We start from the raw sequence: 72,089 nt of genomic DNA, 5'->3' as shown, positions 1-72,089 counted from the left end.
ATCCAAATTCCCTTCAATGAACTGCTGCTCCCCAGTACCAGCAGCACTCATGCAGCCCCAGACCATGATGCTACCACCACCATGCTTGACTGTATGCAAGACACAATTTACTTGGCACTTCTCTCCAGGGCATCATCAAACATGGTGGACACTATCTGAGCTAAACAAGTTTAACTTAGTCTCATCAAAACAAAGGACTTAGTTCCAGTAATTCATGCTCTTGGACATTTTGTCTTCAGCAAACTGTTTGTGGGATTTCTTGTGAGCCAGCTTCAGAAGAGTCACGCAAACCAACTCGTTGCAATGTGCGGCATATGGTCTGCAACCTCTAATGGTGGCAGCACTCATCCGTCTATTTTTTAAAGCAGCTTCTGCACCTGACGCACAGCACGAGGACTCAACTTCTATAATTGACCCTTGCAAGGCCTGTTCCAAGTGGAACCCATTTTGGAAAATCTCTGTATGACCCTGGCCACTTTACTGTAACTCAGTTTCAGTGCGTTACCCATCTTCTTATAACCTAGGCCATCTTTGTGGAAAGCAACAATGACCATGTTGAACATGGTCAGTATGAGAGAATTGTACTCAAAGCACCAAAATTTACTGCTCTAATACAAGAGACGCAAATTTGTATGGTCCTGTCAAGCAGGCAAAAACATGAACATGATGAATAGGACATGTGGCTTTGCATAGTTAAGTGACGTACAACTGTTATCACTTAGGGTGTACTCACTTTTGTTTTGACAATAATGGCTGTATGTTTAGTTATTTTCAGAGGACAGTAAATCTGTACTGCTCTACAAGCTGCACATTGACTACTCTAAAATATATCCAAGCTTTATTTCTATAGTATTGTTCCTTTAGAAGATATACTGAAATGGTTGCTAAAATATCAGGGGTGTACACACTTTTGTGAGACACTGTATGTCCCATTGGTACCTGCAGGCTCTGCTAAGCCTTCAAATGGGCAAAAGTGTCCTACTGGGCACAGAAGACAGCTGAGAAGGCTGTTCATGCCATATTTTGGGTTGTAGGTTCCAGCAGGACAAGGAAACTGAGTGGCGTAGCGGGTTCCTGTAGGGCAGTAATATCCTTTTGGGCATAACTGCCGGACAGATACATTATTGACTCTGAAGCTCTCATCACAGTAAAAACCTAAAAAAAAAAAAAATAAATGATATAGGGACAATGAATTAAGAAATGAGATGAAATTGCAATTCATATTCAGCACGTAATTTAGTTCATAACAAGATGTTTATATCTTGCCCTCTTCACAGACTGTGCAGTTGGCCTGCTTCTGCTTGTCCTGGTAAGTCCCAGAGGGGCAGATAACTGGGACAGGGCTTCCTGAGGGACATTGATGACCGAGCGGACAAGGTAGAGCTAGGTCGTCAGTCTGACCAAGGGGACACCAATAACCTGTCATACAGAGGACAAGGACAGATAGACGTAGCCTCAAAACATGACTATATGGATTGTGAGGTTCTATAAATAGGTGTTTGAACTTAAATTTTTCTCTATTTCGGGGAGATTTATAGCTTGTGTGTGTCAAATAAAAGCGTCTTGAGTTTCATTTGATGGATGTTAATAAAGTTCTGGACAGGTATACAAATCTTTCCTAATTCAATGCTTAAACATTAATCTACTTGCATAATTAGGGCATTAGCATTATTAAAATCCAATACATGCTCTCCCAAGATAGTACTCCCTAAATGAAACATCGATGGTGATAATAATTACTGATGTCAAAAATAATTACTGGGCAAAACTAGTGATTTAATCCCACATGAACAAGACTTTACTTTCAGTGCTGTGTGATACAAAGAGTGTTCTGCTATATTTACCCTGAGTGCAAGGTGCAGTAGGAGCTCTCAGGCCTCGCGTACTGCAGTAGTATCCGGCTCTGCATGACTGACACTGAGAACGATGTTTTGAACCTGCCACTGCAGAGAACGTTCCAGCTGGACATGGCTCTGGTTCTCTGGAGCCTTCATCTGATTAAGAGTAAGAGAATAATGAATTGTCAGGTGTCTTGTCAGCATATAAATCAAGGTTGACCAGTGAGCAGTATTTACCACAATAGGAGCCAGGAGGACAAATATCGCCAGTGATGCCATCTGTTGGTTTAGACTGAGTTGCTTCCCCAGCGCAATAATAACCTGCAGCACAGGGACCACTAGGCAAAGCCAAACCTGTTAAAGAAATAAACTGTTTATTCTAATTTAGTCAAACACAGTTTCTGCATCTCACCACTGCCAAAAAAGGAAATAAAGACAATTATTTAGTCTGTTGTTTATGCAGAACCATAGATTATGTTTCAGTGTGTAACACAAGGTATTCCCTGTTACAAAGTGACACAAGAAAGTATCAATCTTTCCCTATCCTTTAACTAATTACTGTAATCCACATGCGTAGCATAGCCTTCAGTTACTCAGACCTTAATTATTTACACATACTTCAAGAAAATAATAAAAAAAAAGATCTAATCCACCTGTGGCATTACAGAAGGCTCCAGGAGAGCAGGGTAATGGCTCGGAGCTGCCTGCTGGGCAGAAAAACCCTGTCTGACATCTTCCCCCAGTGGAGGAGGCTGGACACAGACAGTTAGCACTGGTGTAGTTGTCCAGATCAAAGGGTTGAGGGTTCCAGGCTGCGGAGACACAAAACCAGCCTGGAGGAGAAAGAGAAAAACAAAACCTGAGGGTCCATTATTGATCAAAGTTGAGCAGAAAACACATTCTCTTTGTTTTGTTTTAATATTATTAATATCAGAATCACCTGAAGGAAGAAATTTTGACAAAACAGCAATGCAGACTTCTAAAAAAAAATTGCTAGAACATGTGCATATATGGTGTATTCTGTGGTTGAAATATAATTATTCCCTCAGGAAATATGTGATAATATTCACATGAATAATCTGGCTATGTGTTTACTGGTGTTCTGTTATTGTAGTGTGCTATCTACTTCAGGTTTTGACATGTGCATTCCGAGATGTTTTTCTGTTCACCACCATTGTACAGAGTGGTCATCTGACTTAATATAGCTTTTATGTTAGCTTAAATCAGTCAGGCCATTCTCCATTGACCTCTCTTATCCACAAGATGTTTCTGTCTGCAGTGCTGCCACTCACTGGATGTTTTTCAATGATAGTTTCAGGAGACCAAGAAGTATGTCACAATTGTCCCCAATCCGATGGTTAATGTAAACATTGGATTGTCTCTGGATTGTCTAATTGGATAATTGCATGGATGTGTAGAAAGTGTTCTTAATAAAATGTGCATTGAGTGTATATTACATCACTATAAATCTATATATTTTTATTTATAAATACTATATACTGTATATTCCAACAGTACAGTATATTGAGCAACTAACCAGCTTTGCATTTCCCAGACACAGCTGTTAGTCTTTCCTTCTCACAGTAGTGGCCTGGCAAGCAGGGCAGGCAACTGTCCAAGCTCTGGGTCATAGGCTCAGGATTATAGTAGCCTCTTGGGCATGGGAACTGGGTGGCATGACTTGTGCCTGTATAAAAGTTTCACTGCATTATGCCACTGAGCACTTTTGTATGATAAACAAGCAAATGGACTAGAAACAGGATTTTTTTCATGCTATACCTTCAGGACAGTAGAATCCAGGAGGGCATGGGAACTTTGTGTAGTTGCTGGTACTCTCTGGGCAGTAGTATCCAGCATGGCAGACACTACATTTAATTTGACCAGTAAGGTTAGTGTAGGTACCAGCTGGACATGGAAGAGGCATAACACTGCCTAGTGGGCAGTAGTGTGCTTGGGGACAGAGTCCACCCTCTGTGCCAGCACCTGTGTACATGTTAATTAGCCACATTAGTGACACTAATGAGATCATCATGATTGCAGAAAGATAATCTAATTGCTCATACCTGTATAGGAAATAGCACCGCCAGGACAATAGAATCCCTCCTGGCATGGCCCTGATGGCCTGCTTAGCCCAACAGTTCCACAGAACTGCCCTGGTGGGCACAATCTACAGCCTGAGATCTCTGTGATATAAAAGCTATGAGAAGAAAAAAACAGTCATTTATCCTTCTCTCCGTTTGATTAAACATTTTAAGGGTTGTGAGTGTTACCTGCGTGAAAAGGTCCCAAGTGGGCAGGGAACAGGTTGGCTGGACCCTTCAGGACAATAATGACCTTGAGGACATGCCCCCCCTACTCCTGTGCTGAAGTTTCCATCAGGGTTTTTAAAATTTATGCCTGGAAGAAGAAGGTCAAGTATGAAGTCTTGACTCCTTCTGATAACACAATCAAGGATGAGACTCTAATAGAGTGATGTGGGGAAATAAAGTGTTTAGAAAGAGGCAGATAAAACTAACTTGGCATACCTGCTAGACAAAAATACCCTGACTGGCAGGGACCAGTTGGTTCCACTAGTCCCCAATCCTCACAGTACATTCCTTAAAATGATAGGTGGGTGTGATAAATACAATACCCGATGAATGCAATTAACACTTCCAAAGAAGTAAGCATAGCAGGGGCACTGTTCTCACCAGCTGAGCACAGTGAACACTGCTCTACTTGTCTCTGTCCTGCTTTGGGGTTGTATGTGCCTGGAGGGCATGGGAGGACATCCTCCACTGTGCCCCCCAGGCAGTAATGTCCTTTTGGACACAGCTGGGCCTCCTCTCCTTCCAGACAGAGCCATCCAGGAGGACAGTCACTGCACTTAGCAGCACCTGTACATACAGCAGACAACTTAATAACAATAACAACAATAATATAAGAATTATATAGGAATTATAAAAATTTGTTATAGAAAAAAATATATATAACCATAATAAATACATAATTATAAATATAAATAATAAATATTATTACTATTATTTTTATTATTTATTTTTTTAAATTGTTACATTTCAAAAATAAACGTAAAAAGCTCAAAATTATGTGAAAAAAACACAGCATGTTTGAACAGCATATTATTTGCAACTAATGGAGATGCATATTGATAGAGCTGGCGGGTATGAAATGATTTGTGCAATAAAACTCCACGCCAATCATTAGGATTAATTCATTTATGTTTATTTGTTTGTAAGTCACACAATCTTTTATAATCCACAGTTTTTTTCACATATATATTTTCCTGCATGTGCTTATATTACATCAAATAGGAAAATACACAATACACAATGTGAAAATACTGTAGTGCAGTAAAAGCAGCCACCATGGAACACAATGTGAGCAAGAATTGTGCATACCTGTAGTGTTGGAGTAGGTACCATCAGGGCAAAGTTGAGGTGAAGTGCATCCTTGGGGGCAGTAATATCTTGCTGGGCATCTGTTGCCAGTAAGTCCGTCTTCAGGTGAGGGGGTCTTAGCACCACTAATACAAAAAAATCCTGTTTGGGAAAATGCAATGGACAAATCACTATTCTGGAAGCCTGTACAAGCAGATCTGATCTATTTGACTATATGACCAGCAGTATGGGGACCATTACACTTTTGTTGAACATCTTATTTCAAATTTAGTCCCCTTTAACTAACTTTAACTTAATAATAAAATGTACTCTCCAATTTCTCTCAAATATTTCACTAGACGTTTCAGACGTTTGCTCATCATCAGGAAGGTGCAGTCAACATTTTAGTTCATCCTAAAGGTATTCATTGGGGCGAGGCCAAGGAGGAAAGTACTGAGCATATCTTTTTTGAAAAAAATGAATAAAAATATACAATGACAAAGAAAAAAATACTCTGAAAGCACAGTGAAACTGAAACTGAGTGGCAAATGTTTAACACTGTAACCAAATAAACAAAAAAAAAAATTATGGGATAAACTTAATGGTTAATTTACTCTCAAATATTCTCTTAAATGGTACCTGGTTGGTAAGCTAATGAATCTATGTACCTGCAGAGCACACTCCTGTAGGCTGAGTGAGTCCAGTCTTGTTGCAGAAAAATCCTGCAGGGCAAGGAGAGCATGAGGACAGGTTCTGAGCTCCCACCACACTGCTCCATGTTCCAGTGGGACACGGGTACTGAAATGGGTGTCTGGTGCCTTCAGGACAATAATAACCCGCAGGGCAAACATCTCCAGACCTGAAGTTCACCTATGACATTTACATTTTTGTTGAGCACATGGGGAATCAATAAACACAGTTAAATTCTTAATTTATTCACATTCATCTGTACGTATGCCTGGTTGTTTTCTTTCTCCTCATCCTACCTCTGTCAGTAAAAACAAAATGACACCCAAACAGATTTTGTTTGTTTATCTGTGCATGGTGGGTGTAATCATTCATACTGTATGTGTCATTGCCAAAGGCCCTTTATCTGGTCTTGATTTACACAATCACACATTTCATGTACAGTCAATCAACACATCTACGTGAGGGGGTGAGCAGAGAGATTCAAAAACTAGGTCAATAAACTTATCTAACCACATTAATGTTTTATTTAAATCAAAAATATAATCCTCTAGAGCTATATACTGTACTGTAAGATATGCACTGACAGAGGACAGCGGGGCTTGGTTTCAGCTTAGATGTAAATGCTCTTTTAAATGAAATGTTTTTAATAAAACAATGAAGAAAGCTAGCCCTGACCCAAACAAGGCAGTCATGCGTCTTTGAAATATAGCATGATTTTTGTTTTTATGTGCTGCATTTTCCATGTACACTCCAATGTATAAACCTTCACATCTCTACCCACCACATCACTACAGAGCATTCAAACCCTCTATAGAGGTAGGAATAGAAAACCTTTTGCACAACAGACCTTAATCATGGATGTATAACCAAAGCTGTTAAATGTTCATTAATAAATATTTGAAATACATGATTCTATTTTTAGACACAAAAAGAACAGGGCAGATACCTGCAAAAGGTATGATTTCTACAGCGGATTATTTGCTGTACACAATAATTATTTTGAACTTTTTAGAACTGCATATACATATTGTAATTTGTGGTGAGAGTATTGAGCAGGTTGAGAAGAGCCTGGAGAGGTGGAGGTATGCGCTGGAGAGAAGGGGAATGAAAGTCAGTAGGAGTAAGACAGAGTACATGTGCGTAAATGAGAGGGAGGGTAGTGGAGTGGTGCGGTTACAGGGAGAAGAGGTGAAGAAGGTGGTGGAGTTCAGGTACCTGGGGTCAACAGTGCAAAGTAATGGAGAGTGTGTTAGGGAAGTAAAGAAAAGAGTGCAGGCAGGGTGGAGTGGGTGGAGAAAAGTGACAGAAGTGATTTGTGATAGTAGGGTATCTGCAAGAATTAAAGGGAAAGTTTATAGGACTGTGGTGAGGCCTGCGATGTTGTATGGATTAGAGACAGTGGCATTAAGCAAAAGACAGGAGGTGGAGCTGGAGGTAGCAGAGCTGAAGATGTTAAGGTTTTCGTTGGGTCTGACGAAGATGGACAAGATTAGAAATTAGTTTATTAGAGTGACAGCGCATGTAGGACGTTTTGGTGACAAGGTGATGGAGGCGAGATTGAGATGGTTTGGACATGTGCAGAGGAGGGACATGGGGTATATCGATAGAAGAATGCTGAGGATTGAGCCACCAGGAACGAGGAAAAGAGGAAGGCCAAGGAGGAGGTTCAAGGATGTGGTGAGGGAAGACATGCAGGTAGTTGGTGTGAAAGAGGCAGATGTAGAGGACAGGGTGGTATGGAGACGGATGATCCGCTGTGGCGACCCCTAATGGGAGAAGCCAAAAGAAGAAGAAGATATACATATACTGCAAATCAGTGGTGGGCTGTCAGGGCCAGCAAGGCCTTCTCTGCTGGCCTAAACACTATCAGAAGCACTGATCTACATTTACAACCTAAATTCTAATATTTGTTCCATAAAGTTGTATTAATTTATTCACAACAGTTTATTCTGTTCATTTCGTAGCGTTTCTCTTGGCTGCACTGCTTTCAGATGTAAAGATGTTTGATTTTTTCGTCTAATCAGATTTCAGCCTCAGTAGTGCAGGCCAATGTACCTTAGAACATTTTAGCAATGGGTCTGTTACTTTAACCAATCAGATTTCAAATTTGCCTCACAGGGTAGCTAGCTGGCCCAGAATAGCGTCAGCATTTTTCCGTCCTCTGATTGGTTGGTTAAAGGGAAACTGCTACCGCCAAGTTCGAATAGCATAACACGTCTGCACACATTAATACATCTGAGTTAGACTTTTTAACACCCACAATGGCTGATGGAGGAAGAGAAATCTCCTTCTCCCATGCATCATAACCATCCAGCAATAAACCTAACTTTATCCATAAGTGAATTCAAAATTACATACATTACTCACTTTTTTTTTTACTAAAAAAACCAGTCTTGACTAAACAGGTTTTTGTTGGCATTGACTGCACAATTGCCCACATGTTAAAAAATGTGGTAGAGATTTCTCACTAAAAATCCATCTTTCTTTACTATGTGAATACACTTAGTGACGGACTGGATTATAAATCATTAAAACTCAACAATACTAGTTTTTTGTTTTCTTTCTGGCATAAGCTACTTTCAATGCCTAGACATACAACATGTAGGCAATAAAAAGTACTCTAGTGATTATATTGTGTAATGTATGCTATAGTTACTGGAGTGGCAGTGTTGGCTCCTCCGGTGCAGTAGAACCCAGACTCACAAGGACCCTGAGGTCTTGACAGACCAGGAGCATGGCAGTACTGACCAGCATCACATGGACCACAATGCTGCACTTTCTCTGCTCCTGGATTAGCCATGTAGGTTCCCTTTGTCAGGAGAAGAACACACACATAGCAGTATAAAAGAAAGACAATCTAATGTCTTTAAAAGCATTATAGACCATATTTTTAATTCTTAATACTGACAGGGGGACATGGATGTGGAATAGAGGTTTCAGCTGTACAGTAGTGTCCTGGAGGGCAAAGAGGCTGATAGGACAGACGTGTCACGTTACACAATCGTCCTGGGTTGCACTGTATGCATGCACTTTGTCCTCTTTCCTAATTCAGATAACAAAGAAATTAGAGTCAAAAACTGTTTTTGGTTTCTCATTTGTATGCTGGAGAGGATTTGACTTACTGGTTGAAAAGTGCCCAAAGAGCAGGGCTCAGGCTTCACAGCTCCCTCTACAGAGTAGTGGCCTTCTTCAACTTCATACTGAACAGGAGAAGCAGAACCACCAGTGCAGTAATATCCCACAGAGCATGGGCCAGTTGGTGAAGTGGAGCCTAAACTTAAACAGTAATATCTAACAAAAGAAGAATAGTCTTATAAGACTTTATTAGCACCATATTACTTATTAGTGTATTTGACAAAGGCAATTTGTAATTTCGTGTCATATGTATTACATTTTTTAAATTTCTGACGCATCATTATGAGCTTCATCCTCTTCTTCTTATTATTATTGTTTTTAATATTATTATTATTTAAAGTAATGTAATATACATTTAGAGCACAACAAGTTCTACAGTATAAATTAATAGGAGGTTAATTATGTTAATATTTGGCTGGTTATTACTAATCAATTACACCATTTGAATAAGTGACAATGTATGGTATTAAGTGTATCTGCATTACTCTACACAGTGGAGCAAGTCTTCTAAATTCCCCTAAATCTAATCTTCAGATCAAGTTACACTGCAAAGCTAAGTAGATTAAGCATATTGCATAGAGTTAATGCCTAGTTAATTTTTAATGTTGATGTTATCTGATGTTAGCTACAATATTAATCTTTTTTTGTGCTGCTGTGTGTTTAGTACAATCCTGTAAAATACTGAAAATCCTGCTTCAACCAATTATTTTAATACCATTAGAAATGTTACAAATCCATTTTTTCTCTTACTTTCGGTTCACCATACTGAGATCTTGCTTTTGAGTTCCACTATACTGAGGTCTTTTTAACAAACATAGTGTGGGGATTTTACAAGCTACAGTATGTAGAACTATCCACTAGTGATGATGTGATGGTGGGGTAAAATCTAGAATAAAATAAAATAATAAAATATCTTATAATACTGAATTAATTTTGCATTAATATTGCAATGCATATTTTCTTCCCTTATTGTATTTATATTTATATTGCTTATGGAATAAAAATAAATGCAAATATATAAAAAGAATGTACACATACTATAATATACTGTATATTATAGTATGTGTACATTCTTTTTATATATTTGCATTTATTTTTATTTCTTTCCTTTGCTGCTGTAACAAAGAAATTTCCCCACTGTGGGACGAATAAAAGTATATATCTTATTTTATCTTAATGCATTGTGAAAGATATTACAGTATATCATACCCCGGAGGACACTTAACACACTGCTGGACATGTTTAAGTCCTGTGCTGTTGCTGAATGTGCCTGAGGGACAGGGCTGTGGGTGAGCTGAACCTGGAGAGCAAAAACTGCCAGCTGGACACACGCCACCATTCGGTCCATCATAAGGAGTCTGTTTCGGGATAAGAAGGCATCAGTCTGTTTACCTAATTTTAACGAGTGTAGTAAATAAATGTCCAGATTCATTAAAAGCACTTACAGCACTAATAGATTGCTGTCTACAATAGTATCCTCCCTCACAGTTTCCTGAAGGTTTTATCTTGCCAACACCGATGCAGTACTTTCCCCCATCGCAAAGCGTACACTCGGGTGCCTCACGTAAGCCTGGCCGAGAGCTGTAAGTGCCTTCTTTACATGGCTCTGGAGCAGAACTTCCCTCAGGACAGAAAAAGCCCTGACAAAAAGCAGAGTCAGAGGTTTCTTTATCCTGATGCATTGAATACTTTTAAACCATGACTCAAACAGCACGTTTAATGGTTTACCTCTGGGCATATTAATGGTGTGTGTGTCGCAACACTCGCACAATAATATCTTGCTGGGCATTTCACACAGGCACCTCCACCATGTCCATGAGATTCATTCCTGAAAAATCCTGATTCACATGGGAATGAAAGAGGATGTCCAGTGCCCAAAGGACAGAAATATCCATCAGGACAGCCTCCAGTCTAAAAGCAAAATCATTTAACAGTAACACTGTACAGAAACATTACATAACACTAGGGATAAACCGTATACAGTAAGTATTGCTTATGGACAAAGTTAGTAAATGCTCCCAGATCTGTCTATAGTTGACGTTTTCAAAACATATAATAATATTTTAAAGGTAATTATGAAAAGCTGTGAATTACAATGCTGTCTACAATGCAATTTATTTAACAGGCTGCTTAATTTCATGCTCTAATTTCAATTATTTCAAAACATTTCACACATACTACCATAGAGGAAGTGTAGTTGTATTGTGTCAGGCACAAGAACTCGCAGGAAACCGGAGGTTGAATGTACAAGAAACGTGTTTACTTAAGTCACTCAAGAAATGAAAGAGCAAAGCAGAACAACACGCAGGCATGAACTAAAACACAAAAGAAATACAGAAAACAAAAGAAACGTCCAACACACATGAAGCGTGATGTAAACACAAAGGGTGAGAGAGTCCACAATGTTCGTAGGCCTAAGCTGTAGAATGGACGGTGAGACTGTAAACGACTGGGGTTTATATATGGTGGTGACTGATGTGACCCAGGTGATGATGATTAGTAATCAGGTGAGCTGCTAGGGTGGATATGAGGGTTAGGAGAAGGCGTGGCTGGTGGATCCCTGACAGTACCCCCTCCCCCAGAGGCGGCTCCTGAAGCCCTGACCCTGCGCCGCGGCCGACCCCGACCCCGGGGGGCAGGACGCAACGGATGAGCGGCGTGGTACTCCTCCAGGAGCGCAGGGTCCAGTACGTCCCGCCGCGCCACCCACGACCGTTCCTCGGGGCCGTAACCCTCCCAGTCCACGAGATACTCCAGGCTGCTGCCCCGACGCCGTGAGTTCAGTATCTCTCTCACCGAGTAGACCGAGGGCTGCTCCAACACCTCCGGTGGCGGGGGTGCAATTTCCCTGGGTCGCAGTGTGTCCACGGGGGTGTAAGGTTTGAGGAGCGACACATGAAAGGTGGGGTGAATCCGGTACCACGGTGGGAGTACTAGCCGGTAAGCTGCCTCGTTGACCTGCCTCTCGATCTGAAATGGCCCGATGTACCGGGGGCTCAGCTTCCTGCAAGGAAGCCGCAGTCGCAGATCCCGAGTGGACAGCCAGACCCAGTCTCCGGGCCTGTACTGGGGGGCCTCCCTTCTGCGTGCGTCAGCATGACGCTGGGTTTCTCTGGTTGTCCGGCGCAGTTGGGTGTGTGCAGCCTCCCACGTCCTAACACTCTCCCGGAACCAGTGGTCCACTGCAGGTACATTGGCGGGCTCGTCGGTCCAAGGAAACAGCGGGGGCTGAAACCCTAACACACACTGAAAAGGCGTGAGTCCTGTTGTATCCTGGCGCAATGAATTCTGGGCGTACTCCGCCAAGGGCAAGAACCGACTCCACTCTTCCTGATCCTGGTGGCAGTATGACCGTAGGTACCTTCCCAGGTCTTGGATCCTCCGTTCGGTTTGGCCATTCGACTGGGGGTGATACCCAGATGACAGGTTGACCGCGATCCCCAGTAGCCGAAAGAATGCTCTCCAGACATGTGAGGTGAATTGGGGACCTCGGTCAGACACCACTTCCTCCGGAAGGCCAAAGTTGCGGAAGACGTGATGGAAGAGGGCTTCTGCCGTATCCAGGGCTGTGGGGAGGCCTTGTAGGGGAACAAAGCGGCAGGCTTTAGAGAACCGATCGACGACCACTAGGATGCATGTATAACCCCCCGAGCGAGGAAGGTCAGTGACGAAGTCCACGCCGATGTGCGACCATGGTCGTTGTGGAATAGGCAGGGGGATGAGTTTACCCACTGGCAGATGCCGGGGGGTCTTTGACATGGCGCAGGTGTTGCAGCCCCGGACGAACTCCGCCACCGTATTGCTCATCCTGGGCCACCAGTAACGTCCCTGAACCAGACGTAGGGTTTGTTTCCGACCCGGGTGCCCCAAGCCTGGGTTTTCGTGAACAGACCTGAGCAGGGTCTGTCGGCATTCTTGTGGCACATAGGTTCGGTTTCCGGGGCAACCAGGGGGCGCGGGTTCCCTCCGTGTGGCCGCGCGAATATCCCCGTCCATGTCCCACACAATGGGACTCAAAATGAGCATGGGAGGCAAGATCGGTCCTGACTCGACGGGTTCTTCAGGCCCATAGACCCTGGAGAGCGAATCAGCCTTGCTGTTCTTTGACCCTGGCCGATATGTGATGCTAAAGTTGAACCTGGTGAAGAAGAGAGCCCAACGCGCCTGACGGGGGTTTAGACGCTTGGCCTCGTGGAGGTACTGGAGATTCTTGTGGTCGGTGATGACTATGAAAGGATGAGCGGCCCCCTCCAGCCAGTGTCTCCACTCTTCCAGGGCCAGCTTGATGGCCAGGAGTTCCCGGTTACCTATGTCGTAGTTCTGTTCAGCGGAGGATAACTTCTTTGAGTAGTAAGCACAGGGATGGAGCCGCGGGGGGTTCCCTGAACGCTGGGAGAGGGCGGCCCCTACTCCCGTGGAGGATGCATCCACCTCGACGACGAACGGGAGCTGAGGGTCAGGGTGACGAAGAACTGGGGCGGTACAGAACCTCTTGCGTAGTTCCCCGAAAGCCTTCTGTGCCTCCGGGGTCCAGGAAAGGACCTTGGCCTTACCACGCAATAGTGATGTGAGCGGGGCGGTAACCAGGCTGAAACCTCCTATGAACCGGCGGTAGAAGTTAGCGAACCCTAGAAACCTTTGGAGCTCCTTGATCGTGGTGGGGGCCGGCCAATCTCGTACGGCCATCACTTTTCTCTCATCCATCCTGATGCCTGCTGCGTCGATGACGTAACCTAGGAACTGCGTCTCCGAATGGTGAAACTCACACTTGGAGAGGTTGAGGTACAGTCGGTGTTCTCGCAGCCGTTCTAGGACTTGGGTGACGTGTTGATGGTGTTCTTGTAGCGTACGTGAGTAGATCAGGATGTCGTCGATGTAAACGATCACGAACCGATGGAGAAAAGGACGGAAAACCTCGTTCATGAAGGTCTGAAAGACGGCTGGAGCAATGGAGAGCCCGTACGGCATGACCCTGTACTCGTAATGGCCTGAGGGAGTGATGAAGGCCGTCTTCCATTCGTCCCCCTCTCGGATGCGCACCAGGTTGTAGGCACTTCGGAGGTCTAGTTTGGTGAAAACGCGAGCCTCCCGTAGTTCCTCCAAGGCTGCCGGGACCAGGGGGAGCGGATACGGAAGTGGGGAGATCTGTGCGTTCAAGCCCCTGTAGTCGATGCACGGCCGCAAACCTCCATCCTTCTTGGCCACAAAAAAGAAACTGGAAGCCGCCGGAGAGGTTGACTGTGTAATGAAACCCTGACGGAGGGCCTGCTGGATATAACCCTCCATCGCTTGGTGTTCCAGGGCTGCCAAGGGGTATATCCGTCCCTTCGGTAGCTTAGCTTCGGGCTTCAGTTCAATGGCACAGTCCCATGGCCGGTGTGGGGGTAACCTGGTAGCAGCCTCCTCGCTGAAGACGTCCGAGAAAGCATGGTAGACCTGGGGGACTTCCACCTGAGAGGGTTGTTTTGCTCCTTCAACTCGAGTTGCTGCCAAGGTCAAGGTGGTCCGGGGTGGAGTCGGGAGTGGATGTAAGCATGTCTGCCGGCAGGTAGGGCTCCACTCCAAGATGTCACACGGGTCCCAGGAACAAGTAGGGGAGTGTTTGGCTAACCAGGGACGACCTAGGATCACGTCCACTGTCAAATCCTCCAGTACGAGAAGCTGGATTTCCTCGTGATGTAACACTCCGACCTGGAGGGTGATAGGGGGCGTGCAGTGCTTCACCTTACCCCGTCCTAAAGGACGTCCCTGGATAGTCTGCACGGTTAGTTCCTGAGATCCCCGCTGCCGGCGTAGCTGGAGGCGTTCTAGACACGCCTGTGAGATGAAGTTTCCCGCTGATCCTGAGTCGACCAGAGAAATGACAGATAAAGAGTGAGCGGGGGTTTTTAAGGTGACCTGGAGTGTGGACAAATGAGTAATGTCAGAAGTAAGAGTGACACTACTCACCGTCTGATGTTGATCTGCCGTTGAGGTATCCCCGGGGGCGGTGCTAAAGACCTCGGCGAAATGCCCAGTGAAAGCGGCAAATGACGTCAGCGCCGGCTCGCTGCGCTCCAGAGCGCTCTCGCCCACGCGAGCGCTCTTCCGGAGAGAAGGGATATCAAAAACGCGACCTTAGCTCGTTCGCTGGGAAAGTTCTGGGGTTGCATCTCGATATACAGGGATACCTGAAGCAGGAAGCCCTGGCACTCAGCCGTGTTTCCGGAAAAAGAAGCCGGGAGCGCAACCGGGCTGCCGAAAGCTGAACGGGGAGGAATCGCGACCGCGGGTCGGTCAACCAAATCCGCAGCCGCGGCTGCGGGCTGATCCTCCATACCAAGGTAACACGGTTTAGCTCCTTTCCCTGTTGCCCTTCGGTTTTGTTAAAGGTCCGTTCTTCTGTCAGGCACAAGAACTCGCAGGAAACCGGAGGTTGAATGTACAAGAAACGTGTTTACTTAAGTCACTCAAGAAAGGAAAGAGCAAAGCAGAACAACACGCAGGCATGAACTAAAACACAAAAGAAATACAGAAAACAAAAGAAACGTCCAACACACATGAAGCGTGATGTAAACACAAAGGGTGAGAGAGTCCACAATGTTCGTAGGCCTAAGCTGTAGAACGGACGGTGAGACTGTGAACGACTGGGGTTTATATATGGTGGTGACTGATGTGACCCAGGTGATGATGATTAGTAATCAGGTGAGCTGCTAGGGTGGATATGAGGGTTAGGAGAAGGCGTGGCTGGTGGATCCCTGACTTAAGTCCCATGTTAAAATATATCTGACACAAACACACAATTCAATCTTAAGCTCATGAAAAGTCAGTGAAAACTGCATAATATTTTGTTCAGGTAGTGAATTTTTATCAGCAGTCTATGAACAAAGGACAAAAAACATCAGAGAAAACTATTTGTTTTAATGGATGCTTATTTTGTTTTCCTAAATGCACAGAATACATAAAACTAGTTTCAAAACTAGTTTGTTCTAAAACTAATTTCTAACGATTTCTCACACAAAGTGTATATATATATATATATATATATATATATATATATATATATATATATATATATATATATATATATATATATATATATATATATACACACACCCACCGGCCACTTTATTAGGTACAACCTTACTAGTACCGGGGTTGGACCCCCTTTTGCCTTTAGAACTGCCTTAATCCTTCGTGGCATAGATTCAACAAGACGCTGGAAACATTCCTCAGAGATTTTGGTCCATATTGACATGATAGCATCACGCAGTTGCTGCAGATTTGTCAGCTGCACATTCTTGATGCAAATCTTCCGTTCCACCACATCCCAAAGGTGCTGGGATCTAGTGACTGTGGAGGCCATTTGAGTACAGTGAACTCATTGTCATGTTCAAGAAGTCTGAGATGATTCGCACTTTATGACATGGTGTGCTATCTTGCTGGAAGTAGCCATCAGAAGATGGGTACACTGTGGTCATAAAGTGATGGACATGGTCAGCAACAATACTCAGGTAGGCTGTGTCGTTGACACGATGCTCAAATGGTACTAATGGGCCCAAAATTTACCAAGAAAATATTCCCCACACCACCACCAGCCTGAACCGTTGACACAAGGCAGGATGGATCCATGCTTTTATTTTGTTGATGCCAAATTCTGACCCTACCATCCGAATGTCGCAGCAGAAATCGAGACTCATCAGACCAGTCAATGTTTTTCCAATCTTCTATTGTCCAATTTTGGTAAGCCTGTGCGAATTGTAGCCTCAGTTTCCTGTTCTTAGCTGTCAGGATTGGCACCCGGTGTGGTCTTCTGCTGCTGTAGCCCAGCCGCCTCAAGGTTCGACGTGTTGTCCGGTCAGAAATGCTCTTCTGCATACCTCAGTTGTAACGAGTGGTTATTTGAGTTACTGTTTCCTATCTATCAGCTCGAACCAGTCTGACCATTCTCCTCCTCTGGCATCAACAAGGCATTTGCACCCACAGAACTGCTGCTCACTGGATATTTTCTTTATTTCGGACTATTCTCTGTAAACCCTAGAGATGGTTGTGCGTAAAAATCCCAGTTGATCAGCAGTTTCTGAAATACTCAGACAATCCGGTCTGGCACCAAGAACTATGCCACGTTTAAAGTCACTTAAATTATCTTTCTTCCCCATTCTGACGCTCGGTTTGAACTGCAGCAGATCGTCTTGACCATGTCTACATGCCTAAATGCATTGAGTTGCTGCCATGTGATTGGCTGATTAGAAATTTGCATTAACGAGCAGTTGGACAGGTGTACTTAATAAAGTGCCTGGTGAGTGTATATATATGAAAATTTTCTTTAAACAGTAAGGTTTTAAATGACATAAACTGGCATCACTATTGCATAATATCAAATCAAGTTGATTAGCTAGACCAAACAATCTTTGTGTGTGCAAAAGAATTAATAAAGGAGCATTTATTCAAGCCATTAATTTAAAAATATGTTCACATTTAGTATCGCAAGTAGAGCAAAAACTCAGACTTCAGAGAGATAACAGATAACTGCCAAAGATTATTGGCCTTAAGTTTTGTCGAGGGCAGAAACACAATATCCTTTTTAAAGTCGAGCTGAGTTCTTGGGAATTAAAGAACAGTCAGTTCTGTCTAGACTTTGAGTTGTGAAAATAAGCAAAATAACATCAAGTAAATAATATGGAGCATCTTTCAATGATATAAAGGCCATCTCAGTGATTATATAAGCTTGTTTGGTGGTTAGTGACAAAGGAGGATTTTAAACATAAGAGCATGTTGGTTAAAAAAAAAAGGCTCCTGGATTTACTTTTTAAATTCAACTCAAATGGCATACCTAGTTTCAACAGGAATAGTGGGGTTAATTGGGAGGAAAAGCTGATGCAATGTTTTTTCAAATTTCAGTTTAAGTGGGATCAAAATATTATATACATAAAGACTCACTGGGTTAGTAATTGGATGTTCCTGGGGTTGCTGAGAGAAACAGTACATTCCCAAAGGACACAAAGTACAGTCTGAAGGGTCCCGCAGTCCTGGTTTCCGACTGTAGGTGCCATTGGGACACGGTATAGGATTTGGATTCTGTACAAAGCAGACATGTAGAGAATGCAATGAGTGATAAAACATATAATGCTTTCTAGAATTATTGGCACCTGATCATGATAACAGACATTCAGGCATTCAAATCAGAAAAAATGTGCAAAGATCAATTATTTTTCCTATGAATTCATTGAAAACTATGTACAATATTTATTTCGTACCGCAATATTTATAATAAGGATGTTTATTTTTTTTGTTGCTCTTTAGAGATCACTTACTACACCACCCCCAGGGCAGTAGAAGCCTATAGGGCATAGAACAGCTGAGCGCTGGGGATCCCGATCCAAGCCTTTGGAACACAGGAAACCAGGTGGGCACACCATCACTCTGAGCATGGCCTCTTCACTGGTGGTCTCATCACTGCAATAGTGACCAGGTAGGCATGGCAGACACTCCTCTGAACCCTCATCCTGAGAGAGGAGAAAGTCAAATTGGAATAATAGCAGTAACAAAGAACACTTTGGCCACAGTAAGAGTATTTTACAAGCTACAAAATATATTTGTAGTTTAATCTGTGCTTACAGAGTAACTGCCTGTGCCACACACTCTGGGGTAAACTGTGGCTGAGTGGGGACAGAAGTAGCCAGCTGGACACACAGTGCAATCCTCCGGCCTTTGGCCTCCTTTAAATTGACGAAATGTTGTTCTAGACACATAGACAACAAACTTCATCTTGTCCCAGCTCACATTTGTCATAACGCTTAAGGAAGGTTGACTGGTTCTTTTACTTACGGAGGGCAGGGTACGGGTTTAGATGAACCTTCCTTGCAGTAATAGCCTTCAGGGCATACAACACAATCCTCCTTTCCACCATTACCGATTTTAATGCTGTAGGTTCCCCTAGGGCAAGGAAATTGGGTACCATACATTGTTCCTGATGGGAGGAATTATTTCAGTTTAGGGTAAGAAAAGAAAAACAGTATCGATGTAAATTTGCTGCAGGTTAAGATTCATTAAGATGTGAGTTAAAAAAAAAATGCTTATAACAAAGTGTCTCGTGCTACCTTCAGGGCAGTAGTATCCTGAACTGCATCTTCCAGAAGGAACGCCTACACCAGCTAGACAGTACCAGCCTCGTGGGCATGGTCGGCACTCGCTTTCAGACTCCAGACCACTGCGCTCATTCCATGTGCCTGCTGGACATTTGTGTTGGGTGGGGAACATGGTGCCAACTGGGCAGTAATGCCCAGCAAAGCAGAAGAGTGGAGGTCTCTGAATGCCACCAGTGCCTAGTGAGTGGGAGATAAGAATAAATGACTAATAAAAGACCGATAAAATATTGAATTATGGCTCTTATAAAAATGAATTAGCCCAGAGGGTAGACTGGCACCTCGCAGACAGGCATATCGTGCAGGACACAGCTGGCACTGAGAGCGATCAGTCAGATCAGTTCGATTGCTCAGGGTTCCAGGTGGACAAGCATTGGCAGGGTCATTGGGTCGTGCCGAGCCGGGTGGGCATACAAAGCTGAAATGTAATTAAAATATTTTTTACAGGTCTTTTACACTAATTAAAATTGTACCTGACTCACTCAGCATAAGACCTACCCTGGCATACACTCAACGTCAGGAGCTTTCAGAGCCACCTGTGTACAAGCCTTGCCCGGGTAACACGGTCTACAATCTGTCAATGCATCCTGCCCCTCCAATGGGTTAAAAGTGCCAGGCTGACAAGGTAAAGAGTCACTTGTGCCTTCTGGGCAGTAGAAACCTGCAGGGCACTTCAGACAATCCTTCACACCTACAGAATTTATAAAATGCATGTGATTGAATGATCATTAGAACAGCTTTAAGAGGTACAAATTGGTAAGAATTACAAATGCTCTCACTCAGAGCGCCTTGATGTGGGGTGAAGGTGCCTCGTGGACATAGAACTTCTATGACTGTCCCTGCTGGGCAGTATCTGCCTCTGGCACAGAGCAAACCTGGACCTGCAGAGCCTTATTCATCCAGTAAAGAAACCACTGAAATTAGGCACTGAGCCTTTAAACAGCAAGTGTAAATAGTTACAACATACATACCTTATAAATAAATTACAACACTATCTCAGTTGTTCAAAACAATTAATATTTATGAGTAAAACTAAGCTAAAGCAGTAGTAGGTGACAGTTGAAACAGGAACAGTAACATAGGAACTTAGAACAGGGAAGTTTTCCATCTCCTCAGTAGCCTGACCCACATCACACACACACACACACACACACACACACACACACACACACACACACACACACACACACACACACACACTACAGATAAGAGGCAAGGAAACAGTTGAGGGCAGGAAACATGAGCTCCTATAAATATAGTTCATGTGGGTTTAAAAGTAAGTCATTTACGATTGCTGGTGGTATGACAATTTATACTTTAACGGTAACACAAGATATTTAGAAAACATTGTTCATGAAGCAAACGTATGTATTTGGATGTTTGTACAACTGAATGTATTAGTATATGACTTTACCTGTGGGACAGTAGCGACCCTCAGCACACCTCTTGCAAGCTGCCCTACTTGTCTGACCCAGTTGTCCTCCTGCGGTACCAACTGGGCAAGGTGACCCGTGTGGCACAGCGGTGCCCTCTTCACAGTAATAACCTTGGGGGCATAGAAACTGAGAACTGGGCCTCCGGGAAGTGCCTTCTAAGCAGTAAAACCCTGGGGGGAAATCACATTCATTTAAGAAGTGCAATCAAATTGTATAGCATATCTTTTTACATCACACTTAGCTGTACATCTCAATCTGGTTTAAGAATCCAATTCACACAACATTTTCAGTTATTTAATTATAAATCTTTCCACATTACGTTACTGAAATTAGGACTATTACCAATTGAATTAAACAATATACAAAACACAAATATGTTGAAAATGCATATTTTATTATGACACATAGGTACATATAAGAACCATGTTTGACTGCATTTACAGCATCATACATTATTCTTGAGTCTCTTTCCTTAACCTTGATCAGCTGACAAGCATAGCCAACACATGATGCTACCACCACCATGCTTCACTGTGAGAAAGGTGTTCTCAGGATGATAAAATGTGCTGCCTCTTTGGGCTATGATCAGACTTGGCCATGTTATAACAAAAAGTCAGAAAGTTTCTTGCCAATAATGTCAGCAATATTTGCAGATGGTTGGGTTTTATGGTTTCATTGAGTGTTAAAAGCCTTAAAGAACCTTGTACTTAACTTGTTTTGCTAGATGGATTTCATGATTTCAGTTTGTTTGGGTATTTTTTAGCATTTCCAAGAATAGGTCTGAGATCGAATGACACTGTATTTGCAAACATATAGACTCAAGAAACCTTAAACTTAAGTCCTTAAGTGTTCTCTTTTGTAACCAAAAATAATAACATTTCAAGAATTATTTTTTCAAGAATTTTGCCAGACAATTTTGGATCTATCTATCTATCTATCTATCTATCTATCTATCTATCTATCTATCTATCTATCTATCTATCTATCTATCTATCTATCTATCTATCTATCTATCTATCTATCTATCTACATACATATTTATTGATATTTATGTATAGAACATGTACATTTATGTATATTTTTTATGAATACTTTTGATAAAAAACTGTATATGTTATGAAGCTTTTGTAAATGTGTAAGCATTTGTAAGATTTGTAAGATTTTCTAACTGTAACCGCTGTGTTCTAATAATATAGTAAGAATATTTTTTTTAATGTTAAAGTTTTTTAACCTTTTACTAACCTACAGTACTAACCTTCTTATCATCTGTCAGATTTTTTAATAAATGTTCTTATAATAATCTTTGTTATCCAGAATTCATACCTGCAGGGCAAATAGTACAGTCTTTCTCTCTCTGCAGACCCTCTTTTGGTCCATATGTTCCAGCTGGGCATTGTATAGCAACACTTCCTACACAATAATGTCCTAGAAGTAAATCAGAATTGTTGGATAGGGGCAAGAACATGAATTTAAATATTTGTTCAATAATGATATGGAGTAACAACTGTGTATCAATGATATATTTAAAAAATTTTAAAACCCACCAAAAGGACAAATATTACAGCCAGGTCCCTCTCCATGTCTATGTGTGCCAGGTGGACAGGAGACAGACATTCTGTTCCTCTCGCTATGCTGCCATTCATTCCTGGCCATGGATGCACAGGCTACACTACTATTACAGATTTTACATGAGCTCTGGCCTGCTACATCTGTGTACTGCCCCATTGGACATGGTAGTGGCTGAGACATTCCATTGTGAGGGCAATAACTACCTATGGGAGGAGAAATAAATAAAACATTTTGTTCAGGAAGATAGTTCGGAGGTTGGATGAAACCAGGTGAAAGTAGGTGATCAAATGCACTAAAGTGATCAGATGCACAAGTTTCACTATTTGGTGAACCAGGGTGAAAGTGATCAAATGGACCTAAATTAATGATAAAGCAAAGATCTTCCCATTTTACCGGCTGGGCACTGCTCGCACTGGGCACTGCACAGAGTGGAGTAGTAGCCTTTAAGACATTCTGTGCAGTCCGTTCGGTTTAGGTCAGGCTCCTTTCCAAGGCCACACTACAAGAGTACATCCACAAACACAATCATATTATTCTTTATTGATCCATTTCGAGAGCCAAAGGTAAGAAACACCATTGCCTCGTAAAGCTACCAGGTTTGGTAGCTTATGATTTAAACATACCTTCTTTTGTAATCTATCCTTGCAAACAAAACCAAAGGGACAGGGGAGACACTGGGTGTGGCCCTCTGGTGAATAATCTCCATTCGGACATGCTAAGAGAGTGCCTGATGCTCTGTCGCAGGAATATCCAGCAGGGCAGAGCCTGCAATCTACACCGTCCTCTGTACTAATCAAACCTGGAGCACAAGGCTGTAATGGATGGAAAATTAAGATCTCAGAGCATTAGAATGTCAGAAGAGATATGCAACATTTATTTACATGGGTGCTCAGGATAAGGTTGTTTTTGGACTGTTTGTTCAACATATTTCACACATTTTATTTGAGAACATGATTAGAACTTTGCCAGAAAAGGATAATAATCATATTCTAATTTGCTGCATCTATATTAATATTATTGTTATTATATAACTATAATATTAATAATATTGTAATGAATATATCCCACATATTTTGCCTTCCACACATCCTGCACTAATATAATTGTATATACAGTATATTTGCATATGTACATTACATGCTTTACATATATTTACATATTTATCTGCATGTGTATATTTGCACAATTGCAGAATTTACACTTCTGGTAGACTGCATTTCACTGCATAAATAAATATATAAATATATATATATATTTTTTTTAAATATATAGGTTCTAATCCTATCCAAACTGGCGCTACTGCATATTTTGATTTATTATGTATAGATTTTGTAGATTAGTTTGATACCTGACAATCCTGAATGCTGCTTTTCCCAGGGTAGAGATTGTATGTGCCTGATGGGCATTTTCTAGGTGCAGATACATTGCCGAAGCAGCTAATACAGCATAGATAACAGTCTGAACATTAATTTGCATTTAACATTTTGACATTAATATATATTACATTTATATTGTAGAATAAAATTTCCTACGTACTATTGCCCTGCAGGACATTCAAAGCAAATCCCTGATGAGAAGTAAGATCCCTCAGGACACAATGTGACTTCAGTAAGATTACAGTGCCTTATACAGTTCAGAGTATCAGCCCTTATGTCTGTTCCTGTACATAAAAAAAAAATTATACCCGTTTGGAACATCTAATATGCATGCTCAATATTAAACAAGTCTTTGGAAGAATTGTTCAGTGCCATGCTGCTCTTGCCTACCTGACACAAGGATATTGTGTATCCTCAGGTGGTTACTTGGCCATACTTGGCAGATGAGAAAGACAGCAAACCACCGGTACATGGTGAACCACATCCAAACACCTTGTTCATTGCTTGTACCATCTGGACATTTTCTGCTGCATGAACCAGTAGACCCACTGGGTTTATCAGAAAACACAGAGGCCTCAATAATTGAAAGTGAAATACAAACCAAGTAACTCAATTCCTCCAGTAGCCATTCAGGCACTCGCTGGGTGTGGAGGTGGACATGGGCACATCTAGAATTACTGCCTTTTCAGTCTCAGAGGAAGGATGCTACAGTATCTAATCTATTTGTTTATAATAATAACCAGGTTTTATATTTCTACAGATTCATTAGTTGCTTTAGCAAATGCATAAAATATGCTACAATGTAAAAACAAAAAAATGTACAATTAAACAATGAGTCAGAAAAAAAACTAAGCAGATATTCTGTGGAAATTGTTTAAGTTAAATGTTCTGTTGATGCACAAAAGAAATAAAGAAACAATGATAAGAAGTGAATTGCTTGAATGGGAGCTTGTTTTGTGGTTAAAGTATAGGTAGGATGTTTCCTGTTTGCATTCTTCTTTTTTTTTCACACCCACTAACAGATGGCAATGCAAGGTATCATGGTGCAACTTGGCTCGTCTGTGCTTCTGCAAACTGCACCAACCCAAGTTTCTACTCCAATGACCATGTACAGTCGGAAAAATAATTAGCAATCTTCTGAAGACGAAGATGTTGATTAGTCATGAAAAAGACAACAGGGTATAATTATGTAGGAAAAATACTGTACCGCATTCATGGCTTGTGCTACTAAGTCTCTTTTAAGTATATATTCATGATCTATTTCTTTATTTGTTTGTTTGATCTGGAAAAGTATAATTATATTTTATATACGTAATCACATGACCAAAAAAAATAAATGGGCCTCTTATAAATAAAAGATTACTACTGGATTATTTAAATAATAACAATGATGATAATAATAATAATATTTTTTACATTTGAATGTATTTAATATATTTAATACCTTAACACATTTATTGATTTATATATCTGTGCATCAGATTAAGTCACAATTCTTGACTTCTTGACTTGAATTCATGTTATAACGCAACAGAAATGACACATATACCCAAATTCTTCACTCAAATACACACCAGTGCAAATACACTTGTAAATAAATAATCTGGTTATATTCTGGGTGTAGCAATTTGTTGTTTAGGTGAACTCTGATATTTGATGATGAAAGCTCACTTCCAACAAATATGTAAGTACAGAGAAATTTAGTGAGATTGTGTTTAAATTTGAAAACAAAAAATAAAGAGAAAGTTAAAAATGTATGAGGTTTTTGTATTATTTGTAACCTGGCTTAATAATAATGGTTTTAAGTAAGAATGAAACATATACAGTGGAAAAACGTGACCGTCAGACATAAAGATAGTAACAAAGTGATTGCAATTTTTTTCTTCCCACCTCTGAGAACCGCAGCTTTTTCAGCTGCTGTTGTTTCCTGGAGGTAGTTTTAACGAAATTGTTCAACCTCAAAAGGAGGAGCACAACAAAGCTTTCCAAAGTTTCATTTCTTTTTGTCACAAAAAAGATTTGAACTTTTTCCATAAACAGAATATATCAATGGTTACCATGCTGCTGTTTCTGTCTCATGTGACTTTGCTGCTCTATTTTGGAATCAAAGGTATTTTTTTTATTGCCCTCTTTTAGTAAGTAGTCAATCAAGATGTTATTATTTGACTGTTTTATTCACTGCCTGCTAATGTATTTATCGTTCTTTCTTAGATGGTGTGTGCCAAGAGACTGAAATTATTCAAGCTAGATTAGGAGAACATCTTACTTTAGACTGCATGTATACCTGCTCCTCTGGGTTCGTCCGTGGAACTTGGGAACAGGAAGGCGGGCTGGCATGTAGCACCTGTTTTTGGACTTCATCTGAAAAAAACATGAGTGAAGACCTTTGCAATGTAAATTTGCAAATTCTTAATCTGACCCTGGAACACACCCTGTACAACTACTCATGTTTTTCTGTGAAGAATGATCATCCCGATCTCCCTCGTACCCTTGAGCGGCACATATCACTTCAAATGCAAGGTAGGAGCTTGTAAGACCATGGCTTCAGATCATTTCTGTGGTGTTTATTTGGTCTTCATTCATAATCTTGTTATATTAGATGAGATCACAGGAGCAGTCATCCCTACTAAACCGGCTTTAGGTAAGTCAAGAAAAATGCATTACTCATTTAACATAGACTCTAAACATTGCGAAATGACTCAGCAACGCTTTCGCTTTTGTTTTTCAGATGTAGTCATGAAAGTGATGATTTACCAAAATCAGAATGAGTTAAAGCTCAACGATTTAGTCAAAGGTCTATCTTCGCATTCCATCCGAGTGCCAGTGGGAGACAAACTAAAACTGGAATGTCTTTCTACCAGCCAACAGTGTGACGGCCAGTGGATGAGGAATGATGCAAATCTCACAGAAATTGCCATCACTGGCATGCTGGTAGAATGGAATAATATTGCAGAAGAAGATGAAGGAACGTACACATGCTACACAAACAAGCGTTGTACAAGCCAGAAGATTAGTGTTGTGATCAATGTCATTAAAAATGGTGAGTTGTCGTTAGCTAAAGAATGGTTATATATATATTTTTTTTTTTACATACCCAAACAAAACATAATTCTTGGAGAGGTTTTCCATACGATCTACGATGCCCGTGGTGTCTTTTCTGATCAGGGAAGAATTACACAGCACACAGAATGGTGCATATGTTCTTCTTCAGTTTAATACAGATAACAGACAAGTATATATACACACTGAGCTCAAATTGTTCCTGTTTGGATTAGAAGGCATAGTAACCAGAGCTGTGTGAGCCCAGAGAAATACTTTCCGTGTACCTTACATACTCATCTTAAAGATCCTATAGACACTAAACAGACAACATAGAAATGTGTTTAAAGAACCAGTGTGAGGCCCTTCTTAATACTAACAATTAAATATATTTCTTAATAGTATGTTTTAAGGTGCATGTATGATCATTATATTATTTTTTCTCGGTAAATAAATAACTGTGGTGCAATTTTCAGACGAATTTGGATGGATCAGGCCATTCGCAGCAACCACAATGTCTGTAGCAGTCATTCTGTTAGTTCTGCTGATATATCTATGCTACAAAAAGAGTGGGAATACTTTGGATGCAGAGGATTCATCAGATGCCATTTATGAGAAGTAAGATGAACAATTAAAATGCTGGAACGCATTAATGGAATTTTATTGCTTTTACTCTCTCTTACTCTCTCACTCATTTGCTTGCTTTCACTCTCATTTTCTCTAAAGTATTGTTTCTCTCAAAACTAAAACGTGATTTTAACACCTACCCATCCACCCACCCATGACCTGTCCCCTATATACAAGTGGAAAGTCATGAGTTGTTGTAGCCTAGTTTAAAAAAAGGTATTCAAATTTGAAAGGCTGGAAAATATATTTTCTGCTAATAATATTCTAAAATATTTACTAAAATGTAATTACACATCTTTTTAGCAAAACAAGATATGACTATTTTATTTGGGTTATATGAGAAATGGTGGTACCCAGAAACTCGAATGACTCCACTGTTGTTACTGGGCTGTTCATGATGGTGAGTGGGGGAGTGCTGACTGGGGTGGGCATGAAGATCTGGGTCAGTTTGGCTGAGAGAAGATCAGGAAGGATGGTATCAAAGGCCGAACTGTACACACAGCTGTACAGTGTATAGTGATCTATTGAAGATCTGAGTGAAGATGCATCTGAAACACCATCTGGGCCTGAAGCTTTCCTAGTCGTCTGTCTTCTGAAGACTCATTTCTCATCCTCAAGCGCAGGTTGAATGGAGTAGGAGGAAGGAAGGGGGTTGCAGACAGGGTAGGTGAATGTGTGAAGTGCGGATCAGAGGGAGTGGCGGGTGCTAGACTGGCCTTTTCAAACCTGCAGTAAAACACATTCAGATTTTCAGCCAGTTGTTGATTTTCCACAGACTGAGGGGGTGGTGTCTTGTACTTGGTGATGTTCCAGTCCATACTGAGGCTTTGATTGCTGTTGAACATTTATCTGCTGAAGATTAGAAACAGATAATGACTTTCACATTGTCTGCACTGCTCCTGCGCCATTACATCAGCATCAAAACGAAAATGAAAATGGAGAGAATTTTTATTTTTATTTTTAAAATAATAGATAGACTTCAATTTAGACAACAGAACAGAACTGACTGAATTAATCAGTAAATATTTCCACACTGGTTCCACACTGGTGAACAAACAGCTCATTCTAGTTATGAGATGTAAAAAAAAAATTCAATCTGACTGACTTTTACCTCAGGGTATGAGACAGAAACTGATGCTGATAATGAAAAGTGTCTTATTTTCAATTACAACCTTATAGTTCCTTTAAATTAGCAAGTATTGATGATGTTTTTCTTTCTTTTTATAAGTGAATTACATTAGAAATGTAAATGAGATAGTTTGTAGATAGTAGATAGTGTGCCTTTTATTGAAAATGTAAATAAAATATGAAATTTGTGATTTTTACTTTTGGGGTTGACAGATTTAAAAATAATATGACTGCACTCAATGCTGTAATATAAGAAAAAAATACTTTATTTAAAAAATATGTAAACTTAATATGTGCAAATTTGACCATTGAAAATAGTTTCTCAGACGCCCACTCATGAAACCTTCTAACTACTTTTATCTTATTTTTCAAAAAGCACAAGAATCAAAAATAGAGGAACAATCCTCAAACCCATAGCACAAGGTGAGTTGTATTTGAAATTGCCGTTAAATAGTAAAATCTAAGAAACTTAGCCATGAAACAAATAGCTTATAATTATAATCGTTTTCTTTTAGACTGCCAGAGTGATCATGAAGTCCCTTACGCCGACATTGTGATCTCTGTGAGAGGCTCAAGCATTCCAGAACTCACAGGACTCCATGGACAAACTCCAAGAGATCCCCGACTTGTAAGAGCAGCATTTATATTTGCAGTATAGACGCAGTAACATGTACTATGACTCACCACAGACATTAAGGCATAAAAAGTAAAAAGCTATTCTGTTCCTGTGTGTGCAGAGATGGAAGGAAGAGGCCCCAGGTGTATCTCATCTACAAGCTTGTCGCTCTGCAGACAGACTACACGTTCACCCCAGAGAGGTCAGCAGGAAATTAAGCACAACCTCCGAATATGCCGTCATCACATACTCCACAGATGCACTTAATTAGTCTACTTTTATACATAAGCAATTAAAATAATATCAGTATTATGGTAGCCATTAGAAGTGTAAAAGTTTTATTATAATTGTAGTGCTTGTAGATAAAAAATATAACATGCTTTATTATTTCTTGCTTTTATTTTTCATATTTTTTTATATGATTTATGATATGAATGTATGATATATTCAAGTTACATTACATTAGTTTGTGTAATTAGTGATGTTCTTAATAAAATATTTAGTACCTATTACAAGGCTTAATCATTATTATGTCCACCTTTTATTAAAGAGAATTTTATGAATGCAGGTTTTTTTTTGCATTATATAAACCCATATACAGTGGGTACGGAAAGTATTCAGACCCCCTTAAATTTTTCACTTTTTGTTATATTGCAGCCATTTGCTAAAATCATTTAAGTTCATTTCTTTTCCTCATGAATGTACACATAGCACCCCATACTGACAGAAAAACACAGAATTGTTGACCTTTTTGCAGATTTATTAAAAAAGAAAAACTGAAATATCACTTGGTCCTAAGTATTCAGACCCTTTGCTGTGGCACTCATATATTTAACTCAGGTGCTCTCCATTTCTTCTGATCATCCTTGAGATGGTTCTACACCTTCATTTGAGTCCAGAAATTTTTGATTATACTGATTGGACTTAATTAGGAAAGCCACACACCTGTTTATATAAGACCTTTCAGATCACAATGCATGTCAGAGCAAATGAGAATCATTAAGGTCAAAGGAACTGCCTGAAGAGCTCAGAGACAGAATTGTGGCAAGGCACAGATCTGGCCAAGGTTCCAAAAAAACCTTTTGCTGCACTTAAGGTTCCTAAGAGCACAGTGGCCTCCATAATCCTCAAATGGAAGACGTTTGGGACGACCAGAACCATTCCTAGAGCTGGCCGACCGGCCAAACTGAGCTATCGGGGGAGAAGAGCCTTGGTGAGAGAGGTAAAGAAGAACCCAAAGATCACTGTGGCTGAGCTCCAGAGATGCAGTCGGGAGATGGGAGAAAGTTGTAGAAAGTCAACCATCACTGCAGCCCTTCACCAGTGGGGCTTTATAGCAGAGTGGCCCGACGGAAGCCTCTCCTCAGTGCAGGACACATGAAAACCTGCATGGAGTTCTCCAAGATGGTGAGAAATAAGATTCTCTGGTCTGATGAGACCAAGATAGAACTTTTTGGCCTTAATTCTAAGCGGTATGTGTGGAGAAAACCAGGCACTGCTCATCACCTGTCCAGTACAGTCTCAACAATGAAGCATGGTGGTGGCAGCATCATGCTGTGGGGGTGTTTTTCAGCTGCAGGGACAGGACGACTGGTTGCAATCAAGGGAAAGATGAATGCGGCCAAGCACAGGGATATCCTGGACGAAAACCTTCTCCAGAGTGCTTTGGACCTCAGACTGGGCTGAAGGTTTACCTTCCAACAAGACAATGACCCTAAGCACACAGCTAAAATAACAATGGAGTGGCTTCACAACAACTCTGTGACTGTTCTTGAATGGCCCAGCCAGAGCAATGACTTAAACCCAATTGAGCATCTCTGGAGAGACCTAAAAATGGCTGTCCACCAACGTTTACCATCCAACCTGACAGAACTGGAGAGGATCTGCAAGGAGGAATGGCAGAGGATCCCTGAATCCAGGTGTGAAAAATTTGTTGCATCCTTCCCAAAAAGACTCATGGCTGTATTAGATCAAAAGGGGGCTTCTACTAAATACTGAGCAAAGGGTCTGAATACTTAGGACCATGTGATATTTTAGTTTTTCTTTTTTAATAAATCTGCAACAGTGTCAACAATTCTGTGTTTTTCTGTCAATATAGGGTGCTATGTGTGCATTAATGAGGAAAAGAAATGAACTTAAATAATTTTAGCAAATGGCTGCAAAATAAAAAAGAGTGAAAAATTTAAGGGGGTCTGAATACTTTCCGTACCCACTGTATATATATATATATATATATATATATATATATATATATATATATATATATATATATATATATATATATATATATATTTATTTTTTTTTTTATTTTTTTTTATATATATATATATATATTTAGGGGTGACCCGAATAGCCAAAGATTAGGAGAAGCCTGATTCGATTGCCAATGTCACAGTATGAAACAAGGATCATGCCATTTTGGCTATTTTTCTCCCAGCAAGTTAGTATTCAGTCTATTAAGGATAATGCTTGAAATAAAATTGTGAAAAAAAATGCTTTGAAAAAATATTTTTACAGATTTTTTCCGATTTGGATAGATAGATAGATAGATAGATAGATAGATAGATAGATAGATAGATAGATAGATAGATAGATAGATAGATAGATAGATAGATAGATAGATAGATAGATAGATAGATAGATAGATAGATAGATAGATAGATCCAACGCCAATATACTTTTTGGCCCTCTTTGCTTTCCGTAGTTGCTGCTGGTTGCGTAGCAACTCCCGACACCAAATAGAAGTTTTGGAAACGGAACGGTAAGGATTTCACCCATATGAAGGCCTTATGACATGCTGAGCAAAGGTTTATAACACAATAACACTTTCATTTGTAGGAGATCGTTATCTATCAAACGCTGTCAGCTTGCAGGTATTTCGGACAGCTGTTATACTTCTACTGCACAAAGAGTCGCATTTCATGTACTACATATGGGACTGCACGGTGTAATAGATTAATGCATTGTGTATAATAGAAAAAAAAACAGTCTTGTGTTCTTACCTGACTTCCTTTAAGCATCACAGGACACTTTCTATACTAGTTAAGATGATGCAGGCATGTTGTAGGAAGGTTCTCAATAATTAATCTTATACACAATGTATATTTGATATTAAAGTTGGCTATAAAGTTTCCCTGTGTTTTATGCCTGTTCTCATACTGTTCCTTTCCTATTTTGGAAGCCTATTAGTTAAGAAATGGCTGTGTCATTCTCCAACGCCACCGTGAGAGTCCCTAGTGGGTTTGCAAACCTTCTAGAGGGACTGGCCAGAGAGGTACTAAGAGATCAACCTGAAGACATCCCTGCCTTTGCTGCACAATACTTTACAACACTTCTCAAGAGACGAGAGGGTAATTGACTCCAGTAGTGTGTCACATGGCTGTTCAGTGGTATACATGTCATCATGGCATTCTGTGTCCTGAATTTCTGTGCAGAATATATATATATATATACTCCCTATTTCTGTATGGGTTTTCTCCAGGTTTGTTGTTTTTACCCATCTCCCAAAACATGCATGTAGGTGGACTGGCTACTTAATGTAACTGACCCTAACGCTCCCCGCGTATCCCATCCAGGATGTGCTTTTTTCTCAGTGTTTCCCAAATAGTCCAAGATAAAGCATAACCGACAATGTACTATTTCGAATATATATGATATTAGCAGATATAAAAATGATTTTAATGTTTTATAATTCATTTCATTAAAATTAATGCTATTGATTAAACTGATTTCAATGAATTATTCTATTATTGATGTGACACACTCCAAGAGAATGAACAGAAAGGAAAAAAAGGAAAAGGAAAAATCTCACTAGTACATTATAGAAAGTTCAACATATATAAGCAAATTCATACAGTCCTACATACCCCAGACAATTTAGCATAGCCAATCCAATATAGCATGTTTAGGAGGAGGTGTTAGCTCAGTGCTTAAGGCATTGGTATCCGAAAGGTCACAATTTTTAATGCTAGCACCACCAAGCTGCCACTGCTGGGCCCTTGAGCAAGGCCCTTAACCCTAATCTACTCAGTTGTAAGTTGCTCTGGATAAGGGTGTCTCAAATGCCATAACAATGTGAAGGCAAAATAAATGTTTTTAAGGAAATGTGTCATTTGTACTGCTATAAAAAATTTCATTTTCAAATTTATTTGCACCAGAAATGTATTATTTGCAAATTTCTTTTCCAGAAAGCGGCATGGATCCAGTGAAATGGGGTGAAATGATGGAGCAAAGGTTTTCCAACAATGATGCATTTAAGGTGGTTTGAAGAGATTTTGCAGTATTCTCAAGGCAAATAGTTATCTTTCATTATTTAGCATTGTTCTCGGTTTGACTTATTATTTCTAAACAGAATGCACCGAAGCAGGAAAACTGCAGCCCGGTCCAAGAAACCAGGAGCTCTGTCAATGAGTGAGTCTGAATTCTCCCTGACTTGACAAGAAAGGAAGCATCGATCAGTTCAGTTCTCTTGATGAAACAATAAAAGAAAGGCAGAATGTAGGAAATAAAATGTGAATTGGCTCCAGGTTGTACATTTTATTTAGTGTTTCTGTATTTCTTAACTTTATCTGAAGTGTTCTATATTTACCTTTGAGGGCATTATGAACCACAGATGTTACGTTTACCGACAGGATCATGACAGGATTTCAGTCGTATGGTAGTATATTCGCTGGTTCAATAGACAGTAGCAGAACAGACATCCACACCTACTGTCCAGGATCAGTAATAAATTGTGATCATTGTGTTGCTTGTTTGGATCCCTGCTTTATCTGAGCCTTCATTGTGAATCAAACACATTATAATTGCTACTTAACTTGTGCTTTTATTTAAATGTAACCTTTCAGAGACAGAGACCCTCCCTTTGATTTGTCTGAAAACAATGAGGACAAATTAACCAAATCAAATCCGAACTCCTCCGCTTCACCCGAGACCCTTGAGGCCTTTAAAGACATTGTAGAGCCGGAACCACAGCCAAACGATGAGCTAAATAAATCCGAGGACGAATCAGGAGAGACAGATTCCGAACTTGATCCGGAGTATTCATACAGTGGAACTGCAAATGTTGACATCTGCACTGAAGAGCTAAATAAAATGGTTGAAGAAGTCGAGGGGCATGCGGTAGAAAACGTACTGGAGTTCAGTGCTGATGATAATGAAGAGAATGAGACAGAAGAAAAGGAACTGGAGGAAGTAACCCTTTCATCATACGGTGGTCTCGCAAATGTAGACGTGTGCTCGGAAGAACTGCAGACTACTTTGCAGGAAGAGGAGCACTCCGGGGGCAGCAGAGACATTCCTGTGACTGATGCACATTTTATTCCTTCTTCAGAAAGCCCAGACCCTGTACTAGTCGAGCAAGATGTCCCAGATACCCAAGATGAATTCATTCCATCTGGTGCGGAGACTTTGGTATACGTCGAACAGGATGCGGATGAAGAATTAAATAGTATCTCTGATGATGAAAAGACAATCATTTTTCCTGTTAAAGAAGACGAAATAGGAGAAACCGGTCATCTTTCGGATGATGTTGCAGAAATGACTAGTGATTCGTTTGATGATGCAGGGCCAGAAATTCCTATTGTGGAACATTTAGACTTAAATGAAGGAAGGGAAAGTATCAGTGTGTCAGAAGTGGCAAAAACTTTTGATGACTCAAATCCAGATGAAATACCACTGGGGGTTGAAAACCAGCAAGCAACTGACATTTTGGCAGCTGAAGATATGAGTGAATCATCATTTATTCTGGAAAAAGGCAGTCTAGCAGACAGGAGCAACGAAGATAAGACAGGAATGGAGGATTTTCCGAAAGTTGAGGTGGAAAATAACGATTGCGACAGTGACACTGATGTCACTGATGCCTTAGATGAAAGCGATTTCCTGACTGATATGCAAGAAGATAAACCAAACGATGACCCCCAAGATATGTCTGAAATGATTCCTGTGGAAGCTATGGAAGGCCTGGTGGACAGTGACCTCATTTCCACTGGCTTTTCAGCTGACGATGTGAACACAGATGAGGCTAGAACATTTCAACAAGATGTGTATAAAGTTGAGAATACCAGTGAAACTGATCAAGAAAATAACGGTGGGAATGCACTGGAGGACACACAGGAGGACAATTTGTTTTACAGCACATTTACTCATGAATCTAAACGCCCTCTTCCTGTTCCTACATCTGTGGAAAATGAGCAGGATTCCACCTATAAACAATATGCTAGAGATTCGCAAGAGCACACAGAGGAACCTGAGATAAATGATCAACAAGATTATGAAGACATGGTCCATGAGAATGTGCTTGAAAGTGGGAATAAGGATGTAGACCAACAGGTAAGATGTTTTTTTGTTTTCATTTGGTAAATTTGGATAATTTTTTTATTGGCGGGGGGGGGGGGGGGGGACAGCAGACGGAGGGGGCAAACAGAGAATCCAGGATAAGTGATGACCTTATCCTGGATTTAGACTGTTCCAATTTTTGTCCCAGGCTGAAATTTAAAAATAAAAACCTCACGGACACGTCTGATCAACAGCCAGGTGCCTCTGTTCTGGTCTCGAGAGATAGGTGATTGAAGATGCCCCTGAAATAGTTTGGTTTCTGGGTAACCAACTGCATCATTCAGACACACTGTTCCAATCACTCAATGCTACAATGCTGTCAGTAGACATATGAATCACAGCAGAGAGGATCGGCACAGTGATTTCAGAAGCTAAAAAACTCTAAAAATTCTATACGATTCTTGGTGTATTTTAGTAGGAAGTTTGGTGGACAAGGATTTATAGGTGTTGCCATGGAAACATGGTACCAGCCATTTCTCCTCTAACTAGATATAGATGCTCTTTTCTTTTTCACTCTTTCACTCTTCCGATCTGATATGGAAGCCCAACTAGATATTTAGTGTGTGAACTCCTACTGAGGGTAATTAGATCTGTGCAGTGTTTCTGTCTCATTTCCACTTTTCCACTTTTAGGTCACCTAATCGAATCTATATCACATCCAGCTACTTTTTTTCTTTTAGGCACCGTAGTTATGGATCTCTTTTTCCTGCCGTTGTTGTCATTTTCTGCGATATTTCACACAAAAAAAGTTCATATTTAACACATTTAACACAGAAGATATTTTTTGCCGTTTTTTTTTTTTTTTTTTTTTTTTAAGTTAATCGAGTTCGAGCATGGCATTAGGTGAAATGTGTAAAGTTTAGGGAAGGAAAAAATTGATGCTGCATCTTGGCAGAATGCAAATGGGTCAAAGGAGGAATATCTTCTGTGGGTCTAGACATGCAGGCCAGGCTTTTAGCATGCTAGGAGCTTTTTTTAAATGCGAAGTGTTCCTAGCAGAAGCAAAGCTGGAAGATATGCAATTTCTTACTGCCTCTAGGCAATGGACAGCGAGCCGAGAATCTTATCTGGGAATTAGGTTTGTTCGCGTAGGCTTTGTTAATGGATAAATCTAGACTGATGCTGGCACAAGACCTATAGCAATGTTTTCCCGTCCCGTTTTGCAGCAGTAATACTACAATGTCACAAGGTTACTAATACATGCTTAGAGAAATGCTTCTATGCATCACCATGGAACAAATTATGTGTCTCCGATTTTCACAGCGGGTCCCAAATCAACCTGCGGCCCAGGACCTGAGAATTTGACAGCTGAGAGCAAATATGATTACTATATATAGAACAAAAATAACGTAGCATGAGAATATACACTGTAAGGAACGACATAGACCAATAGTAAATGAGGTTTTTATTGAGGATCCAGAGAGATTTATTTTCTGGCAAGAACCCGCACCAGCAGGATCTGACTAACAAACCATATGTAAAAGCAGGATGCAGCTAATGCTGCTGCCACTGATCTCTATTTTCAACAGAGATTTCTCAGTATTTCTTTGCAACACATCGCTAGTGGCAACTGAGAAAGCGCATGTTAAATACCCTTATGGTTGTAATGTACACTCCAAATCGATTTGTATTACATACAAGATAAGTAGATGGATTAGGCATACACCGCTCAGCCCTAATAGTTTCGCTGTTGTGTTATTTATAGACAGTCAGAGCGGCATAACGATCAAAAAATTTTTCTTTCCACATAAATATAGCAGGCATGTATTTTTTTTTCCAAAGACGAAATTTGCTGCTCTCAGTAACCCAATTGCTACACCCTGTAGTTTCTTACGTTACTAATCCTGAGCTGCGAAGCTATAAACAGAAACATGTCCGAGTTTTCTTTGTTGTAAATGCTTCACAAAAAAAACCCCCAAAAAAACTACTGTACATTTGAACGCACTACAGTCATCTTATTAGACTTCCTCAATATTTATCCCCAGATCTGCAAACTCCACAGCAGGGTTGTACGATGAGTGAAAAAGAATATATATATAAATGAAAGAAAAAAACACTCCAGGGGTGTTATGTACATTAGATTAGTGCTTTGCATCAGTGACACTCGGTCCTTTTCATTTACTCACTTATTGCCATTCCAAGACTCTTATTGAAGACCGTCCATCACATATCTGTAATCTGACTGCCATTGCACAACCACCACCCTTCATTTTGCAGCTGGTTGGCCTACAGCGGTTCGACGTCTCCATATCCTCAGATAACTTTTCTACATAAGAGACAACCGTGATCACATGGCACATTATTTTGTACACCATTTGTAAACATTCCACATTTTTTTGTGGTTGAAATCAATTTTGACCCTTACCCTCACTTTACCTTACCAATGGTTGGCTCATGGTGGCTCTACGTTCCCATATTCAAATCCGACCAGGTTATCTACATGGGCTGGTCTCTGGATGCTTATCCACAAACCTGGCACTCTATGATCCTAATCTAAGATTTTTGTACTTTTCTTAGAGGTCACTATAGTTACCAGTGGTGACCCTAGTGAATCTCAGTGACATAACCCTGAGGTTTTCTGACTTACACAAACCCATTTATAATATGAAATCTTTTTAAGTGTTGGGGTATGTCCATTTTAGATTTGACTAACCATTCTCCCCATGTGAAAGTGATCATTTCACACTGAAAAGTCAGAGTGACAATAGATGGGACAATAGTGATAGTGATTGTGGGAGACAAACATCTCTCTCTCTCTCTCTCTCTCTCTCTCTCTCTCTCTCTCTCTATTTCTCTCTCTCTCTCTCTCTCTCTCTCTCTCTCTCTCTCTCTCTCTCTCTCTCTCTCTCTCTCTCTCCTTGATTTCCCTCCCTCTCTCTCCCCCCGCTCCTTCTTTCCACCCACTTCAGCTCAGCTTGAGAATAATAAGCAGAGCTGGGTGAAAGGCGCGCGCGATCCGATCTCTGTCATCATCATTCTTATCTATTAGTCCAGTAAAGAACACATTTCTCAGCATGGACTGCCACTGCGTAAGTAAATGCCTGTTTAATTTTTTCATTAATATTTATAATTGATCTGTAACACTGCATTTATGTAACTTATTAGAGTTTTTTTTCTTTACAAGAAGGCGAGGTCCAAAGTGCAATGCGATCGCATGCACTTGCACTTGTATATTATTAGGTGCAACTTCTCAGGCGAACGCACTTCAGCTTGTGACATGGAAAACATCTGTCGACATCCTGCTCGTTCGCGTATGCGCGTCATACTATAAGATGTTCCTTTCATTAGAAATGACGCAATAGAAAGCGGGGTATTTTGCATATACAGTAGTGTCTGAAAACAAGTGTATTTTACAGGTTTAATCTGATGTTCCTGAATTTGCTTCCACACTCGTCCTCCAGAGGGCGCTGTAGAACTCTGTTATTGCAAATTGCATTTTCAGTTGATTTCCTTTTTTCTTTTTTGTGTACTAATAGAACTGAAGAACTTAGCAACGTCTTGGACGATTTTATTCAATGCCTTTTTTATTCTATCTTTTTTTAATTTGCATTATAGTGACATCTAGCGTTCAGACAGTTCCAGATCACTGATATACCACATATTCTGAAATCTTTATAAAATATTGTTTAATAAAAAAAAAGATATAAAGTGATCTTGATTTTTTTTGGATTGATGCATGAAAATTGATGTGTGGATCGGAAAAAAAACACAAAAACTAACTGTGGCATGTGGGTATACAGGTTTATGACCTAATTTTAAGGTTCCTTGATCTGTGTCCAACCCTAGACCCCACAATGAAAGACTTGTAAACTTTCAGTAAAAAATTAGACATGGGTCTTCAGAGTAACACATTTAGATCCCAGCTCACCAGAAAGTACCATATAATTGTCATTCCAGGGATTCTGACGTTTTTGCAATGAAACGTTATGTGACAAAAACTATGATTGTCCTGTTATTGATGCACAGTGTAAACTCAAATTGTTCGCAATGCTGTTTTCTCTATAATATTTAATATTCCTCTATATTAAAAATAAAACACACCTTGTTTTTTGTGTTTTCTGAACCCTGACTTCAGGGCATAAAGGAGTTTGCAAATCATAGCATTAGCTTAACAAATAAATGAATTTTTAAAATATAGGTTAATACAGTTAATAACTATGAGCAAATAGGGTCACAGGTTTTCCAGTGGTATTGTAATGTAATGCACTTTGCAAGGATTATATACCCTATAAAGTAAATTTGCGTGTTTTGGGTGAAAATATATTAAATTCATATCACCATTCTATGGGCAAAGTGTTTGACTTAAGAATGATGCAATCGAGATGGTACTTTGGAACAGAGTTTTAGATCTAATTATTTAAAGTTCAATATTTTGAGGTGAACATCAGTAGTTTGTGAAAATATCGCAATGAGTTATATTTTAGAGATTGATCAATATTAGTTGAGCAAAATTCAGTTTTTTTTTAAACTATTATTTGACACAGTCGATCCTGCTTTCCCCAAAAAAGTGCAAATCCAGTTTACATTATGCTCAAGCAGGTAATTTTTATGAAAATACAGTCTTTGATTGCAAACAAGGCCATATATATGGGTTATTTTGAACTATTAGCTCTAGTTACACTTTATTTAACTTGAATTTTTTCTTTTTTTCAAATACCCTTGAAAAATATAATAATTTGGAAAGACTGAGGAAGATTACATGATCACTGGCAGAAAACACAAATGTTTATTTAAAGATTTCAAGGATGAATTACACCCCTGTCTGTGTGCATGAGGTGGGATAAACATGTCAAAATGTTCAACAAAATGAAAAGGAGCTGATTAATTTTTAGTTTAGTGGGTGGCTTCATGCTTCACCCACCCAGAGGCTGTTTCTGCCCTGTCACTCATCCTCTGCTCACAGCCTTTACAGATGCTTGGTGAGAGAATGCATGAAACCAAATGCAGCCAAAATAAACATTTAATGTACAGTATAGCCAAATCCCACCAACACATCGTCCGCATTCGTAGAGAATTATATCCTGTGTGACATGTTTTTAACTCTGGAAAGGTTAAGTAATTATCATCTTCTTTCGGTAAATGATGAAATGTTTAGGAATTTAATTACTTTTCTGAGTTCTTTTCAAAGTTTTAAAATTAGAACCTCTTTTTACTGTCTATTGGTATCTTTTTCTCCAAGTGAAAAATGACACTGTTACAAATTTGCTCTATATTGGGTTCAGTGCATACTGCATGGAGTCACTTTAAAGAGGATTAAGACGACTGGTGATCAGACTAAGCCCACTAATCTTTGGTGGCCACATTTGTAAAGATTATTTTTATTTTTATTTTTATTATAAGGTACGAAAATGCACCCAAAAATTATCTGAAATGCAATGGTTACTAACCCTGTCCTACTTGATTATTGTGGTAACAGGAGGAGAGCAGCCAGCCTCAGGAAGAAGAAGACATCATGGACATCCCACTGGATGACCCGGAGGCCAACAAGGCAGCTGCCAAGATCCAGGCAGGTTTTCGTGGCCACATGACCCGGAAGAAGTTGAAACCCGGTGACAAGCCCGGGGAGGAGGTGAGCAGCACTGGTGAGACGCTCAACGGCAGCCAGGGGGACGCAGGTCAGTGACTGTCCCCAGTTTCTGTAGACTGTAGACACAGGCCCAGGAGTAGTTCTGTAGTTCACATCTTCTTTGCCCAAAGACACATGCCAGCACTTGAGTCCAGCATTAAATAAGACCAGCTTTTCCAATTGAAGTGACGTCAAAAGTGAACTCATATGGATTTGTGAAGTATATACAGTTCTGTTTCATTTCTGGTAAGGGTATGGTGCCATAGAGATACAAGGGATAAAACCACTAGCCAGGTAGGCTCACCCATGACTCACCTCACTGAGGCAAGTCATCCGCTAGGATATAATGGTTCAGCAGATACACTGTCAAACCTCTTCTCACAAAAAATGATATTCAGTCCAAATTCAGCATGATCAGATGCCCAGGTCTGAAACTAGCCTCAGTTATACACTTTTTTCCCCACTAACACAGATTCCTTTTACATTATGCAGAGTAAACTAAGCTACACTGTCCTCACAATTGGTCCTGTGATGGCTGGCAAGACGTGTTGCTTTCAGTGTTTTTTGTTAAGGAGAATTTGTGTCCCAGTTGGATCATGAAATTTTATCACCATCAGCCTGGTGAATTATATAGTATCTGAGGGCTTGGCCCATCAGACTGATTCACCATTCAAGCACTATGCACATTCCCAGCAGTCCAGGAAATACTTTTGAAAGCAAGAGCCCCTGTTATACAGTGCAAGCCAGATTACCATGGAATGACCTAGTCGTTGAATCTGTTTATCCATTGTTACATTGTTACATCAGCCATCTTTGATTCAAGTATGCACCCAACAATTGACCTTGTAGTCTTCACTGAAGCTGATCCTGCAGAATATTCCCTGCTGTGCCTGGTGCATGCCCTGTGGGATTATTTAGACCAGATGGTCGGCATCTAATCCTCAGACCAACTGTTAATTTGCAATAGAGGAACTTTGGAAACCCCTAGTCTACTAGGTGTACTAAATGTACAAGCTGCCCGGTCGTTACTTTGACAGTTCACTTTTCAAAGATTCGTCTCATGGGCATTGTTTAGAAAAAAATAAGTTGCAGATGTTTGGATATCAGTGTGCTGTTTCTCTATATTCGAAAAGGTGAGCATAAAAAAATATTATGTTGATGATCATATCAGAAGATCTTTGAAGGGACTGTTCTTCATTGCATTCTTTGCAATGTTGATGTTTTAAATTGCTTCTGGCAGAAACAGTATTATTGGCAAAATAGAAGTTTTATAAAATCTGGATAACCACTGAGCCACCTCCCTGAGCCTGATCTGGCATCAGCTTGGCAAGGGAACTGTGGTTGTCGGATGGGGTATTTTTTTTTTATGCACATTTTGCACATACTGTACTCTGTCATATCACAAAGTGACTTGTTAAAAGGTTTTGGCATGCATGCACAGATGTCCTAGCAGTTACACAGAGTTTATTTAGAGTCTATTATCTTCTTTTAAGGCTGCAATTTTTATTCAGTAACTAATAAGAATAATGCAGTCACTACTGTGACACATTTATGTAGATATGGGTGCAAGGAATTAAATTCCAGACACACCAAGAATTGCTTGACATTTGCAGGGATACTAATCTTGGACAGACTTTGTAATGATTTAAAATAGTTGCACTCGTTGATGGTTTTTATTACCACGATCAGATAATTAATGCTTCCGTGTGAAGCAACATTCCGGCAATCCTGGCAATGAAAATGTCATCCGTGGACAAAAGCCTAGGGAGCAAATTGGCTGTCTGTCTAGCTGGGAAGAACATCATTATTTACTCTCTCATGGCAATAAATGTGACTCTAGTGACAATCATGTGCATCTGCACGCTTATGTGTGTGAAAGAGGGTTGATAGCACTTCTCTTCATGCTCCCCTGATTGTAGCTGTTATGTGATTAGAGAGCTGCCTGGTTGGTGGAAGAGGTGGGGTTTGGGGGGTTTGGGAGGTAAGTAAATTTAGTGGATCGACAGAGAGAAATTTCACACTTGCAACATGGTAATCCTGTCCTAGTTTTTAAGACCTAAATCTAATCATGGTTGTGGGTGTCTGAAACGTCTGCAGTTGTTCTATAACTGGGTGTGAAAATATTTCAAACAAATGTTCTCTTTTCTGATCCAATCTTAAATCCTACTGACCATAGAATCAGAGTTTTAAAACAATGCTGTAGCCTTATGAATGCGACGCACCACTGTCTGCTCGATTGTTCTAAACTACCTAAACTCTTCATAGGGTGCGAACATCATTAGTACCCCATCTTCACAAATTTTAAAACAGTCCTCTGTCTGACCCCATGTCACTTGAATAGAAATTAAAAAATTTAACTTTAATTCAGCAGGAAAGACAGCGCAAATAAAAAAAACAATAATAATTGTTCTTCAAGCTTTTGTTCTACATTTATGAAGCCCTAAACTTAAAATTAAACTTGAGAAGAATCGAAGAAAAACTAGACATTCAGGATGGAAAGTGGGGCAGGTATCGAGTGTGAGCGTGTCCTTCTCACATTACCAGGCCTAGATTTCTCTCCTTCAGCTCTGCTGGTCCTCTGTACCCCATCTATAAAGAGAACTGGGGGGAATTTAGTCCTTTTTCTGTCAAGCAACATCAACCCAGTTCTTGGTTGCTAAGCATTTTATAAATGGAGCTGTTATTTTTATCCTCAGGTACATCTGCACCACAGTGATCAAGCTATGAAACTGGGTTCAGTTTTAACTGGTCTGGACAAAAAAAAAAAAAAAAAAAAAAAAAAAACAGCATCTGGCTGTTAGGTATAAATGTAGTAATACTTTTGGACCATACTGTGTAAAATTTTCGATCTTCATAAATGATAGATTATTTATAATGCATGTGAAAATGACGTTACTTTCCATGTACGCTAATACACAATAGAGACAGGAGCAGACCAGTGCAAGTATGGAAGTAGTTTTAGACACCACTGTTGATTATATGTTCATATGCACAGGGTGGTGCAGGAAAACAGGAAATTTTGGAACTAGGAGTTGGCGACCCTGGGATGGTTGTTTGGAACCAGTGCAACCTCGTTTAGAACCCCATGGCGTTAGTTAGAATGTAGGAGGGAAGCGATGCGCAACAAGGGTTCGCTGTAAAAGCCTTTTATACGAATGCGCAAAGGGAATTTCGCCATAATTACCAGTTAGGACATTGTGATTGTGTCCCGTCTGCTCATTTCGAAGAAACAGGTTCAGGCTTAAAAAAAGAAGTCCCCAGGTGGTGTACGAACGTCCCGCACACCAGAGAACATCGAGGATCATCACTGTGTTTAGCTGTTTCTTTGAAATTACCGACCAAGTTATAATCGTAAGAGCAGACGGGACACAATTATGGCTTCCTAACTGATCATGATGCTGAAATTCCCTTTGCGCAGCACTCACGCTATCAACATTCTTCTAAAAAAGCAAAAGCTCATTGTGCATCACTCCACTGCTCCGTTAAAACTAATGACAAGGAGTTTTAAACGAGTCGCACTGATTCCAAACAATTGTCGACTCACCAGAATTACCCGTTTTCCTGCGCCATGATAATCTTAATTATTTATACCTCCATTCACCCTTCTGCATGTTATTGGAGATATTGAGAATATTATAGTAAAAACACATTGGAAAATACACTGTTAAATCTGTTGCATTAGTAGCAATATTTGAGCTGATTACTACGAAGTGTGAAAACAATATCTCACACTTTTTACAGATAAGAATTTACAATGTAACTGTCTCCAATATTGTCAGCAGAGCATTCGAAACCTGTTAAATCTGTTGTGTGTTCTGGACAGCAGGAGGATCAGAAGGAGTAGAGACAGATGAGACATCCGTGCCAGAGCAGTGAGGATTCTTCACTCTGGGGACAACAGTTCCTGGAGACGTTCCTTTTTCTTTAGAGACATGCTGTAGTTGTAGGTTGGATCTCTGATCTGAAATATGATCACTCATTCTTTATCATTTCAGCCTCTCTCTTTCTACCTGTTTCTCTTTCTTTTTTCTTTTGTTTCCTGCTTCTTATCCAGTCTAAGGGGAATAACAGTCCCAAACCAGCATGCATTTGCATCTCACTGGGCATGAACTTGGTGCACCTGTACCCTTCCTCTGTGTGCTCGTCCAAATGTTGGTGTGAAAGAGACAATAATGCTTGGTTTTAACACGTACTGCTCGACTCGAAACTATTTTAGACTTGAAATTACACACAGCTGTTTTTTGTATTTGCTGTTTGCTTGAGAGTTTGCCTTATTGTGGTGGTTATTAGAATGCATTGTGTTTAAATACTTTAGGATTGATGTGAGTGTGTGTGCGTGTGTGTATAATTTATTGAATGCTATTCTCTATTTATTGCTCCTATAAATCTGCTTTAACCTATGATAATCTGTTAAATGTTTGCTTTGCTCCCTTTAATATTTATCATCTCAGTCTGTAGAAACGGAGAAAAAAGAAATCAGAGCTTCCGAAACAGCAGTTAGCATGGCTAGCCTTCTGTTCTTTCTTCCTCTTTTTTTTTTTTTTTTTTTTTTGGTTATTATTTTATTTTATTTAGTAATCAAAGTTGCTGTAATTTAATGAGATTAAGCATTTTGATTTGACTAGGAATGTATGTTTTATTAATGGTTATAAAGATCACCTTGCATGTACACAATGGAATGAAGCATCAGCACTAAACTGAATAAAAAGCTCTGAAATGTCTCCTGTGTAGATAATTTTTGCTGTTTGCAAACGACCATTGTTTTTTTAATAATTTTTTTTGTATGGCTTTTTACGAGAGATGCTGATGCTTTAAAAGCAAACACAACATATTAGGCATGAGGCCTAAAGTATTAATCTACACCTTTTAGAGTTCTCCCAGTTGGAAACTAATCCAATAAGCCCGGCCAATCATTTATTAGGACCACATGAACCCATAATACCTGGCTCCAGTTCATCTCCTAATGTAACACTACCCAGGAGCAAGGCTTAGGAAATGATCTGAACCCACCTTCGAGCACAGGGAAGATGTCCGTGCATCGAAGTAAACATCATCCATTTAAAGTCCAGTGTAAACATTGTTCTTTCTTTTAGTCATTTTTGGAACCTGTGTAGGTCCAGCAAACGTGCAGTTGAGTAGTGATAGGGAAATTTGTGTCTGTATATTAATATTTATTGTAAAGCACTGCAATTAATGGCACTCCAGGGTCAACGAAACAAAATAAAATAAAAAATCCTATTTGCTGTTAGCAGTTTTCATTAACCTGTGTCCACTGTAGCATCAGATTCCTATTCTAGGTTAAAACCAGTGCAAGTTTGAGCTGCATCAGGATTCAGGATTGCTGTTCTTCTTTTTCTTTCGGCTTCTCCCATTAGGGGTCTCCACAGCGAATCATCCGTCTCCATACCCCCCTGTCCTCTACATCTGCCTCTGCCTTTTTCAAACCAGCCACGACTGCTGTTCTGCTGAGTGCTTATTCGAGTTACCTAAAGCTTCCTGTCAGGTCAAACCAGTATAGCCATTCTTCTGTGCTCTCTCTCATTAATAAGACATTTCCACCTGCAGAACTGTTGCATATTGGATTATCTTCTAAAGCTTCTTGAGTAGACCATTTGGCATTGTCGAAGTTATTGAGATTCTGAAGTTTAATGCAAACTGAAGTTTTTACCCATTTTGCTAATCTATCTTTGAAATAGATCATGATAAAATGCATATATGACTTGATTCCTTCATTCGTTGATTTGCTTTTACTAACCATTTTATTCTTATCAGGCTACTATGGGCATATAGATCACTACAAGGTTGGAAGCACCAGTGCATCTCACGACACCGTACACACATTCACTTCTTGGAGCAACTAGACCACCTTCATATTGGAAGGTGGGAGGAAACCGGAGAGCAAAACCTATACAGACACGGTGAGAACATGCGAAACTCTGCGCAGACAGCAGCCTGAGCACAGAGGCAGCAACGCTACCACTTCATTATTTCTGAATAACAGATCTGGACCTGCCGGTGCACTGTAGACACCAGTCCTGTCACATTGCACCACACTCACCGAAATCACACTTCCTGAGAAGATGAATACTGTTGTGTGCTGTTTGTGATCAGGTCTGACTCTGGAGTACGGATTCAACTTTCCATTACAAACTTGCCTACAGTAGGGGCATGAAAATACATCAGTATAGTAGTAGGCTGTGATAATCTGAATTATTTATACCACTATAGTGCTTAAGGAACATAAGCCGTGGCAGATTTTTTCACAGCACCCTATTGTCTGAGGTATCTCACAGCATAAAACCTGAGTTTTCTAACTCAAGACAGCCCATGAGAGACCCTCAGAGTAATTGTCATGTTTGTCATGTTTATGGCTGAAGCAGGCTTCTTCCCTAGGTGCAGAAATGAGCAGTGGAACTTGCTGGCCACCCACACTGCCTCCCACACGCATGGGGCCCAGGCAGATAGCAGCGTTTCCTCACAATGAATCCTGTCACCGGCTACAGGAGTTAGAGCCTGCCATCAGCATTATCGCCGGTTGCCAATGGCAACCCAAAGCCTGCAAGACAGTTCTTTCTTCTCTTGTTCTTACACTCTTTCTGAAGCTGTTATGGGGATTGCGCTGCTCACCGAAAGACTGCTGTTGACACCTCTGTCTGACACTGAACCTGTTCAGCTCAGAAACACAATGTATTTATAGATGCTGAGATCACATGTAATCCCTGCACAGAACAGATTCATGATACACAGCATGGGCTGCAGTGTAATGAATAGCGAATCTATATTTTTAATTGGTATGTACTGTATTAACAACTCAAATGTTTTTAAGTGAGTTTGGTGTTAATGCTGTCAGTGGAACAGTATTGCCTGTGTCGCACCAGTCATTTCAGAATATGGCCTCTTTTTATTTAGTCTTTCACCCTCTAGTGGACATCATGGTGATTACCATAACTAGACTAGTGTAGATTTTCCTGAAGTACCAAAAGGATTTTCGAACACTGATAAACTCAGTAAATGAATAATTGCGGTCTATTAATAATCAGAATATTTAAGCAAGATATCATTATTGGCTATTATTATTATTATTATTATTATTATTATTATTATTATTATTATTATTATTATTATTATTATTATTATTATCAGCAGCATATTATCATATATTATCATTATGTATATTGAGATATGAGACCCTCTACATGTAAACATTAAGGTGACACTTTGAATAATCATGCACTAATATCTCAATGCATTCTTTATTATAAACTATAAAAATCATTTGTTTATAACTTCAGTATAAACAAATGATAATTTAAGGCATAGATTAACCACAAAATAATGAAGAAATAAAGTTAACTTCAATGTGAGATTATGTAGATGATTGTTATTCAATGTAACACATGGGGATAGACAAATCAAACTTTCTATATAAGAAAGAATATAAATTAAAAACATAATCTCCATTTTCTCTTCTTTCCTCCAAACCACCAATATTATTGCTAGTGGTCTCAGTGGTTAAGTCCCAGTGCACTGCTTCTTCATCTACAAGTGTAAAATTAGTAACAATTATTCATGTAGAATTGTTCATTGTACACAAGAATGTACATTACAATTATTTGCTGGGGTTTTAGTCTTAAATGTTGCTGTTTAATTTGACTACTTTACTAATGCCTTCCAATAATGCAGTTGAATATGTGTTAAATAATATGCATGAATTCATGTCCCATGTCATATTTAATGTTAACTTTATTAGTTTGTGCTTAGTCCATCCCTTAACTCATTATTAGTTTATAGTTTCCTAATTCCAAAAAAAGTTGTGAAAGATGTCAAATAAAAACAGAATGCACTGATTTGCACGTTTTTATTAACTAATTTTATTCACAATAGAAAATACAAATCATCAAAAAAATGTCAACATTAAAAACAAAAGGTAATAGATGCTGTTGTAATAGATGCAGGATGCAGTTTAAAGGATATCATCTGGATGGATGCATTTGTTGCTCTAAAGACCCCCCTTACCATCAGAGATACAGGCTTCTGAACTAATCATTGATGATAAGCTGATCCCTCTCTTCTTTAGTCCAGAGGATGCATCCATGGTTTCCACAAGAAATTTTAAATGTTAATGTGCCTGACCACAGAACAGCTTTCCACTTCCAGAACCACTTTTCACTCAGTCCATTTTAAATAAGCTTATGCCCAGAGAGGATGGCTGCATTTCTATATCATATTCACATATGTTTTCTTGTTTGCAAGATAGAGCTTTAACCTGCATTTGTGGATGACATGGCAAACTGTATTTACAGACAATGATTTCTGGAGGTGTTTCTAGCCCATGCAGTGATTTCCATTACAGAAAGATACCTGTTTAATGCAGTACTGCCTGAGGGCCAGTAGATCACATGCATACAATATTGATTGTCCCTTGAGATTTCTCCAGATTCTTGGAATCTTTAAATGTTAGTATGTACTGCAGATGATGAAATATTTAAAGTCTTTGCATTTCCGCACAGCGAAGTCCATCCTCATTGTCAAGTTTGCTGACAACATGACAGTAGAGGGCCTCATCAGCAATAAAACAACATACGGAGAGGAGGTGGAACAACTGGTGAAATGGTGTCACAACAACAACTTGTCTATTAATGTAGACAAAACAAAGAAGATCGTTGTTTGGCTTCAGGATAAGGTCGGGTGTCCACCCTCCCTGCTCATCAGTCGCTCAGCGGTGGAGCAAGTCAGCAGTACAAAGTTTCTTGGTGTCCACATCTCTGACGACCTTACCTGCTCTACCAACACCAACTCCACTGTGAAGAAGGCCCAACAACATCTTCACTTCCTGAAAAGTTTGAAGAGAGCCAGCCTCCCACCACCCATACTTACCACCTTTTACAGAGGAACTGTGGAGAGCGTCCTGTCCAACTGCATCACTGTGTGGTTCGAAAACCTCAGAACGCAAGACCCTACAGGGCATAGTGACGACAGCTGAGAGGATCATAGGGGTCTCCCTCCCCCCTATTCAGGACATCTTTAATACGCGCTGCATACGCAGAGACTCTGCCATTGTGAAGGATCCCTCTCACCCCTCTCACAGACTGGCAAGACCCTGCCATCAGGCAGGAGGTTCCGATGCATCAGAACACGCACTACAAGGTTCTGCAGCTTCTTCCCCCAAGCTGTCAGAGCCCTAAACACCCTGGTGCCACCTATGACCTTGCTTTCTCCTCCTTAATTGTGCACTATGGGTATTAATGGACATAACATGGACATTAATGCTCTCACATTCAGCATTAAAAATGCACATTGGACACTCTAGCACATCTGCAGACATCTGCACTCAGAGACTTACTGTTTACTATAGACAACACACTGGACATTGCACAGACTTGTGCACTGTTTACACTTGTACATTCTATACACTGGAAATCGAACACACTTGCACACGGTCACTCTGACTGTGCACTCTAACTTTACTTACTCTGTTCTTACATTACCTACATTCCAACCTCTTTATTTTTTACATCTACCTCATATGCATTGCACCTTAACTCTGCTCTGTTAACTCTTTATTTATGTTTAATGTTACCCTTGCTGTTTCACTCTCTATGCACCTCGGTTCATATTAACTTAATTTCCTTCTTTTTTTATACTTTTTTTTAAGCTTGAGTTGAGATGAGTTGAAAATTTTCTCGTTAAGAAACATTATTCTGAAATACGTTTTTTTTTGATTGGTGAATCTCTGTCCATCTTTAATTCTAAGAGAAACTCTGCCCATCTAAGATACCGTATTTTTCGGACTATAAGCCGCTACTTTTTTCCCACATTTTGAACCCCTGCGGCTTAAACAACGAAGCGGCTAATTTATGGATTTTTCCTGGGTTTTTCCCGGTTTCACAAACTTCAAGCCAAACAACTGAACCCCATAACATTAGACCAATGAAATGAAAAAACACACAGAGAAAATTTTTTTTTTAAACGCATGACGATGCCAAAAGATAAACTCCCAGAGAGAAATAGTTGTGAAAGGAAGGAGGAAGACAGTGAACAATGACTTTCTTGGTAGGCTACTGTTTACATATAAGCACAGACAGGTTTCCAAAACTCGTGCTTTTTTATTTTTCTTGGCAACAGCATTACGGGTTAGTCAAAGAAACTTAGAAATGAGCATCAGAAAATAATAAGGACATAATCGTCGTCTTGCACACATGCAGTAATACCGGAAAAAGCAGCGGCATGCTATTCCCAAAATACCGCTATGCTCCTAAAGGAAGCGCAACATATTTCACCCGTTACACCGTGTAACAGACACTGTCTTTCATTAAAGCCTGTGTAAAGTTCATTAGTTTCAGTGTAGAAGCGGCTTATTTATGTTCAAAATAAAAATCTTTGTAAAATTCAGTGGGTGCGGCTTATATATGGGTGCGCTTAATAGTCCAGAAATTACGGTACTCTTTTTATACCCAATCATCTTACTGACCTGTTGCTAATGAAAACAATGATTGAATCAAGTAAACCAAAATAAAACTTTTGATGTGATTTCTATGTTCTGTTGTGAATAAAATATGGGTTTATGAGATTTGCATATAATTGCATTCTGTTCTAATTCACAGTTTAATTCTAATCTAATTCTAGTCTAATTCTAGTCTAATTCAGCTTTAATTGTTTAGAATTAAAGTTCATTTTGTGATGAACTTGAAATCACTGATCTTTGTTGAGATCTAAGCTGAAGATTACCCTCAGAGTGTTTGGACTCAAGTTTTTATTCTCTTTCCATTCTATTTAATGGAAATAGGGGAAACTACAAAAGAAAGAAAGAAATTATCCTAAACACCCCATATTATAGACTGTAGCTTTATATGTTCTAGGAAGCCCCTCCACTCTTCTTATGCTCCACTCCCTTTCTATTCTACACATCCTTATGATTTTTGTTTGATTAAGATCTTCAGAAGAGACTTTGATGATTCTCAGAAGACTACAAACGCGAAAGCCTGCCTGTGTATCAGTATTACAGGGCACTCTTTATAGATCCTCATAAAAGCTTTGATGATCTCAAACAGAAGACTCATGCAACAGAAAAGAGGGGTTTCTGGCATGGCTATTTGTCTCTCTAATCTCATTCTTTACTAAAATACACAGGCTTGTGTTCACATAGTATTCGAAAATGTCATTACACGAGATGCTGCAAATTGTCAGAGCTGTTATTCAAATTATTTCTAACTCTCTAACCAAACAAACATTTTTAGCCAGGGACAATGATTGCAGCAAAGTGACATCATCTTTCAGTCAGTGCCTGCAAGGATTGTTAGTCACGTGTCATGTTGGGTGAAAAAAATGTGCACCGTGCTGTCATTAAAAAATTGGAATTCGGCTTTATCCGAAGCTTGGGTTTTATGTAGAACAAGAACATGCTAAAAGACATTTTCTAAATTGTATGAAATTATTTATTCCCCCTTTCCCTTGAAGCTCTAAGAAGCTAGACATGTAATGCTCATTAACGAAAAAAAACCAAAGCATCTTCGCTGTGCCCATTTTAACGGGTTTGAGCAGTGTTTTGGTAGACTGTCGAGGAAGGGGCTCGGTTGGAGGGTGAGTGTTTTTTTCAGCAACAGCAGGTCTATTCATTCTGTGCTCTTGTTCTGACCAGCTCACATGTGAACTCAAGAGTTTTTTTTTATGTTCTGCAAGAGGGACCAAGTTCCTGCCCTGTAGAATCTCATAAAGGACCTTATTTACGAGAAAGACTGTAAATCAGCTTCATGTCATTCATTTTTGCAAAGAAATGAAAAAAAATCTATCAGCTATATTGGTACTAAGAACTAAACCATTACAATTCATAACAGCAATGTAATTAAAGCCTGTTTTAGAGAGTCAGGAGGCAGTGATGAGAGTTCAACCTGTCACAGAAGGGTGACTTATGAGGAAAAGACAAACACCACAGCATACAATGAACACCACTGGATAAGAATACAGAAACACAGGGACAGAGAGAGAGAGAGAGAGAGAGAGAGAGAGAGAGAGAGAGAGAGAGAGAGAGAAAGAGAGAGAGAGAGAGAGAGAGAGAGAGAGAGAGAGAGAGAGAGAGAGAGAGAGAGAGAGAGAGAGAGAGAGAGAGAGAAACAGAGAGCTGTTCACTCTTGGGGTCCTTGGAGTGGGGTTCAGAGCAGGCAGCATCCAGTCTGGCAAGAAGCGTTGTGTGTTCTCTGAGACGTGCCTGGAGTGGCCAAACCATGCTGAGTGTGGAGGAGAGAAACCCAACGCTACTCCCAAGATGAAGGCGGAGAGGCAGGTTTTCTCCAAAGAGTCTGGGTTTTTTTTACTTTTCCAAAAACTGTGCATCCTCACCTTTTTCCTGGCAGGTAAGTACTGAAATACCTGCTCTGTGATGTAAACAGGGTCAAAACTTCAGCAAAGAAAAGACAAAAAAAAAAAAAGAAAAGGAGCAAGAAGTTGGTTTACAACTGGTGTGTGATGCTGCTTGCTTCATTTGAGGTTTTTTTGTTTGTTTCTTTTTATTATTTTATTTTCTTTCCTTTTTATTTATTTATTTATTTATTTTGTTATACATTTTTAAATACTCAGTTGAACCTCTTAACAGATTAAATATTTTCGGGATTAAATTAAAGGAGTTCCTAGGCATTGGCTGAAGAATATCCCATGTCAGGAAATGAGTTTGCGCTTCACCAAAACACTTTGCTTTAAAACAATGTTCTGTAATTATTTATATAACTTCCTCCAAATTTATATCAGTTGCTGAAGCTTTTTTATGATGATAAATATATTATTTTGAGTGTTTGGGTTTGTTTAGATGAGCATGCTGAGACTGTGTAACGATGTGTATTGATGATACCATGGAGAAAGACATTAAATAAGTTAAGGAGGCAGTTTCATGCAGCAGAACATGTCGAAGCCTGGCTCCAAGCACTACTTTTGTGTCATTGTGCTGTGTGTTGATTAGCAAAATCACTGAGCTGCCACTGTCTGCTAGCCACCAATCACATAAGAGCATGGCTCTCACCCAGCTGGCCCTCACTGGATGAGGACAGGCCTACAATCCTGGCCTTTGTTAGCTCGTCTTGGCAAACCGTGAACGCCGAGGCCTGTTACCAAGGCGATGAAGACATGCCATGCTGACTCGCACTGCATAATCCTGCTGTGGCCTAGTAGAGGAACAGCCTTTAAAATTAATGCTATACTCAGACGTCTTTGCTACAATTTAGCAGTGGTGGGCCGTCAGGGCCAACAAAGCCTTTTTTGCTGCCCTAAACCCTATCAGAAGCGTTCCTACATTTACAACCTTAATTCTAATATTTGTTCAATTAAATTGTATTAATTTATTCCCAACCGTTTATTCTCTTCATTATATAGTGTTTCTCTTGGCTGCACTGCTTTCAGTACGTGTATGTGGATGTTAGATATTTTGTCCAATCAGATTTCAGGCTCAATGTGCTGCCATGTCAATCTAATCTGCTCAGAGCCTCCAAAGTCAATACTGCTGGCCTTTTTACCATAGTTTCTATTAGAAATTAGTCTGTTTCGATTGACCAATCAGATTTCAAAGTTTTACCTCACAGGGCAGCATCTGGCTCAGAATAGCGTCAGCATTTTTCCATCCTCTGATTGGTTGATTAGAGGGAAACTGTTACAGCCAAGTTCGACTAGCATTACACGTCTGTAGCACGCTGCACACATTAATACATCTGAGTTACGCTTTTTTTGCCCACGGAGGAAGAAAAATGTATTTGGTCTCGGACATACTTAAAAATATATTTTAAAGAAAAGCTAGACATGTTGAGGAGAGTTCGGCCAACCCCGAAGCTAGCTAGCTTGTCTCAGCCTGGGAAAGGGTTTGTTTACCACTTCCAGACCAGTGAATACGAGCGGCACCACTGACTTACAGCCTCTGAGGAGCAAATTATGAGTCTGCATCTCTGGTGAGTAGGTTGGATTTTATTTAAATTTTTGTTTTTGTCATGTTATTAGACATTGATTCTGAACTGCTCCAGATGATGTAGGTGGAACAGTTGCGGTTGTAGTGTAGAGGTTTGAAGCTTGCTTTAGTAAAAATAGTATTCACCCTCCATATGCAAAATGCCGCTCTCTTTGTAATGCCACGCGTTGTTATATTGCATTTTCAGTATGTTTTTCAGACACATTTTTCAGGGTTTGGCTGAATTCAGCCTTAGACTACATTACCCATCAGCATTTGCATGTCACATGACTGTCAAACATCGCTGATCTCTCACACCTGTTCCTTGTTACCCCTTGATAGCACCCCTGTTCAAGTTGGAGTTTATGTGTGTCATTATCAAGCGATGATAATGATTTGATGATTTTTATGTTTGTGTTATTATACGTGTCTCACGGCCTTTCTTCTCAGGAGAGTATACTCTTATAAACACGTATTTCTTTCATTAATTCAAAGTTTAATCTAAGTGTAATATTATCGAATACCTCTATGCTTGGGTTCCTGTGGGTAATTCCAATTGATTATTTTGTGCTTCACTTATTCCTACAATACAGTTTGTTTGCAATACATTCCTGCATGACCAAACCTCATCCTGAAGGGCAGGTGTTATTTCACATTATAGTTTCTCCCATTAGGGGTCGCCACAGCGGATCATCCGAATGTTTGATTTGGCACATGTTCATAAATAATATACAGTGTTGTTAGAGCTCTATACTGCCCCCTAGCTGCTTGAGGGTAATAAAGCTTCTCTATCACCACACATGACATTGAGACCTGGATATTGGCATACCTAGTTTATAACTACTTTACTATTTGTATCTTTGTGGCAATCTTTTGTTTTAATCAACCTTTACTGAATTAAACCTGTTCATTATTTTATATACCTCCATTTTATTTTGAGATGAATGCTATTAGACAGAAGTGCAAGTAGACTGGGCTACTATTTTTCATCCTTCTATCCAAAAACACTAGAGCAACTATTACAGATTTTTTTTCTTTAACATGGCCTACAGTTCATTCCTTTAGAATTTTCTGTTGTCTTTTTTGTTATCATTTTTTTTTTAATTATCAACCAACACTGTTATGATAATGTGCTATATGGAGAGTTTTCCACTCTCCAAAACCAACAGACCTCTCTATCCCATGTGGGGTTTTATTATAGTTATAAGCATTGCTAAGTGGAGTTTGACTGTTTATGCAAAAGATTAAATGTCAGAAAGAGAAGCAGCCATTCCAGCAGAAATACTTGAACTGTAATCAATGGTGTATGAAGTACACAAACCTTGTACTTGAGTTAAAGTAGAACTAGAACTAGAAATATAACTCCAGCAAGAAAATGTGCTCCCTTTAAACTTTCACTTAAGTAAAAGCACAAAACTATTTGCCCTCAAATGTACTTATGTATCCAAAGTGCTATGATTTATTATGGCTATAATGTTCCTATTATTATTTTTGTCACTTTGCTTAATCAATTCAGTTTATGTGAAAAGACTATGTTACTCTTAGCACACCAATCTATTAATAGAATAATATTAATTAATCAAACACTGATTAATATCTATTTAAATTATCATGAGCCCTAAGCCTTATATTCCAATACTTGAGAAAAAAATGCAAATAAGGCCACAGGTGTTGTGAGAAGTTAGAGTTCATTTCTTCCATCATTTTTTTTTTCAAAATGTTCAGCTTGCTGTTTAACTGATGCTGAACTGTATGTTCGTGCTAAGTACATACCACCAAATGGCATTACTGCGTGCTTGAACTATTATGATTTTATCCACTCAAATATAAAGGAACGACTGATTTAGCAAAATGCGGTTAAGTAAAAATTAAGAAATTTGACTTTGAAATGTAGTGAAGTTAAAGTAAAAGTCTCCCCAAATAGAAATAATGAACAGATACGTGAAAAGCGAATAAAATACAATAAGGAATTACCTTTACTCCAATATTGTCCACCACTGACTGCAATACACAGGCAATGTTACTTTCTATCTGTAAAAAAAAAACTAAAAAAAAGAAAACACTAAACATTGCTGTGTTGTTTATAAATCAGCTAAAGAAATTGTCTAAAATGAAAATAATTCCTTGATGCATTGCATTTAATTCACAAATTGATGTATTGGTGCGTTTTAAATTTTTCTCATTCTTAATTATGCATCTTAAAAGTATTTCAAATGAGTATGACAGGACATTTTTGAATTGGTGTATTAATAATTGTCTAATAAGTCTTAACAATCTTTAGTACAGTTTTCAGATCATATCTCATATTCAGATCATATCTCTATACTGTCAGTATATTTGCATGATTAAGGCGCTATTGGTAAAGTCGATATACAATTTCTGCCTGTAGTTGCTACTTGACTCTTATGTAGCTGTTTATCTTCTGGAGATTATAAAGAATAGAAGTTTATAATTATACACAGCTTATGAATACCTGAATGTCACCTATATGTCTTGTTTTGTGTTTGCATTAAGTCGTCAGTGGAGTGAATATCACCTGCCCATCCTCTATCATAAGAGGCACCCTAGGCAGCTCGGCCCTGCTTTCTGTCAGCTATACCAGCTCCAGCTCAGACAGGCCCGTCATCAAGTGGCAGCTAAAGAGGGACAAACCCGTCACTGTGGTGCAGTCTATTGGCACTGACATTATTGGGAACTTGCGGAGTGAGTACCGAGGCCGCATCATGCTTTTCGAAAACGGCTCACTGCTGCTCAACTACCTGCAGCTGTCAGATGAGGGCACCTACGAAGTGGAAATCTCAATCACTGATGACACCTTTACCGGGGAGAAACACATGAACCTCACTGTAGATGGTAGGCAGGAAACTCAAATAAGCTGCTCCACATTATTCCTGTTTACAAACTTTAAGATAAGGCTCAACCATGTTAAATGCAACATTGTGCAACTGAACAGCGTGACTATTTTTTGTTTCTTTTCCTGTCAGTTCCTGTGTCCAGGCCATTGGTGCACTTGGTGGCTTCCTCTGTGCTGGAGCTTACTGATCACTTCACACTGAACTGCACTCATGAAAGGGGCACAAAGCCTATTTATGGCTGGCTGAAGGGTGGGAAGCCTCTGACCAATGACTCACGTCTGCTTCTGTCACAAAACCAGAAAATTCTGACTATCTCCAGGGTGCTGATGTCAGACGATGATGTCTACATCTGCACTGTGGAGAACCCCATCAGCAGCATGAAGAGCATGCCTGTCAGACTCACAGTCTACCGTAGGTGCAAAGATTGCTTCTTACTTCATAGTAGAGATATTTACAGGAAAAATGAATAGTTCTTACAAATTTCCGTGCATCAAACAAATGTAAGCTTACTGTTGATCCGAAACTCATCTTCCATGGACGGCTAATTGGAGCATTTGAACTCTATTTCACGTTTATTCTAAAGAGTCTGAGATGTTTTATAATGCTGTATTTCTGAATCACATTTGTTGTTTCTCATATATACGAATTGAAATCTTTCTGGAAGGGTCATTCAGACTATGAAGGCAAGAATTAGAACTTGAAACATTCATATAATTTAGCTAATTATGAGCATCTGTGAGGTCATGTATGTGGAACAGGGTAGACAGTACCTTTCTCTGAATGTTTCATGCTGCCCTTCTGCTCTTCTGCAGAAGTTTGAAAAGCTTCAGTTTGCAGAGATTTATTTGTCTTAGACAACGTAGCATGTGTTAGCCTTAACACCCTGTGTTTGGTCGTTGTTTTTATGATAAGGTAGTAATGGCTAGTGAGTAGGATTGGACCAAGACCAAGGATGGAACTAGGGAGAAAATATTTTTAATACATGTTCACATGGAAAGTAGACATATCATCAAAAGCATGCCAGGGCTGAGGCGATCAAAAAACTACAAGTAATTAAATTAAAACCATAATGGCAATTGTCCAGAGAGTGACATAATAATTCAGGTGATGGAGTAGAGATTTTTGGGAGATGGAGTTTGGAATGGGAGATTGGGTTGACATGATATTTATTTAATAAATTCAGGAAAATGTGTAAAATGATACCGTTTTACACTATTGTGAATCACAGCATCCTGTTGGTGTTGGTTGGTAAAGGTTTTTGTCCCAGAGAAGCTTGGCTTACCAACTATTGTTCTACTTTTACCACTCCATCTTCCTCCTCCTCCTCCTCCTCCTCCTCCTCATAAACTACTACATGTTTAAGACATAGCAATAACCCAGTGGGGTACTTGCATTCTTGCTCTACCCACTGCCCTTTAAAAAACCCCAAGCACCACTATTCATTCAAGCTCTAACAAAACCTGTAAACAAAGCCAAGTTTGAGCTCAGTATGAGCTTTTAGCCTTATCTACGCTCTCGTTTCTTTGGAGCACAATTTAAAGAGTTCACACTTTGTTGAGAGGTAAAATCACTTTACAGTAGTGCTGCATGCATGTATTAGGAAAGAGACAGATGAACAGTGGCACATGTTTTTTCAGCACAAGTGAAAAGCACCATGACAACACTGGCCTTCCTGGTAATTTCTTTTTTTTTCTGCAGGACGAAGTTCTCTCTATATCATCCTTTCCACTGGTGGCATTTTTTTGCTCATAACCCTGGTGACGGTGTGTGCCTGCTGGAAGCCATCCAAAAAGTAATCTTACCTTAAAGATGACTTTTTCTGTGTCACATAAAACAATACTGTTGTTATAATAAGGCTGCTATGATTCATGTGTAGACATGAATAACCACAGTAGACACCTTTTTGTAGGTTAAATAGGGTTAATAAAGATTAACATTATGTAGGATGTTTGTGGAACAATGAATGCAAACCCAAATTATAAGCTACAATGTAAGCTGAGACATTTTATCAATTTATTTCTACCCTTTCTAATTCGAAATGTAAAACATTACATAGAATATAGTAAAATAAAATATATATACAAATGATATTCGTAAAAGGATCATCCTCCTGCAAGACCCCATTAGGGGTTGCCACAGTGGATTACCCGTCTCCATACTGCTCTGTCCTCTACATCTGCCTCTTTCAAACCAACTACCTGCATGTCTTCCCTCACCACATCCATAAACCTCCTCCTTGGCCTTCCTCTTTTCCTCCTTCCTGGTGGCTCCATCCTCAGCATTCTCCTACCGATATACCCCATGTCCCTCCTCTGCACATGTCCAAACCATTTTAATCGTGTTTCTCTCACTTTGTTCCTCTGATAAACACATTTCTAATCCTGTCCATCTTCGTCACTCCCAATGAAAATCTCAACATCTTCAGTTCTGCTACCTCCAGCTCCACCTCCTGTCTTTTACTCAATGCCACTGTCTCTAAACCATACAACATCGCAGGTCTCACCACAGTCCTATGAACTTTCCCTTTCACTCTTGCAGATACTCTACTATCACAAATCACTCCTGCCACTCTTCTCCACCCACATTCCTCTTTACCTGCTGCCGCATCTTCTTGTACTCCTGCCTACTTTTCTCATCACTCTGTCGATCCCAATTCTGTTTTGCCAACCCTCTTTCTCCTTATGCTCTCCTGCACTTCCTTAATCCACCACCAGGTCTCTTTGTCTGCCTTTCTATTTCCAGATGTCACACCAAGTACCTTTCTAGCTGTCTCCCTTATCACTTCTGCAGTAGTTTCCCAATCATCCAGCACCTCTTCACCACCACCGAGCCCCTGTCTGACCTCCTCCCTGAATCTCACACTACACTCTTCCTCCTTGAGTTTCCACCATCTTATTCTTCTTTCAGTCTCACTCTTCTCCTCTTCTTCTTCACCTCCAAAACCATCCTACAGACCACCATCCGATGCTGTCTAGCTACACTGTCCCCTGCCAACACCTTACAGTCTCCAATCTCCTTCAGGTTGCATCTCCTACATAGAACATAGTCCACCTGTGTGCCCCTTCCTCCACTCTTATAGGTCACCTTACGATCCTCCTTCTTCTTTTATGCTGGAATCCCTTCCTAAAGCAACTAATTATTAGTTATTTATACATTACATCTGTCTCGCTATGTCACAGTAAAGGATGTTATAAATAATGACACGTATATAAATGTATAAACAATTTACAAGTGTCTAATTTGAGCTTTATTATATCTTTTTTTTTTTATAACGTAACCTTAATTAACCCATTATATATGTGAGCACTGAAATGAAGTGTTAGCATATTATTTGTCAACCTTATAGTAATGTTTTGTCAAGTAAAACCTGCTGAAATGCTGAAAGGTTACTGTTTTTTTTTCAACCCTGCTGCAGATATGTGATCTATTTGCTTACTGTATTTGTTATTAACAATCTGTTGATCTGATTTTGTAGAAAAAGGCAACAGCCTCTCATGCAGAACAGGCTAATTGCAGAGCAGAGCAATGGCAATCATGAAGGTAACATCGAAAGACTGAATTGTTTGGAAACAATTATTTTTCATAAGCAAATGAATTCTAAATATCACGCATGCTGTACGATATTTTATTTCAGGAACAATGCATTTATGTGTATATATTTATTAATTAACTTGATAAGTAACACTTGATAATAATTATAATAATAGTGTTTACAGGGTTACACGTTCCCTACATACACTAGTTGAACAAATGTTCGTGGACATCTGACTGTAAGATTCGTTTGTGTTTTTTTGATCTTCCCATTCCACATTCAGGTCTCATTTGCAGTTATAATAATTTCCACTCTTCTGGGAAGATGTTCCACTAGATTTTGGAGTGTGTATCTGGAGATTTGTGTTTGTTGAGCCACAAAGGAATTAGTAAAGTTGCTAACTACTGTTTATTTATATTCCTGTTGCTTTTTGAAAAAGACCATAATTTGCATCAGCAATTAAAGTCTGGGGGATGACAGATTCTTTCATACTGTTGGTAAATTTAGAAGTTTATCATTTTTTTATTTAAACTTAAAAAACTAAATTGCAAAGCAGCCTGGTTGTGTCATTGTTCCTTAACTCATGTTTAATGTTACCCTACTTTTAAAACTGTTACAAAATAAGCACTTACAATACATATCCATACTTTGCAGTTGCAGTTGATATTGTTCCAGGAAGAGGCTACCATAATCGTAAAGGCCCAGGTGGTTTATATGTCTTGAAGGAAACAGTAAGTACAAATAAAAAAATAAGATTAGCTTCATCATTCTCTTGTGGATTCATTGTATTCAAATCTTTTCTTATAAAACTGCAGGACTTTGCTGAAGAACAAGACGAAGAGCCATGTAGCTATATCCATCCTTTGGATCCACACAGTCCACCTTGCTATCCCAGCACTTTCTCCTCTCCAGATGCGTATATATACTCAGGAAGAAGATACCCTCGCACCCCTGTTCCCTCTCCTCCTGCAACCCCGACCACCACCATGGCCCCGGCGTCATCACCACATCTGCGAAGTTTAACACGAAAGCCTCACCCTTCGGCTGCCAGCCCCACCCCGTCACACACGGAGGAACAGTCAACTGTACATGAAACTAGCCTTCACAGCCGCATTTAACTGAGTCGAAGCACACAATTAGAGACAGAAAGAAAGGGTTTTGGGATGTTAATGTGTAGAACGTGCATGTTAGTGGTCTGGGAAAACCGTTCACACTTTGACATTTAATATATTTAATATCTGAAAACTATAGACATTTCTGAGCTGAAATGTAATTCTTTTTTTTTTCATGTATCTCCACCAAAAGTTTTAACATTGTAAATCTGGCTAGCCTTAAACGAGAAAACTGAGAAAATCATATTTAAATTATTCCATTCAGACTCAAATGCAGACATTCTGACAGTCAGTATAAATATAATGTTGTCATCCCTTTAAAATCTACAAAACAGCTGCTTTTGCATAGAGGGGAATGGAAAGCGTAGCATCTTTAATAAAAAAAGAAAAAAAGAAAGAAAGAAAGCTACTGTTGAAAAATCTCTTGGACACTTCTAATCAGGATGAATACAATATGGCCAGCTATCTTACTCAAATTGTGCTGTTTGAGCGTTCTGGTTCAGATTTAGTTTTAACTTTGCTGCTCCGTTCGTCTCCACTCTGGCATTCAGGATTTGTGATCATTCATCCACAAGAGTATTAGTGAGGTCAGATACACGTCATATGAACAGGCCTGGGGTGTTTAGTCGGGTTGTATTCATACCATGAAGGCATAGAGTTCGATTTGTGCACAAGGTTATTGTCATGCTGGAACAGGTTTTGATTTCCTATTTCAAGTGAAGAAAAATGTTAATGCTACAACATACAGTCGTTTTGTGCAACTGTGTGCTTTTAACTTTGTGGCAACCCCACGCAAGGATAGAATGGTCAGGTACCCACATACTGTTGGCAATAAGTGTATGAGCAGATGATTTTTATAAAGCGAATACCACACCAAGTAAAGGTAGCTGTGCACAAAGTCTAAAAAGGTGTTTGAAATGTATTTTACCTTAATAAGGATATCATACTTAAATAGTATGACTAGACAGAATAACTGTTTATTACAGCTGTGTTTGTAAAAATCAGCTATTTACCCAATGTGATGAAAGAAGCTAACCCCACAAATTCAGTCACACGTTTCCTCAGGCTGCCACACATACTGTTTATTGTTGGTTTAAAAATGTAATTAAGTTAAATGTCTCACTGAAGTTAAACATATCACATTACATTTGGTGAGTAAAATAAAAAGTAATGGAAGTACCACATAAAACTGGGAAAGTTACGAAGTGGCTTTATGTCACTTTGAAATCTACATACCTGAGCTTCTTGTTCATTTATTGCTATGGAGCACATTTACTTTTCATTTCTTAAAGCAATATCAGGCACCTAACATAGCAATAAACAGTGAATAGTAAAATGGACAGTCTTTAAATAAAACATGAAATGTTTATGATGTTTTTGTCTGCTCTAAGTGTCTGCTCGAAAACTTCATTTGGACAAAGCTCATATTTTTTTTCGCACTTTGAAAACAACCTCTATCTAAAACACAGCCTTATATAATGACTGCAAACTTTTGGTAAAGGAAAGTAATATTGTCTTGTGAGTCATCCTATATCTGGATGGGTTTCAGTTTTTACAGTACCTGCCCTCAGCAATTCCACATGACAGTATGTTCTTCAAGTGTGGTGTATTTTTGCACTAGAAATTGCTCAGAAAGTGTTTGCATTGCTGCCCTGAAAAACAACCGACAGCCCAATTTTCATTTCCATGTTGTTTGAGATAGAAAATCCAGTATTGGGCTTTAGTAAATAGTTAAATTGTTAAAAAAAGAAAAACAAACAAACAACAACAAAAAAATTATAATAATACTAATTAAAGCCTAAGTATAGTTGTGCAAATGTGTTCATAGGACATGCAAAAAACAATCCTGTCAGAATACACATATCCAGCTTGATAGATGAGGCCTTGGCCTATTTTATTAAAATTATGTGTATAAACTGACTTATAATTACTAATTATTATTATTTTTTTTTTATATATTTTTATAACATTATATAACATATTATCATTATTATTTATTTATTGTAGATGCAGTAGTAGTAAAATGTGTATATGTTTTATTATTATTATTATTATTATTATTATTATTATTATTATTATTATATGTTGTAGTAGTAACAAAAGAAAAAGGATTACTAATAGTAATGGGAGAATTAATATAGAAAGTATTTGTAGTAGTAGTAGTAGAAGAAGAAGAGAAGAAGAAGAAGAAGAAGAAGAAGAAGAAGGATCAGTAGTAAAAGTAGTAGAAGAACTTAAAGTAGTTGTTGAAGTAATACTACTGTTTTTCTCAGTTGCTTTGGAGTGTTTGTCAGAACAGAAATGAAATTCTTAAAACTACTTGTTTAACCTCCACATTATTTAGTCATTCGTGCTCATCATAAGAACATTTCTTGTTGTTTTGGTCAAATTGTGAATGCTTTTGTACATTCATTTAATCGATTGTCTACCATTGTCTGCTGTTTCCTACATTATCAGTTGTTTATGTCGTGTTGATCAAAATTCATTATACTGGTTTCACCTAAATAGTACACGACTAAACATTTTGATGATTTTGTTTGTGAACAATGACAAAGCTACTTTTCATTCTGATGGCGATGAGCTGTTCATTGACACGAATACTTACTTTTGAGAGATGAACTAAGGATTTTGAGAAAAGTGCAGGCTTTTGCAAGAAATCCAATGTATTGTGCTGTTTGTACAAATTGTTTTGAGAATGCACTGAGTGGTTTGCAAATTGTAAGGATGATTTGAGAAATGCTCCAAAGCAACTGAGAAAAACTGTAATAGCAGAAGCAGTAATATTAGAAGTATTATTAAGAGTAAAAGTATTAGTAGTACTAACAGTAGTAGTAGAGGTATAAGAAGAAGAAGAATTTGCAGTAATTGTAGTAGTAAAGAAACAGAAATGTTAGTAGAGTTGGTAATAGATAGATAGATAGATAGATAGATAGATAGATAGATAGATAGATAGATAGATAGATAGATAGATAGATAGATAGATAGATAGATAGATAGATAGATAGATAGATAGATAGATAGATAGCCTGATTGATTGATTGATTGATTGATTGATTGATTGATTGATTGATTGATTGATTGATTGATTGATTGATTGATTAATTATTCATCCCAATGGGAAATGTAAAATTCTAGCAGTTATGCAATAAACACTAAAAAAAATGTAAGAGTAATAAACTTAAAAGTGAGCATTTTAAATTAGTTCTGTGGAAACCGGAGTGTTAAGGTGAATAATGTACAGGGTGAAGTACAGTTCAGAACAGTAACTAATGTCAGCACCGACTTTTCCCCCCTGAGTGGAATTAAAGGGTAAGGGGAAGGAACGACTTTCTCAGTCTGTCAGTGGAGCAGGACACTGACAGGAGCCTGTCACTGTAGCTGCTCCTCTGCCTGGAGATGATGCTGTGTGGTGAATGCAATGGATTGTCCATGATTGACAGGAGCCAGCTTTGAACCCACAACAAAGCCCGCCATCCTCACCAGCTTGTCCATCCGTGAGACATCTCTCTTCTTAATGCTGCCTCCCCAGCACACCGCTGCATAGAAGAGGTCACTTGCCTCAACAGTCTGATAGAACATCTGCAGTAGCTTTTGCAACTTTTGAAGGATGCCAGCCTTCTGAGGAAGTACAACCGGCTCTGTCTTCTTCTGCACAGAGTGTCCGTGTTAGCAGTCCAGTCCAGTTTATCATCCAGCTGCACTCCCAGGTATTTTGTAAGTCTTTACAAACTTCACACAGTCACTGTTAATAGTCACAGGCCCTGGTTGAGGCCTGGGCCTCCTGAAGATCCACCTGAAGATCCTCCTGGATCACTTTCCCATTCTCCTCCTCCTGTCTACTCCTAATACAGCCCACGATAGCAGTGTCATCTGTGAACATTTGCACATGGCAGGAAGTATATATATATATATAAATTGAGTAAATAAATTGACTGAGTAATATAAGTCAGTAATGTAGTACGTCCGACATGTACATGGTGAACAGGACTGTAGAGAGCACAGTCCCTTGCAGCGCTCACGTACTGCTTACCACAGTGTCAGACCTGCAGTCCCCCAGTCACACATACCGGAGTTGGTGATCCACGTCACCAGGTGTGAGCCCACTCCCATCTCTGTTAGTTTATCTCTGAGGAGCAGTGGCTGGATGCTGTTGAAAGGAAAAGAATTTAAAAGTCCCAAAATGTAATACTAACAGCTCTACTGTCCAGGTACGAGAAAGATGGGTGTAGCATGTAGATAATGGCATCCTCCAATCCCACTTTCCCCTGGTATGCACACTGCAGAGGGTCAAGGGCGTTGCAGACTCCATGGTCTTCATTACGTGAGACATCAGGTCGACTGGCCTGAAGTCATTCAGCTCTCTAGGGCGTGGGTTTTTCAGAACTGGTATGATGCAGGATGTTTTCCACAGCTGAAGGAACATCTCCTGCTCCAGGCTCAGGTTAAAGATGCAAAGTAGCTGTAGAAGGTCTTCCAGCTCCAGCATGCAGGCCTTGACTTTTTTTTTTATAATTAAAAAGAGGAAAAAGCAATGAACTGATAGTAAACTCAGCAAAGAGTAAGATTTAAAAAAAAACACAATTATCAATTTCTGAAGTGAAAGTTTTTTTTTTTTACTAGTACTAATGTAGTAACAAAAAAAAAAATCCAGTGAAATTAGTTTATAGTCTTATTTATTTTTGTCGTTTACCACATTGCATTGAATCGATTTTTAATATTACACTATGACCAGCAGATGGCGAAAGTGTGCTCTTAATATGAATTTCATAAAAAAATTTTTAAAAAAAGCTAAATTTCTTTCAAGTGTGGAAACCAAAACCTAAACAAATCAAATAAAATAACACATTAGTTAAATAAACAAACAAATTAATTAATTAATAATTTATCTAATATGTTAAAAAAAATTTATCTGGGTGTAATATGATTAATATAAATGGGTGGGGTTAGGGTTAGGGTTAGTTTTTTTTTTTAGTAATAACAGATATTAATGTAGACACGCTTTTTGTAATATCTGTAACTGAAAATATAATCAAAATTCGGACTTAAAATCATTATTATAAAATAAAAATAATTTTTTTTACAAAAACACAATCAAATAATAAATATGAAAATGTTTGTTTAAAGATTAAGCATTTACACACCACAATAAACAATAAATTAAGGACTTTCTTTGACTGCTGTGTTTTTTTTCTGGTGTTTTTACTTTCACACATTTAAAAATATATATTTAAAATTTTTTTACAGACAATGTTCTCAAAATAGAATTAAAACAGCATTGACAAGTGTAACAATAAACATCAACCACAGCACAACTAATATTTTTTTTTATTTGTTTGTTTGTTTGTTTGTTGTTGTTTTTAAATGTCTGGTACAAATGCCAGATGCGAGCACAAGGTACAGGTCTTTCATAAACGTGTAAAACCAATGCTAGTCAGAGGTTATTGCCAACTAAGATATTAATGATAATGGATAAACATATGAAATGCAATTAAAACATTCACAATATTCCACATTTAGTCCCCATTTGCTGTTATAATAACCTCCACGTTTTTGGAAAGATGTTCCACTAGATTTTGGGGTCTGGTCAGCATTTCAATTTATCCCAAAGGGGTTCAATAGCAGGCAAATCAAGATCTTCACTCCACCACATGTAAATCATAGCTTCATGGAGCTCACGTTCGGCAATATTTTCATTTTATAACATCCAAAAACATTCCAAATGAACCGCATTTGGCTGGAAAAGTCAAGTGTCCCGATAGGTTTGTCCTTATAGCATATTATAGTTTTGAATCTGGATGTCCCACAAGGAGTAAATACACAACTGTAAAAATGAGTTATACAAAATATTTGAGGTTTAATATTATAATATAACCTATAATATAATTGTGAGGTTGAAATGTGAGTAATGTAAGAACAAGAGTTCAATACTTTACTCTTGTTCTTATTAATTACATTTCAAACTCGTATTTCTCGCACCTTAGCCCATATGTTTAATGTTTACTCTTAATTTATGTCTAACGGTTGCTTTTACTGTTTCACAGTTTATGCACTTTGGTCCGCTAGTAATGACATTTCGTTCTTTTGTATACTATGTATACTATAAGAATGACAATAAAGCGTGAGTTGAGATAAGCTGAGTTAAAAGATTGTATTATTAAAAAAACAATGATACAAATGTCATTGTTTTAACTGTAAATAAAATGCACCACTACAAGATGTTTGCTACATAACTTACAGTCATTTTTACTGGTCAGTCCATATGAATTAATTTATTTTGATTCAGTTCCATTATCCTCAGTAAAAGGCACATTTCCCTGTGTTAAAGTACTCGAAATAATGAAACAATATTTTTCTTCAGTCTACTTTTGGACGACAGCCATATTTGATTATATTTAACTCTGATGAGTCTCAAAAGGCTTGAGGTTATTTATGGGTTAAGATCTCTTTGTAGAAGCATATTTAAAGCTTACTGAAGGGCCCTAAATGCTGCTTAAGATTGTTAATAATAGCTCTAATCAGGCTCCATGGACAGAAAATAGATTTTTTAATCCAATCAATTGATCGTTGGAGTATTTGAGTATAAACATAGAGTCAAATCATCTTCCATTGCCTATGCAGCCTGTTCATATGATTAATTTCACTGAGCAGATATCAGGTTTTTTTTATTAAAATAACCACAAATAAGTGGTGGTAATAATGAATCAGTTTTTGGATATGTCTTTTGAATTCTGTTTTATTAGCCATCTATAAGATCGTTTTAAAAACTTTCATGTAAAACAAAAAGTGCCTTCTTCCTCCTTGTTAATGAGATCACATTTACAGTACAAAGCCATGTATGTTAACAATCTACGTTTAGTAAATACATTTTCAAGGCAAGGCTTTCAAGCTGTACACGTGTGGTGAAGATTTTAAAAAATGATCAGAGATAGAAGGGGATAAAAGGAGCCCATGAGATTAGTTTTTCATATTCCAGGCTTCATATGAATCACACAGATAGGAAATCTAGCTAAATCTCCATTACCAAGACAATGTCTTTCTCTCAGATCTCCACCTGAACACCTCTTGTCATTCAAATGTGACTGGACGCTTTTGTCTCCTGATTAAATGCAGCCTGTCTACTCCTTGATTACCCAAAGTCTGAATGTTTAATGTGGTGGATTGCATAAGATTTTCCAGATTTTCTATATTCTCTCTCTCTCTCTCTCTCTCTCTCTCTCTCTCTCTCTCTCTCTCTCTCTCTTTCTCTCTCTCAGTACCTCCTTCTTTCTGTATCTCTCTATCTCTCAATTGTATACTGCATAAAGAGATCCATGAAGATATAGTTTACATGGGTTGGAGTGGAAGATCTTGAGTGGCGTACTATGGAGTTCTGACCTCAAGTCTATTGAACACCTTTGGGATAAATTGGAATGCTGACTGCACCCCAGGCCTCTTCAACCTACATCAGTACCTGTTTTTAATAATGCTCTTGTGACTAAAAGAGCACAGATGCACTCAAAAAGCTGAACATCTTCCCAGAAGAGCAAAGGTTATTTAAAAAAAGCAAATGGGGAATAAATGTGGAATTGGATGTGGAAAAAGTACATACCAATCTTGGTGAGGGTGGTGAGGGTTTCACAGACTGTCTGTATAGTTCATGTATATATTAATGTATGAATGTAATGTGTGTGTGTGTATATATATATATATCTCTCACCATACAAAGAGACATTAAAAATACATTGGACTCTGGTCCCCTATGTCTTTTCTGTTTTCCTCTCCTAGTGCAGTCTGAAACAGCAGACAGTTATATATGTGTGTGTTATTTGTGGTTTAGGAAGAAGCAACGTGGATTTGGTGAATGGAGGTGTGAGAAGTGTGTGTGACCCCATAGGGAGGAGAATAATTAGAGTCTGGTTGTTGGGCAGGCTCACTCTTGCCTCCATTGCTGACACTCACCAATAAAAGCAAGTGTTAATGATTCAGTGTTAACGATTCAGCGACATGCATCTACAGCTTTACTCTCTCATATAAGCACTATAAGGCATATGTATTTGATTGATGAGTTTATAAATTATAGTTTAAATAGTAAAACAGCTTCTTGTCTTGTTTATTTGGATCTGACAAAACCATCTGGCTCTGCTTAATGAATGTAGATTCTATTTGATCATATGATATATCGGTGTTATGTAACATGAATGAAAATGTACATATAAAAAATTAAATATAGTGTGTAGATTATAATCATTATCTGCTTCTTCTTCTTTTGGCTTCTCCGATTAGGGGTCGCCACAGCGGATCATCCGTCTCCATACCCCCCTGTCCTCTACATCTGCCTCTTTTACACCAACCACCTGCATGTCTTCCTTCACCACATCCATAAACCTTCTCCTTGGTCTTCCTCTTTTCCTCCTTCCTGGCGGCTCCATCCTCAGCATTCTCCTACCGATATACCCCATGTCAATCATTAAAATAATCCTTATAATAATTTACCCCATTTTTCATTTCACAAAGTGAAATATAAACATTTTGGCTAATGGTAATGATAAAAAAACAAAAAAACAAAATAGTTTTCATCACAACCCTAAAACATGCATAAACAATTTGTCAGTGCTTTTCCACATGAGCCAAAAAACACACATCCAGCACAATTGCTAAATCTGCTGACATCATACGTAGCTACGTACAAGTATAAATAAAACGAATGCAACTGAAGATATCTAAATGAGACAAGAGCTGCCCACTTGCTCTGTGTAGTAACAGTCCCCTGGCAACGCTGAAGAGCTGCAATTACCTTAAAAATCCTACAATCCCTCCACGTCTCCCCTTTTCACTTTCCCCTCCATGCATAAGACCTGGAAGAGTGAGGCACTGCAAACACCTAGGGAGAAGAACGGTACAGCTTAAACACATCCTATACTGCCAGCATGGGATCAGGCTCTTCATCCTACGCCCCAAAAACCATCTACCTGGATGTGGATGGAAAAGTACAGAAGGTCAGTAAATGCATTCCTGTGCCTGCTATAGCTCAAATACCACTAATGCTGACATGAGTATTTGAATTTATTGGGGACCCATGCACTATTTTACAAATCAATCCTGGTTATTTCACAGATACAGATTAATATGATATCTACACTGCAAAATGTATTCAATAAGTATGCAATATTGTACCATTAAGCCTGTTTCTAGATTAAAATTGCTCTAATATATTGTCAAATCATTGTGGTCCTTAGTTGATGTAAACAGTTGAAGATTTAATAATAATAATATAAGGTTGAAATGAGTAAAACAATATCTAGAAATAGACTTTAACAGGCTTATTGCTTTCTGGAAAAAAAAAAAGTACTAAGAGGATTGATTCTGATTCATATTTAAGATCAGCTGGTAAAATTGAACATGATTTAGAAAGCTCGCTATGATTTTCTGAAGTTAAAAGTTTTACTGTTAAAACGTGTAGTTTATTAATGGAAACAGACCATCATTAGCAGTCTATTTTTATTGCTAACATTATTAAAATCCATTATCAAAGACTTGTACCCATTTACAGTAAAAGCAGATCACACAGAAGAGGATAGGTTCTTTATTTATCCTTTATTTATCCTTTTTCTTTCTAATGCCATCTTAGAAAGTATTTCACTTAATACAATTACATCTTGTTTGCTCATTGGAGGCATTAGAGATATCAGTCTATAGCCTGCTTTCTGCAAGGTTACTTTGGGACAACATTCATTGTTAAAAGTACTCTACATATAGAACATTTATTTAGTGCTGTGCAATAAAAACAGGTTGAGTTTTATTCAATTTGGTTTAAAACATTAATTCATTTATAAAAA

The 72,089-nt window shown here is 39.1% G+C and overlaps 5 protein-coding genes across 9 annotated transcripts in view; 4 read left to right on the top strand and 1 right to left on the bottom strand.

The window, feature by feature from the left end:
• Positions 1–1,994, bottom strand: part of LOC310730506 (uncharacterized protein) — a gene marked incomplete at both ends in the record, with an annotated part of 13,466 nt that extends 11,472 nt beyond the window's left edge. Inside the window, 3 exons of the mRNA XM_083549532.1 lie at positions 940–1,155; positions 1,267–1,396; positions 1,887–1,994. Of these exons, the coding sequence (XP_083405658.1) occupies positions 940–1,155; positions 1,267–1,396; positions 1,887–1,994 (454 nt within the window). The remainder of the gene's footprint in view (positions 1–939; positions 1,156–1,266; positions 1,397–1,886) is intronic.
• A 23,512-nt stretch (positions 1,995–25,506) lies between these two features.
• Positions 25,507–29,435, top strand: LOC310730319 (uncharacterized protein). Its single transcript, XM_083549196.1, has 8 exons — positions 25,507–25,655; positions 25,757–26,065; positions 26,145–26,186; positions 26,274–26,585; positions 27,061–27,202; positions 28,716–28,762; positions 28,855–28,967; positions 29,077–29,435. Exons 1-8 carry the CDS (start codon positions 25,595–25,597, stop codon positions 29,224–29,226), a joined length of 1,176 nt encoding a protein of 391 aa, XP_083405322.1. The 5' UTR covers positions 25,507–25,594; the 3' UTR covers positions 29,227–29,435.
• A 2,222-nt stretch (positions 29,436–31,657) lies between these two features.
• nrgnb (neurogranin (protein kinase C substrate, RC3) b) lies at positions 31,658–45,575 on the top strand. 5 transcript variants are annotated; one of them, XM_083549427.1, is made up of 7 exons: positions 31,658–31,716; positions 32,137–32,305; positions 33,143–33,213; positions 33,307–33,365; positions 33,800–35,282; positions 40,705–40,857; positions 44,678–45,575. In XM_083549427.1, the coding sequence occupies exons 2-7, from the start codon at positions 32,152–32,154 to the stop codon at positions 44,696–44,698; spliced, it is 1,941 nt and encodes a 646-aa protein (XP_083405553.1). In that variant the 5' UTR covers positions 31,658–31,716; positions 32,137–32,151; the 3' UTR covers positions 44,699–45,575. The 5 variants fall into 5 exon arrangements, with proteins under 5 accessions (XP_083405553.1, XP_083405554.1, XP_083405552.1 ...); XM_083549428.1 differs by having other exon boundaries at positions 31,663–31,716; positions 44,681–45,575; XM_083549426.1 differs by having other exon boundaries at positions 31,663–31,716; positions 40,705–40,903; positions 44,681–45,575.
• A 7,247-nt stretch (positions 45,576–52,822) lies between these two features.
• hepacama (hepatic and glial cell adhesion molecule a) lies at positions 52,823–63,644 on the top strand. Its single transcript, XM_083549456.1, has 7 exons — positions 52,823–53,204; positions 57,290–57,628; positions 57,760–58,041; positions 59,329–59,422; positions 61,106–61,170; positions 61,817–61,893; positions 61,978–63,644. The coding sequence occupies exons 1-7, from the start codon at positions 53,117–53,119 to the stop codon at positions 62,278–62,280; spliced, it is 1,248 nt and encodes a 415-aa protein (XP_083405582.1). The 5' UTR covers positions 52,823–53,116; the 3' UTR covers positions 62,281–63,644.
• Positions 63,645–71,080: 7,436 nt separating this feature from the next.
• Positions 71,081–72,089, top strand: part of pde9ac (phosphodiesterase 9ac) — an 8,757-nt gene continuing 7,748 nt past the window's right edge. The window contains exon 1 of the mRNA XM_083549441.1: positions 71,081–71,249. Within this exon, the coding sequence (XP_083405567.1) occupies positions 71,181–71,249 (69 nt within the window). The 5' untranslated portion in view covers positions 71,081–71,180. The remainder of the gene's footprint in view (positions 71,250–72,089) is intronic.

Source organism: Silurus aristotelis, assembly GCF_946808225.1.
Source record: "Silurus aristotelis genome assembly, chromosome: 8".
Lineage (NCBI taxonomy): Eukaryota > Metazoa > Chordata > Actinopteri > Siluriformes > Siluridae > Silurus > Silurus aristotelis.
The sequence above is the reverse complement of the archived record's forward strand: the minus strand, read 5'-3'. Positions and strand labels throughout refer to the sequence as shown.

Coding starts and splice junctions, on each gene's coding strand:
- LOC310730319 (XM_083549196.1), top strand. CDS start 25,595: ATGGTTACCATGCTGCTGTTTCTGTCTCATGTGACTTTGCTGCTCTAT. Junction 26,586..27,060: donor GATCAATGTCATTAAAAATG/GTGAGTTGTCGT, acceptor TGCAATTTTCAG/ACGAATTTGGATGGATCAGG. Junction 27,203..28,715: donor TCAGATGCCATTTATGAGAA/GTAAGATGAACA, acceptor TTTTTCAAAAAG/CACAAGAATCAAAAATAGAG.
- nrgnb (XM_083549424.1), top strand. CDS start 32,152: ATGGCTGTGTCATTCTCCAACGCCACCGTGAGAGTCCCTAGTGGGTTT. Junction 33,214..33,306: donor CCAACAATGATGCATTTAAG/GTGGTTTGAAGA, acceptor ATTTCTAAACAG/AATGCACCGAAGCAGGAAAA. Junction 33,366..33,799: donor ACCAGGAGCTCTGTCAATGA/GTGAGTCTGAAT, acceptor GTAACCTTTCAG/AGACAGAGACCCTCCCTTTG.
- hepacama (XM_083549456.1), top strand. CDS start 53,117: ATGAAGGCGGAGAGGCAGGTTTTCTCCAAAGAGTCTGGGTTTTTTTTA. Junction 59,423..61,105: donor TGCTGGAAGCCATCCAAAAA/GTAATCTTACCT, acceptor CTGATTTTGTAG/AAAAAGGCAACAGCCTCTCA. Junction 61,894..61,977: donor TATATGTCTTGAAGGAAACA/GTAAGTACAAAT, acceptor ATAAAACTGCAG/GACTTTGCTGAAGAACAAGA.